Raw genomic sequence first — 70,793 nt, 5'->3', positions numbered from 1 at the left:
TCGCTAAGACAATGAACGGAGCAGAAAACATGAATCGATTATGTTATGTCTCAGCCTCGATGCATAGTAGCTCACTTCCGCGAGACAGGCGGCTGTCCTGACCGCAGTCTCTCAACCACGGCTTCCCTGCTCTGTTGCGCCCCGCCCACAGTCAGTATCAAGTCATAATTATGAGATACTAAGTCATAATAATGAGATACTAAGTCATAATTATGAGATACAGATTTTTATTTTCTTCATCACAGTGGCGGAAATGGGCTTCCATAGATATCAGGCCTGTGCTAACAAGAGAAAAACTAACTCTTAGGAAGCTTCTACTGTGCATTTGAAAGTTGAAAATGTGGATATGTTGCACAAACAGAGGGAAATAAAAATCCAATTGGTCAAAGTTACATCAAGTGACTGAAAATGGATTTTAAGTCGTATTTTGCAGCCAGCTCAAGCTTTCTACATTAAATGCACAATGCAGCTAAATTAGATATATAACGGTCCTACGGTACTTAAAAGCAGCAATTGAAATTCAAGAAAGATAAAAAAACGTGTATTTTAGGCATTTACGTAACTCGTTGCCTAAAACGTGACGGTTTAACTACGTGCAGTTTTCTGTACTCTTGCGTACAACTTGTTGACTCTTGGTCTCTGCTTCGCGGGCCTGAAGGGGAAGTCGTGTAGAGGGACGCCCAGAGCCCTGAGTCTGCGGGTGGAGGTCTGCAGCAGCTGCTCGTACTCCTGCAGGTCACATGTTCAGCGTGTCACCACAGGAAATTACGTATTTTACAGCCTCACTTTGACGTGTTCACTGACGACTCACCATATGCCCCTGATCCAGGTCCTCCTCTAACGCAGCAATGGTCACGCGTTTTGACTCCAACGTTTCCTACGAGAAGAAGAATCAGACTCAAGACCTAAATCACAAAGTGGCGTCTTCAGAGGACGTGTCCTGACAGCACACCTGTGGAGAAGAACCATGTCTGCTCTGAACCTTCACACTCGTGGACACTCACCTTAAGCATGTTTGCGGCGCGGCTTTTCTCGGTGTCTGTGGCGGCCGCAGTGGAGAGCGCGGCACGGAGCTGACCCTCCCTCGTCTCCACGGTTTCCGTCAGAGCGGCGAGCCTCATCTCCAGTCGCAGATGCTCCAGGCCTCTCTTCTGCTGCAGCGCCAACTTGACCTCTGTCTGCTTCCTCTGCAACTCGTCGCACTCCTCCTGAACCTGCCGACAACCACAACCTCGGGTCAACTCCCGGCGCCGCGCTGACAGGACGTCACGTGACAACAAAATCCACGTTACCTTTTCAGACGCCTGCCGCAGCAGCTCGTGCTCGATATTCAGATCCCACAGCTCCTTCTCGGCGACCTTAGCCCGAGCACCGGACTTCTGTCACACCATCAGATGTTGAGAAGAAAATTATCGATTAGAGACGTTAGTTTACATTTCAATTCAACAAATAATGTGACAGAGGTTTAGTTTCTATTAAAAAACATTCAAAGGTCCAGTGTGTAAGATGTAGGTGAAAGGGATCTATTCGCCGAAACTGAATATAAAATAATCCTAGTGATGTTTTCACTAGTGTGTTTCATCTAAATTGTACAAATTGTTGTTTTCTTTACCCTAGAATCGGCCCTTTTATATTTAAATACTTTTTAATAACATCGGGAGTGGGTCCCCTCTACAGAGGCTGCCATGTTTTTTCAGGAGCCCAGACTGGACAGACTAAACACCCTTAGAGTTTTGACAACTGAGGGCTAGCACAGGTTCTCCTTCATGTTTGGAAGGGGAGGGTGAGGTGAGGGGTATTCAGCTGCAACATGCAACTTCACCACTAGATGTCACTAAATCTGAACCTTTAACCTCCATCAAAGAGGTTACGTTTCCACCCCTGTCTGGCCGTCATCTATTTTATTTGTTTGTGTGTTTGTGAGCAGGATGAACAGATTTGCTGTAAACTCGGTGGAGGGATGGAACCTGGGGTAAGATAGAACTCGTTAACGTTTGGCGATCAAGGAATTTTTTTACTTTGTAATTAAATAAAAGAGACAATTTTCAGATTAACGGTTTCATTTTGTTTCTCTGAAACCATGAACGTCAGAGCCACGAATCGTCCCTAGCTGGAAACAGACCAGAATCATCATCTTTAAAACCTTCAAGACCAAAGTCTCAGAAGAGAAACCAACTTAGAAAACACGTCAACACTGAAAACCGATGTTATGGGAACAAAGATAACTGAGTAGTGATGCGTTTGGGTTCAGATCAGGTCGTGTGCTATGAACGCACCACCATCTTGGCCTTGGTCTGGTTGTATTCTTGCAGCTGAGCACGGAGCTCGGGCAGCTGCTGCTGGGTTTCGTGCAGAGACTCGCGCAGATGCTTGTTTTCTCGCTGAGCAACTGAAAGCTGCTTGTCCACTCGTGTCAGCTGCTTCAGCGCCTCTGCTGCCTCCTCCTGGACAAAAACAGAAGCACCACACATAAAACAGAAAATTAACATCTGAATGTTTAATGTCAAAACTGAGAAAAGAACCCTTTGATAATTTGTTATCAAAATAAATTGATGATTATAGTTACACTTGTAAAGTTTTTAACATTTTCAAAGAACAGGATAATGTCGACTCATTTTCATGAGGTCACTGTGACCTTTGACCCCTGACCACTCAAACCTAACTGTCTGTCTCTCACCTTCAGCACTTTCTCGTCCGCCAGCACTTTGTTCTGAATGCTGGAGTAATACTCCTGAGCTACTTTGAGAGCACGGCCGTGATCCTCCGTCAGCGCCACAACTCGAGCGGCCATCCTGTCGTCAAGCTCATTGACCTCTGACTTCCTCTTCCTTTCCTCCACCTCGATGGTCGTGTGCATCTTCTCGTTAAATTTCACCTCCAGTTCTATTGAAATGACAGAAGAAGAATTAGAGTTCATCAGTTAGTGAATGTCGGTTAAACTGATTCAGGTAAAGAAATAAAAGCCTAAACCTTCAGAATAAAAGTCTTTTACAGCCTCAGTTTTCTGTCTTATAATAATAATTAGCTGAATCATTAAGAACAATAGTTTTAATGTTACACCACTTTATCATTTATCAGGCTGCATCTATGACCACGTGTCAGAAATATTTAAGATCTTCATTTGTAAAAAACTAAAGTAAAAGATACGGATTTATAAATTTGTTAAATCTTTTAACACTTGAAATGTGATACTTTAATAGGCATTATAAATAGATTGTAAATGAGTCTAATTTTATACTTTAACAAATTTAATAAAGCTTAAAGAATAGTTAATGAAATTCATTTTATATAAATATTTTCTTGACACTTCGTCCATAGAAACAAACAGAATCTGATTGGTTTATTAATGATCAGTTAATCTGATTATCATTTTTTATCTACGAAAGATCATTAATATGTAGGAATCATAATTGTTATTCCTGCTGATTAAATTATTATTATTAACAGATTTTGTTGCAGAAAGACAAACTGAATAAATTCTAAGAACTGTTTTTAAAGATGTGGGTTGATCTATATTTATTTCCTTCTCTGATTTTACATGTGATCAATCACATGATCCCGTCATACTAACATTATTTGTCCGAGTCTAAAACATAAACTGTAAATGAAGATGCTGACACCTCTCCCCTTCCTCCCACTGTACAAAGATGAAGCTAAAATATCTCACCCGAAAGTGCTCGACCAATCAGGAGTCAGTGTCAGCTGTCAATCATGACGTCTTTATATCATCAAATAACTAATTAAAACTAAACTGATCAGAAACACTTGAACAAACATCAGTGTGATAAAAACTATCTGAGATGACAGAAACCATCTTTGACGAACATTTATTTTACGTCTACTTTGATTTTCTTTTTTACTTTCGCCCATGTCTGCTAACATGGAGGAGGTTTATGACCTTTACTGCAGCCAGACACCAGGGGGCGATACAGATGATTTGGCTTCACTTCTGAGCGCCGTCGTGTCGTCAATCTTTATTTATAGTGCATGTTCTGACCACCAGGGGTTCAGTTAATTTACCTCTGTTTCTCCGGTCATAGTTGTCTGTCATCTCCAACAGTTCGACCTGGTGTTTCTGTTGAGAATCAAACGATGTTCACTCACATAAATAAAATATGGAGAAGCTAAAGAGTGTTTTAGTGTAGAGGTTCAATCTGACTTACCAGTTTGAGTTCCTCGATGAACTTTTTGTTGCGAAGCGTCTTCTCTCTGGCGTCCGCCTGCATTGTGTCGCTCCGCAGCACCAGCTCTGACTCGGTGTGCTGGTTCTGTATCAGTGATGCGGAGGCGGCGGTGTCCATCTTCAGCTCGGAGACGGTGTTGTGCTGCTCAGACAGGACGTGCTTCATCTTCTCCTTGTAAACCTGGACATCAACCATCACACTGAGCGTCAGAGGAAAACCTCCTGATCATTCTAAAATTGTCATCATTTAAAAAACAAAAACCACGTTTATAAAATAATACAAAATGTCTTGAAATATTGTGGCACCAGAGGACAAACGTGCAACTCACACTGATCTCCACTCGGTGGCGCTGCTGAAACTCCTCTCTCTCCCGGTGTCTTTGCCTCAGCACATCCTTCACCCTCTCCATGTCTCTCCTGCAAGTTTCCCAGACTGACTGGTTCTTTTCACTCTCCAGCTTGAAGATCCTCTTGTCCTCTCGCACCCGCTTCAGCTCCTCACCGAGATGAACAATTAGCTCCTCCATCTGTGGGGTCAGAGTGGGAGCTCTTCACAGTTCTTAAATAAATCATATTTATATCCACAAGAAAAGTGTGATATAATACTACTACTAAACATGTAATATACATGTATATGTATACATATACGTGTGTGTATGTATATATATAAACAGAATCTCCAAACAGTGGAGTCAGTTCTAACAGTTTGTATCATGTGATTTAGTCTGAAGCTAAAGCTGTAGCCTTGTTAGCATTGTTAGCTTCTGACCTGTTCCTTGGACATCTCTGTGGACTGACTGACCACCACCGCAGAGGACTTCTTTTTCCCGGGTTTCTTTTTCCCGGGACTCTTACTCTTACTCTTAGCCTTTGGTGCCTGGAAACAAACAGATGTTTAAACACTGATGCTAAGCTAACATGCGCTAATGCATCATAAAGGAAACAATAGAAACTTCACTCACCATCGCAGTAAGGACAAGCTCAAATCGTGGAAGCGGTAGCTCGTTGAACTTCCCGTGTCAACAGAATCTGCCACTGCAGATTCTGTTGCCAGCTGCCTTTGATGCCAAACTGTTTAGAGGCAGCTGCCTTTGATGCCACACATTTTTATGGCAGCTAACGCTGCTGCTAACTGTTAGCTAATGGCTAAACCAATAGCTAACCATAGCTAACATGGCAGCAGATACTTATCTGCTGCCATGACAACACTGACCATCTTCTTCTTCTTTTTGTTTAATGGCTGGTGGCACCTTATGTGTATGGTGCATTACCACCACCTACTGTGCTTGAGTGTGGGTCAGTGTGTTGGGTCTGTGGAAATACATGAATAAAAATTATAAAAATAAATCCTGTTCATTGATCCAGTTTTTGTAAAAACGCAAACTTTATATTTCCCTTCGTCAACACTGAACAGATTCTTTAGGTTTAACCATACAGTCTATGGGTTTATGCATTGGAAAGTACTGAGTATGCTCACTAACCTGGGAATCATTGTGTAAGAGTGCTTTCCCTGTGGTTGTGAATAAATGATTGGATGGTTAGATTGAGAGAAAGACACTGTTACTGATGGATTTTTACTTTTCTCTCCTTTGTCTCTCAGTCTCACCATCGGTCTGATAATCAGCCTGGTGATTCTCCAGGTTGCTCTGGTGCAGATCTTCTTCCTCCAGGACAAAATGTCTCCGACAGATAAAAACAAACCTCTGGCTCTTAACAACAGGTGGGTTTATAAGTGGGCGCCATAAAAACATCAGATGGATGCAACACTAAAACTCAGATCATCTATTTGCCTGCAAATACTGTCGAAAGAGGAAGAGTTGGTAATAAAGCAGTAGATTAAAAATGTAATATTTAATTATTTGCTGTGTTATGTGGACTGGCTCAGGATAAAATGTGATGACGAAGTCCTAAAACTTAATTTCCTCACTTACATGGGTGAAAGAATAAAAAATCCTTCAGGTCTAAGGGCCCATTCAAACATATCACAGGTCAAAGTTTGACTCCAGGCAAAGCACATTCTGCAATATGGTATAGTAATAGTTTAGTGTGTGTGACTGGGCCCTGATTCTGTGGCTGGTTCAGATGAGTTTCATTCACTCTGCAGTGGAGACAGACATCACAACAAGACACTACAGCTCTGTCTGATGGTCAGTATTCAGAGTTAAGGTTCTACCATTACATCAAGGCAAGTCTGAAACAAGAGGTTGTGTAGTGGGTTGGTCAATGCTTCTGTGACAACAAAAGGTGAATACTACATCAAAAACCCAGGACAGGCTAATTTACAATACAATGTGCTCCACAGGGAGTGGTCAATCCCTTCAACACCTCTGCCAAGGTGATGTCTCCATCATTCCACATTTCAAAGGCATCTTCCTGGGAAAGTCTGATGTCCTTGTCTGTGACTGTGTCACTCTGACACGTTGACACTTTAACTTCCTGTGGCAATTGAATGATTCTGAAAGTAGAGCCACAGTTTTACACAGGTATCTGTTAATTCATGTAAAAACGATTTTCTCACCACAGAGCTTAATGTCACGTCGAAAAGCAAGAACTTGATGATGATGCATAAAGAAAATATCAAGGGAAGAAATTAAACTGAAACTATTTTCTTATATGCAAACATTAGTGTAAAGTGGCATTAATGAAATTATCGCAATTCGCAATGCGGAAGATCCCTTCAATGACCCTTTGTCAAATCTTATTAGAACAGTGTAAATCTGTATGGTGCAGTACTTTCCTCTCCTCCTCTTCTACAGGAAGGCGTTCCACTGCTTCAACTACTTCTTCTTTTTCTACAACGTGGTGATGGGGATCAGCAACTGGATCTTGAGGCTGCTGTGCAGCATCGTTGTAGGAACGTGGCTGGTGTCACGCATAGACCGAACCATCATGCAGAGAGGATATGAAAGCATGGATGCCGGTGAGATGAAATTCATTCCAACACATATACACAGTCTCTGAGGTGCTTGCAAAACATCATCCAGTAGATGACAGTATTTCACAAAGCATTGTCATACTGTGACAAGTAGTAGGGTGGGCTTAGGAATATGTCAGAGAAGCTTTATATAAAGCAGTCAGTGTATATAAATGTATTACTTTTTAATGTGTTTGTAGATAAGTGAGATGGTTAATCCACAATCCAGTCAATTAGCTATCGTTTCCTTAATTAAGCATTTTCCTAAAATATCTAAGAAAAAAACAAATATTATAGACACATTATATATGTTTATATATATACCTATAAACATGACTATTGTAAATATACTATTCTGTCTCATCTATGGTGTGTGGCTGTAACAGTATTTCCCCACATTCCAGGCTACAGTACTTGGATTGGGATGATCTTTGCTGACCACTATCATAACAATCCAGTCATGGTGTGTTTCTGTCAGCTGCTCGTCTCCAACAAGCTGGAGAGACACAAGGCTTCTGCATACTCCACATTCAACAACATGCCATCTGGTCAGTGTGTGTGTGTAGCTATGACATGTACAATCCACTAAATAACTACTGCTTCAATCTGTCCACTAAGATGCACCAAGTTTTCAACAAAATTGGGATTCCCTTTAAAAGACCTGGCACTTATGTTGATCCGAGATATAATTAAAATATTTTTATTTGTGCATTTCTTTCCTCATTATCTTAATTTCCAGTTTATTAACCATTTTTTGTAGAACCACCTGTTAACAGTAAGGCCAGGAGGCACTGGATGTTGTTTCACACTTTGCTGAGAAACCCTCATCTGATCCCGCTCAGAAAGCAGCACCTCTCCTCATCCTCGTTGTTACGGACATCTTCATCTCCCCAGGCAGACATGCTGGTGCGGGCTTGGGTCATGGCCTCACTAACGCAGACAAGCCAAGTGGAGTCACAGTCCCTGCCAGAGGTCATAGTCACTCCATCAGAGGACTGTTGAAGAAACATTTCCATTGATTCTTTTTCATAAAACAAAGGCTTGAAATCCAAGATTGTACATGAGCCCTTTTGTGGTGGATCACCATGTCGCTAAGGGAGTAATGTGCTGCTTGTCGTCTCACAAGGCAAAGGCAGAGTTTATGATTTTATTAATTAATTAGAAACATCTGCTGGAAAATACATTAAGTCAAATTTGAACTGTTGTATTGTCTATATATAGTCAGAAGTAGATGTGAACCTTTGTACATAATCACAATAACTTTTTATTATAATCAGCTGCATCACACAGATATTCTGGGTATTATTTGAGGTTTTTGCAATACAGATCTAACTGTATAGCTTCTCTATAATAATAATAAACTTTATGTGTAGACAACTGTTAAAAATTTACATTGCAAAGAGCTTTACCGTATAAAACAGACTCATAAAATCCTCACCAAATTAAAATAAAAATCATCAGTTTTTAAATGTAACAGGGAAAACATCTTGACAGTGAATGGGGAATTTAAAACAAATACGATCAGGAAGGTGTTCAGATAAAAGTGTGTCTTAAAAAGCAATAAACATTTGGTGTCTCTTCCTGGTCTCTGCAGACATCAGGCCTGTGCAAACAAAAGAGGATAACGAACTCTTAGGAAGCTTCTACTGTGCATTTGAAAGTTGAAAATGTGGATATGTTGCACAAACAGAGGGAAATAAAAATCAAATTGGTAAAAGTTACATCATGGGACTGTAAAATGGATTTTGAAGTCGTTTTTTGGAGCCAGCTCAAGCTTTCCACATTAAATGCACAATTCACAGAGGCTATATTTCAGGGTTTGTGCGGCTATATTAGATGTTTGAAATTTCCTACTGTACTTAAAAGCAGCAATTGCCGTTCAACAAAGATAAGATCAAATCAAGTATTTTCGGTATTTGACGTAACTCGTTGCCTAAACGTGACGGTTTTATCTCCGTACATGTTTATTGTGTAGATTTGAGGAACACGTGTTGAATTTAAATCATGAATAAATCTGAGTAACCGGTAGTGACCTTGTGAACGTGAACGAGCTCGTGCTTGCGGAGGCTGCAGAGGAAGATTCACGTCAGTTCGGAAAACAAGTCGAAGTTACAGGTAAATTACACATTGAACAAAAAACAATAGTTCGAGTTAATGTCGTTCGTCACTGCGGGAAAATTGTCGAGCTCTTTGTACACGTCCAACTGTGAGAAGACGAACACACGTGATTCACTGTTAGCTACGAACCGCGGGCTACAAGCAGCACGACAGGCGCTTAGTCGTGGTTAGCCGCGGTTAGCCGCTAGCTAACGCGCATGTTGTTCCCGCACCTGCCATACAAGTGAGCGCTGAGACGTCGCCTGTCTGCGGGTTCACACCGAGGAGCGACCGGGGTTTGAGTTGAACTTAGCACAGAAACTACACCCGCACCGCGCAGGTTAGTGGTTTAAAAGCCACCTGAAAGTCTCCGGTTGAAAGTGAATGAGTTTGTTGTTCGACCATCGTGGCCGTCAGGACTGTTTGCTCCTCCGCATGTTGTTCCGCTAACTTGAAAACGAACTTCCACATGGTAGGCAGGCCAAACAATTAGCCCTTATAAACAGGATCAATTAAAACCCCAAGGAGACAATACTTTGAGCACTAAATAACATTATTTCAATGCAACATGGCTAATTATATATACATGCATTAGTACGTTGTGCTTAAAGCGCACGGTTTTATGTCATCAAGTCTGTTGGTTTGCATGATTCTCACATGTTTTTAAATTGATTCATTAATGATCAGCTGTAATTTGTATGCATTGACCTTTCCAGACTGTAAATCACCTCAAACTCTGGAGTGGAAACCCTTCACTGGGGCTCTTATTGTAGTGGGTATCTTCTCAATTTACCAAACAGCTTTAATAGATTGAGTTCATATAATTATTTAGATATGTGTATGTATGTAGTTTTAAAATATGTGTATACATAGATATGTGGATAGGTGCATGTATACTGTGTGTGTGTATACACAAAGTAGTCCTTGTTTTTTGGAAGTACTGGAACAAAAGTGTATGTGTTTTAAATCCCTGTATATGATGATTGTACTTACGAGTCTGAAATAAGTCTAAACTAAAAATATATTTGTGTGTGTGTACAGTTTTTCTTTTCTTCCATTCCCTGTGATTATTCCTCTTCCCTGAAGGAAGCCTAAGATGTGCTTGGTGATCTACAATCTTTGTTTTTATCAACTCTAAATAAATAATTGATTAAAAAATAAAAATCTATATATTGGTTGTAGCTCTGACTGAAATACAACAGAACCCAATGACAGAACAGCAGAATGTTCTGGAAGCACAATTATGATTCACGTCGCTTTAGGTGTTTCTGATTTTAATTTCTGTGCTGTCTCGGTTTCAGTGTGTATCCGCCAGGATGTCGGACAGCGAGGCGATCCACAAAATGTTGCGGTCTGTTCTTCAGTCCAGCAAGGGTGGTGTGTCCATCAACAGTCTCCAGTCAGAGTACCGGTCACTGTGTGGACAGAACATCCCGCTGAAGAAGCTGGGCTTCTCTGAACTGGAGGACTTCCTCAGAAGTATCCCCTCTGTGGTCCAGTTGGAGTACCGCATGGGTGAGGTAAGTGCTGCTTTTGTCATTCACCTTGGCTTACGGCCACTGTTTCACAAAGTCTGAATTGGTTTGACTAATATTTTTGCATCCTTGCACCTCTGCAAATTTTGCTAAATCCTAAGCAGTGTTCTGACTCTCATGGGAATACATTTGTCTGTAAGTGTAATGAATGAATCTGCTTTGCAGCTGAAATGCTTTGCCACAGTGTGTAGAGAAACGGCCCACATTGCTGAGCTGGTGGCCAGGCAGAGGAGCTCCAAGAAATCCGGCCGCTCCCAAGTCGTCAACTGCAAGATGAGATTCAAACCCTCCAACCCCCTCATGCTCAATTGTAGGAGACACTTGTTACTGAATAAACACAAATTGTTTATTAGTTGAAATAAGATGCAGGGACGTAAACCTCCAAAAAATGTTTCTCATCATTCATCAAACAAAACTCTTATCCCTCTTTCCTTACTCTCAGTGAGGCCGAGGTCCTCCCTCCGCCAGCCCTCAGCTGGTGGTGCTTCCAACTGGACATCAAGTCGTTCTCGGGGTCACGGTGGCTTCAGAGGCTGCAGTGCATCAGGAGACTACAGGTAGAAAGACAATATCAGCATTAAAGATTTGTCGAGACATGATGAGCTGTGGCTACACTTAAAACTTGGTTGGACATCAGCCATTCAGAAATATGAAGTGATTGGTTGTCCAAAATATCCTGTAATGGAGTATTGTTTATTTATTCTTCTAAATATGCTTTGTCTTGTCTTGAGTGTATTCTAAAACAAAAATACTAAGTTTCTCTTGCATTGTGTCCAAACATCAGGCAGCGGGACCAAAGGTTAAGCTACATCACTCCTGTCGAACACAGACAACCTGCTCCTCAACCAGCTGTGAGACAGTGTGTCCTGCCTGACAGGTGAATATACACATGTGGACAAACCTGCTAAGTTACCATGTTAACTGCCTTAATGAAACAGTACTTGATGCTAAAATATTACCATGGACAATTATTTTTGTGTGCGCATCTCATGTTCAGTCTCCTCATGTGTCACTCTCAAAACAATTCACAGACGAATCTGAACATATTTATCTATTTGGGCTATTGGACTATTATATCAAGACATATTATTAATATTATATTGCAATACAGCACTAGATAAACCCTGTATTGGCTTAATCTTGTCTCTAGAACTGTAGTACTGGCATTTGCATTGACGGTGTTACTATGAAAAACAAAAAAACACTGCTTTGTTGCCAACAGGAAAGAGACCAGCTTTGCAAACTGCCAGAAACCTGAAGGTAAGTCAGACCCTTGTGATTTAGATCATTTATTTCACAACAGTTTTACGTCTGTAGATCTGTACACTGCTGAGCTATTTTCCACATGACCCTGGGGAAGGAATTACAGAGCATATTTAAAAATAAGAATCAGATTAACAACCAGGAAAATTGCTCTGCTGCATCTCTTTAATGTTTTATTTCCTTTCTTCATTTGCACTGTTTTTCCACAGAGAAGCCCCCTGAACAAGCTTCCAGACCAAATCTATCCAAGGTACAAAAATATCGCTGTATCTCTGAGCTTTGTCTCTCATGGAAATTACTTCACAGCCTAGGAGAATTTTTTTTTTATATTAGGCAAGGAAATTGTAAGAAGAAAATATATGCTAGACGAATATATAAATTTTCTGTTTATACAGAATATGTATCCCCACCCGATTCAGTTATGTCACAGTAGATGTTTTCCATAAACTCTTTTAAAGGCACCGGTACCTACAAGGCCGGTATGTACCGGAACGAATCACAATGCAGATTTCTGTGCCGGATTTCAGTGCCTGAATTCTGCACTAAAATAGTCGCTCTGCTTACAGGCAACATAAACATCACTGCAAGTGTCTAGTTAACATTCTATTTCACTCTTGTGGCAACACACTCTCACATAGGTTAGCCTACAGCTAGCAAGTAGCTAACTCAAACTTGAATCGACAAAAACAAAATACCTTAAGATAAAACACTGGAAGTGTCTCAGTATTTCACGCAAAAAGATTTTGAGACATGCAGTGTTTTTTTAAATTAAAAAAAATCCTAATTTCTGGCACTGTTAGACACTGGAACTGTTTAAAAGTATTGATTTAGCACCAGTATTGGCAAAAACACAAATGATACCCAAACCGATTAAGGAATTTATTTTGCCAATTGGTTTACTGTGTGTTCATGTTTGTACTAAACCAAAAGAGCATGTGGATATGCGTGTAGTGATAAATCATGAATTCTGTCCATGCAGTCCAGCCTGTATGACGTGCGGCTGATGCAGAGCAGAATAACTCACCTTCTGAAGAAGTACTGCAGTGGACTGTGGATGTCAAAGATATCAGAGGTCTACAGTAAAATGTTCAGTCAGAGTCTTCACCCTCAGGTGCTCAAAGACCTGGAGAAGTGGACACACATCTGTATGGTGAGATGATTACGCATCAACATGTTTTTTAATTGTGTAACTACAGGCCACCCCTGTATATTCTTTTTAGATTAGTTCATTAAGAGTCTGTTTGAGTATCCTTTTCATTTTATATTTTTGAAAGTGGTTACTGTGATGCATTTGAATCAAATCCAATGTTAAGAAACCAGGTTCTGTCGCGTTTTTGTATTTGTCTGAAGAGCATGTTTAATACTTGAATTAATGTTTTATTGTATCTACATATTTCTTAACTTGAGAAAACATTTATGGTTGCCCCAACTTGTGGACATAGTTTGATGATTCAGAATTGTAAATAGCTTATATTTTGTCCCACAAATTCATATTATACAAAACCTTTTTTAGGTAAGAGTCAGAATCTTTCCTTCTTTCCCTTATCTTCTTGCTCATGTGTCCTTCACAGGTGGAGCAAACATCCTGTAATAACCGAGCTGACAGGCTGGTCTACCCCCCTCTGCTTCAAACGCTCTCTGTTGTCCCTCGAAGTACCGCCAACAACACCCCTCTAACATCTCCCACTAACTCAGAAGCCAGCACCACACGAAATTCTCCATGTCCCTCAACACCTGAAGAACCCACCTCTTGCTCCAAAAGCCCTTTAGTTCAGCCCACCTTCATTTTTCCTCCCCAACCTGCTGCTGCCTCTTCAGGCAAGCAGCTCTCCTCTGTCACGTTGCGTAGCCCTGTCCACAACCCAGCTCTTGCTCCCCAAATACCCCCACGTGCCAGTCGTGCAGCCAAAGAATGTAAAGATAATCACAATATAAGAACTACCCAGAAGAAAAACACTCCACCTGGTCATGACATTTTACCCCTTTCGAAGCTCACCTTGTCCTCTACCTCTGATTCTGCCCCTTTCTCAACAACTTCTGCTGACACTGTGTCGGCCGAAGTGCGTCAGAGAATAAAGGAGCTTCTGACCAAGTACAGCCAAGGTTTGTGGGCCCATGCTTTGCCGAAACTGTTCATTGAGACATATAAGACGCCATTTCCTGAGAATGTTCTGGACCACTTGCCTCTTCTCCTGGATATGTGCTCTGTGGAGTACCCCATACCACACGACAAGAACAGGGTAAGTGAATACGATGGCACTCAGTGTACCAGATATCACACATTTTACAAGTTAATCCGACCTTATCTTAAATTATTTGTATACATTATGTCTGTCATTAATATATTTCCATTTGGCCAGGCCATCCTGTATATCTCAGACAGCACAGACATGGAAGCCACAGACGGACAAGCAAGGCAGCAGTGCAGTTGTCCCTTCCCCTCTGGTCTCGAGGTCCCGATGCCCAAGATTACTCCCGGTCTGCCTCGTCCCTCAGAGCAGTATCCCTCTGTGCTAGTTACTGATGCTAAAAGCAGCAATGCTGTCACCATAAGGTAGGGCACACATTCAGATTATTGGTACATTTCAAATTTTTAACATAGGGTTCACAGAAAAGAAATGTTTCACTCACCAAACATTTATTTTAATTGCTGAGCCATGATACAGTACAAAACCTTGCTGATAAAGACACAATACATAACGATGAATAAAACAACCCAATTGTTTCTATTTTTCATTTACTATGTTGATATCAAAGCATAGTTGTGACGCTCAACCCTCGTTTGAATGAAGGCACACTCCTGTGAACCCCGGGGGCACAGTGTCACTCATCCAACTTTATAATAACCTGCTGAATTCATTCAACTCTGCCTCGCTTCTTCTGCAACAATGAAGTTAAAACACAGTGTTGTGTCATAATCTGCAGGAAGAACTTACCTGCAGGAGTGTGTGTGTGTGTGTGAGCTTGTCTCTGTCGCTCTTCACACAAAGTGATGATCACCTTTTATTTAGTTTTTATCGGTAGTGTCGGATCATGAATCCGGATCGTTCTGGATGTGCGCGTCACATTACATTATGTCGTGTGTGGCAGTTAAACTGCATTCCTGCAAAATGTTGGACTTTTTTTCAATACTTTAAATACTTAATACTAAATACTAATAACTTGTGATCAGTGTTTGTTATTGAAGTGTAAAGTGAGTCAGGTCAGTGGAGTAGTGATGGCTTATGATGATAATCATAATTGTGGTGCCCCCTTTGGCACTTTGTGTTATGCGCATGGAGGGAACTACCCTGGTATTATGTCAGATTATTACATTTATATTTGAAATAATTCACAATATATCACATTAACATTTCTGGCATTTTTTATATTTCTACACATTTACCAACACTATCAGGTTCACTAGGCTATACAGAAAACTGTAATTAGTTTGGTGCAGTCTCAACAATGTGAAAACAAATATGAGCCATTATTTTGTGAAAGCAATGTCAATGTGTGCTGCCTGCCATGCATATTGTGATAAAGCTGGAAAAAAATGTATTCTGTCTGTTCAGGTATGTAGGCGAGAACTACTCCAATGCCCAGGAAGCCATGGAGGATGCGATGTGCTCCTTCTACAGCCAAGGCTCCACCCACCGCCCTCTGTCTAACCCTCTTGTTGGTCAGCTGATAGCAGTCAGGGGAGAGGGTGGAGACGAGTTGGCCAGAGCTCAGGTCACAGAGGTTATGGCCCCTAACAAGGTCAAGGTAACTAATCCTTCAGTTTGTTGGATGAAGGCATTCTGTAGCTACAGCTCGGGTCAGTGTTTCTGTATCAAAAGAGCTCTTGTTTGTGTCTGCCTATCAGGTGTATTATGTTGACTATGGCTTCTCTGTGGAGACGAGTGGGAGTAATCTGCTGGAGCTGCACCAGGATTTCCTCTCTCTGCCCTTCCAGGCCACTAATGTGAGACTGGCAGGTACATGCAAGATAAGGAATTTACCTGAAGACTTTTATATGTCTGATGTCGGTGAAAGCCCTAAAGATATCGCAGGAGAACTCTTTCTCTAAATGAAGGACAAAACATTTACATTGGTCAATACCATATAGTTATAAATAGCCCTGAATTGATTACCTTTTATCTCCCTTTTCTTTACCTTCCTCTGATCAGGTTTAGAGACTATCAGCTCCCACCCACTTGTCCAGTCCTCCCTAGATAAGTTGGTAGTTGGGAAGATTCTGCTTATGGAGACATTGGAGCCGTGTCAGCAGATCGAGGGGCCTTTGGTAGTGTTGTACGACACGTCCCAGGATGATGACATTAACATTAACTCCACCTGCCTCAAGAGCCTGCAGGACAATACCATGAACAACCCTCTGACTGTAAGTTTGATGAAGTTATCACATGTGTAGTAATGCCGAAGTACAAGCTTCCTTTGTTTTTGTTGTACATTGAAGACAGCCCTAACCCAGCAAGTGGTGGTTTTGTTCCGTTCTTATATTATTTTGTCTTATGCTTTAGTAGCCAAAAATGTGTTTATAAGAGCTCTGCATTTTTCATTTGTTTTGAATTAAACCAGTAACTTGTAAGTCCTCAGTGACACACAATTTTGTTATCAACCCCCTGCTGTATTATCTAACTCTACTCTTTGTGTTGCCTGTAGTTGCAAGTTACCCAACAGGACATGTGCGTCACAAAAGTGAGTCCAGATGGCATCATCTACTGCCAGCTTCCCTCCAGAGGAACAGCAAAACTTAACAAGTTACTGGAAAAAACAGAGGCCTTCTTCATCTTCCAGGTAGACGTCACAGTACACAAATATCTCATTTTACTCCTGCACCTGTGTTGTGGAACATTTAAAGTGACAGTATAGTAGCTGCAGTCTAGTTTTCTGGTGTCTCTTTATTGAGCTTCTTGATGCAGAGAGAGGCTGTTTCAGGTCATGATGACACAAGTCACAGGTTTGAATTTACTGATTCGATACTGTTTGAAATATCCTAACTGTTGTAAATTCACTGAATTACAAAGCTTTCTTTTGAAGAAGAAATGGTTCGTAGTACTTTATAAAACCAGACCTGTTTGGTGTTATCTACACTGTTTGTTCAGAGTAGGCAGACAGAGGCTGACAAACAAGGTTGTACATTTGTCAAGATGAGAAAACCATGGATGACTTTATGTAATTCTCTGACTCAAGGTTGTATCAAGTTGTAAGAAATCACTGTTTTGCTTAGCAGTGTTTATCAGTGTCTTTTGTTCAGGGTTTTACACGTTTTGTGTTTTCAACTCCAATTTTCCTCTTTTAAAACTGTATGTCTACATGAACAACAATATTATGATATTAACTGTAATAAAACAATAGTCTGAATAAGATGCTGTCATCTAAACAGCATTTTCTGATTATCTTAACCCAAATAAGATATCACTCAGAATATTTGAATTAAGACATGTGGAGCTTTGTGATCTTAGTTGCATTATGTGGACATGAATGTGAATGGAATATTCTATTAGCAACTCATTAGCAACAGCATTATATAAATATTGTCCTATTGTGAATAAAATCAAAGCTTAGAATATTGCTGTCTTTGTAAACGTAGTCACTGTAATTGTTCCTACCAGATGACGTCTGAGTCCCTGGTGTCCAGACCCTTCAGTGGAAAGTTCTGTCTTGCCAGCTACAAAGGAAAGTGGTCCAGAGTCGAGGTAAGATCAGAATCATAAAATGGGTTAATATTGAAATGTATTAAAATAAACCCGTTTATTTCTTTGGCTCCCACTCCTGTGTTGTTCTTGTTTTTAGATCACCAACATGTACAACAACAGAGTGTTGGAGATCCTCTTCATTGACTTGGGGATCCCTGCAACTGTAGAGGTGACTGCTCTCCGAGAGATTCCCCCTCCTTTACTCAAAGACTTCACCATCATCCCACCGCAGGTCAGTTATTGTTTTGGGCTGTTGTGGTATGTCCACCTTAAACCAATATTATACTATTTTAGCATAAAGTAACGACCATGCTGCACAGAGCTGGTGACCTTCAGCCCACTCATGTTCTTCACACCTTTTTCTTGCGCTATGTAGTGTTGGTGAGCAGGTACAATCTCCCACAAGAAGTGCCAAACCGAATGACAGTCAGCGGCTTTAACTGTCAGAATCCGGTCCAGGAAGTTTTAAAACGATGCTGAAATGTAGGTCATTAAAAAGATGTATTAGTAATTTCATACCAGCGATAAAGAAAGATTCTTTTAAAATAACAAGAATTCTGCTTGGAGTTTGACATGTTTGTTATTGACAGCAGTTCTGTTTGAGTATGCCAGACATCATAAGGAATATACATTGTTCGGTAACCACTTGGACTCAGAGCCAAACAGAATTATGTACCAGCAGAGGGTGCTGTTGCCCACCAAAACTTACATTGTTGCTTTAATCTCCAACCAATGCAATGGCTGGAGTAGCATTCATTCCTTGATTTAAACCTTCTGTCAATAGTACTTAAAGGATAATTCAGCAAAGGGCATCAACAAACTTCCTAAAGATCCTAACACTGTATAATGTTTGATCTCTCCAGGCTATCAAATGTCGTCTGGCTGACCTCGAAGTTCCAGAGGGCGAATGGAGCCCAGAGGCCGTTCAGTGGATGGAGGAGGCTGTCATGAGCTCTGAAGACTGTAAAATGAAGGTTATATATTTAACATGGTTAACAAGTGAAGCTTACAGCTAAGTTAGAGTTCAGTTATAATCTAAATATACACACTTTGCGAATTAAGTTTACGAATAAAGCCATGGTTAAATACTGCCTGATAGACGGGAGCTGTAAGGGCTCAGGTTATGGTTGGCTTCTTCAAGGGAGTGTGAACAGTCATGCTGACCTCTAGAATCTTTCTGACTTTGTATATGCCCCATTTCAGATCATGAAACTAGACAAGCACAAAGGGGCACTGCTGGTCTATATGTACCTCTTCGTCGGTGTTGACAGCCAGGAACTGCACAAGAGCATCAACCATGAGCTGGCTCAGTCTGAGCAGTGGCAGAAACTCACCACACAGAACAACTACACAGTCACCAGCAGTAACAAAAGCATGGATACAGGTAATACTATACAGGGGCTAGTACTCCTTTTTTTCTTTGTTCTAACATGTGAAATTAAAACATTGGGGCAGCGACACATTTTTTATTGTTTATTATTTGTATTTAAAGCACAATGACTTTGAAATGAACTCTCCATTTGAAGATGTTTTGCATGTACTTGTGTTTACCTAGGTCTCGATGTTCTAGTAGAGAAGTTGACTCTGAACAGCTCAGTTCCGAGCCCTTTCGTTAAGACTTCAAACCAGCCTTGCTACGAAGCCGACTCCTCGCTCACAAATGGAACCACCAAAAATGGGAAGCAGCCACTTCCATTGCCTCCTCTACTGGAGCTTCCCCAGGTGTGTGGAGGGGAACAAACCATATCTCATTCATGCTCAACATTGGATACGTATATAAAAACGAACAGAGCATTCTGTCAGTACTCTGCATTCAGTTTGTGCCTATTCTTGTACATCTTCTGAAAGCTTACGGATATGAATGAACCAGACGGAGCTGCGCGTGTGCGCGCGCGTGTTTTGGGGGGTGCAGTGTAGCCAATAGTTCAGGTGAGACGAAATTAAGACAAGGGGATGAAATTTCAACAACGGTAAGTGTTTGAGAAGAGTCCTCCTGGGCACTAGGGGTGGGAATCTCTTGGCACCTCTCAATTCAATTCCGATTCAGAGAGCTATGTTTGTGTGTGTGTGCGTGCGTGTGTGCATGTGTGTGTCTGCCTGTACCTGTGCGTTGTGCACATTTGAAAATGTTGTGTGCCGAACGTTCAGTGTTAAGCGCCACTTTGAGACAAAGCACGAAAGAAGTTTCAAAGATCAGGCAGACAAGGGAGAATCGATCAAATGCGCAGTGTCCAGGTATGAGAAGCCAACTCTCTCAAAGTCTTTGAAGCAAGCTTTTGCAATTCTGAATGAGTGTGGTTGGTGGGGTTAATGACAAACTTATTATTGCAACCATAATGAGATAAACATGTTTCTTTAAAGTGTTGTTCTATATATAGCCAATATGGATGGAATAAAATGACATGTCTGTTCGAAATATTAATGTGGTTCAATAATAAAACTTAATATAAAAAAATGTTGATGGCACACTAATTAACAAGAAAATTTTACATTGGCACTTATTGTCAAAAAGGTTGCCGACCCCTGCTTTAAGCCATCTATGCAGAGTCGTCCACATAGCGATGCATCGGAAAAAACATAATTTCCTCACCTCTACTGGACACAGGGATTTACAGCCGCCTTTTCAAGTTTCTTTATCAAAACCTCCTCCACCGTCACAATGTGTGTTTTTGTCAGAACTCTCAACTCTGTGCTGCCCTGTTGAGGATGTACTGCTTAATAGTTTTTAACGGACGGCTGTTTTCCTCTGTAAAGGCAGCATAAATGTGCCTTAACTGTCCCTCCAAAAAATAAAGGTCCAAAATGCCATGTGGTAGTAAACACCTCATTCTCTTCTTCCTGTTCTTTCAGCCTGGTCAGAACATGGATGTGTTTGTGCCGGTGGCCTGCCACCCCAGGTACTTTGTGCTACAGCCATGGCAGGACCTGCATAAGCTAACGGTTTTGATGGGGGAGATGATCTTCTACTATAACCAACACAAGACCACTACCCCCACACACATTCAGAGAGGAGATTTCTGTGCTGCCAGAATAGACAAGAAGTAAGTGATTTAATGTGTTTTTAGTTAATGCCAATGTGATTTGTAGTTTGTACCTTACACACATGGCTCCTGCGAAGAGTGTGCTCAAAGAGTGTGTTTGATGTCCATTCATCCATCACACAGACAATGTTGTCATAGTAACATCTTTTTAAACTTGTGTAGATCTCAAAGTTAAATTATAAGTGCTTCTGTCCAGTAGATAATCTCATTTGATATTGGAGACAGCACATGCATTCGTTTCGGAAGGAGTTCAGGACTCGCCAAGAAAACACTGCAGCTCTCTTGTTTTTGTTATTGTTTTTACTCTAATGATACAACATGAAACAGGGACTGGCTCAGTTTACATCATCTTCTCAGACCACCGTCTCTCTTTCCCAGCTTGACTGTCGTAAATCATTGCTCTGACTTCGCGGGTAATCAGACCCGACCACAGACATTGAGAAAACTTTATAGAAAAAGCCAATTTGTCCTTGATTGTCTCCTTTACTGTTGTAGGTCCTAAAGAGGCAGCAATATTAAGATATGACCGTTTCATAACCAGTTACAAACTCCTTGTAGGGGCTTTAATAGCATTGACACTTTCATGGGAGGAATACTTTGTTGTAGGCTAATGGATTCTCGTGATTGGTGCCTGAGCATTGCTAGTTGTGTAAATCTCTCAAAAACAAGATACTATTGTTAATGGTTGATTGTGTTTCAACAGCTGGCACCGCGTTCAGGTGAAAGACATTCTGGCCAACGGGTTGGTGTCTCTCTACGAGCTCGACTATGGAAAACATGAGCATATCAACAGCAATCTCATCAGGCCCCTGATCGAGGAATTCCGACAACTGCCTTTCCAGGCTGTCACTGCGCAACTGGCAGGTGAGTTTGAATGTAATAGTCGTTGTTTGGCTGTTGCATAGACAGTCAATAAAGATGGATGACGCATCACTACTTCCTCCAACTTATCAGTTAAGAGCTACCTAAAATTACATAGCGTCTTTGAGAAAAATGTATTTGACGTGTACTTTGACTTTTGAGTTTGGTCCCATGGCCCATCTGCTATCAAGAAGGGGGTGGGATTTATGACCTATACTGCAGCCAGCCACCAGGGGGTGATGGAGAAGTTCTGGCTTTACTTTTGGGGGGCTGTCATGTCTTTGATGATGCTCAGTCTATGGTCTAATTTTATAATATTTTATTTATATGTGCGGGATAATGCCATGAATCGTTTTTAAATGTGTTCTTTATAGTCAGAATTAATTACTTTTCAGCCCTTGGGATTTCTCCATAAGCATTTATCCAACTCTCTCTCTCAATTATTTATTACTCTATTTCTGAATTTTAAATAAACTGTCCTCATTAAATGCAAGAATCCCTGGCTGCTTCTGTGTGGGATCTATACTCTATGTATGCATGTTTTGTTGATTTGTTGCTCTAAACTTTACACGGTTAGTTTGCTCTGAATAAATGATTGTTTTTTTTTATGCGTCTCAATGACCCTTGGTAAGACAAAGTGGAGCATTTTGTGTCATCAGCCAGATCACCGATACCCAGATGTTAAGCTCAGTATCTGTCCACATTCAGTTGTATCTCCTCCTGTTTGTCCTCCAGGTGTGAAGAAGCACCAGTGGTCAGAGGAGGCCTCCATTTTATTCAGAAACCACGTGGAGAAGAAAGCACTGGTAGCCCAGGTGGTGAGTGTGCATGAGGGGTCAGAGGTTAAAGGCAAGCTGAGAGAGCCCCGGTTGACCGTTTATCTTGTGGACACAACGTTGGAGGAGAAGGACCTGTGGATTCACACCCTCATGGTCGACATGGACGTCGAGCTGTCTTCAGCTGCGTAAGGAGTCTCTTCAAACACGGTTGGAAATAAATCAGTTATCAGACTCCGACTACAAAACTATACTTTTTTTTTTTTAACAAGCCACTGTTTTTGATGGTCCTATAATTTTCTAAAATCTGAAAATCCTAGGAGACTTTTATAGCCAAGTGTTTCACCACTTTCTGGATCTTTCTGCCAATCAAAGAATTACAAAGAGCCAAGGCTCTTGTGAAGATAACACTGAGGTTTTTGTTTTGCTGAGGAATAATTTTCCAGACTTTAAGGACTGACAGACTTCCTTCTAGTTAAGTCACCTTTGTGTTGCATGTTATGTTGTGACTATATGACCTCATTTAATTAGTTTTTTTGCTGTGTGGTTCATTTTGCACTTTGTTTTGTGTACATAATAATGTGTTTTACTAATCCAATTCACTTGACTTATCTGCACTTGTAAGCACAACTTAATAACTCTTTAGTTGTTAAAACATGATTGGAATTGTTCATCTTGTGTTACTTGGCTGAAAAAAATACTTCTACTGTTTGAAGTTGAAAAGTTGTTCACAATGTGTTCTAATAAACATTCGAGCGGATGAGGGTGTACTATGACTGAGCACTTTAAAGAAGGTTTTGTCTCCACTTCCTCCCACTATCCAGTAATGGAGCCAAAATATCCTGGATATGAATGTTGCCATCTTGTGCATTTGAGCCAGAATCTGTGCTGTAGTGATCGGGGGATGGTGAGGTCCTAATGATACACACGCTCGAGCAATTGTCAGTCTCAGCTGTCAATAATGAAATTTTACACCATTCAGTAACATGGATGAGAATTTATGGTTGAGTTGACGAGTGAAACACAAGCATCTGATTTCTTATCTTTGAAAATCAGTTCGTCACCAAGACGCAATGAATCCTGGGATAGTTTGGGCCAAAAAGGATCAACCTGTTGGAACCTTCGTTCCTCAGGATTGAAAAGATGCATTTGTTGGACGCATTTAAAGAGCCTTCGAAGTGAGACAATCTAGTAATTTGTGCCTCTTTGATGCAATCGGTCTTCAAATGTAGCCTCCGAAGGATGCAGTCCCTGAATTGAGACACAGCATTCGGCTGTGACCTTAAGAAAGCTTACTTACGGTGCATTTGCAAAGTTTCCTTCCTACTTACTCAAAGCACAATGTTTGTTCTGTTGCTGCATTGCTTGATATCCAGCAGAATTAAAAATAAAATTGTGTCAGTTGCTTAACGACTGCAGAAATAGCTGGCATACAATGTATGAAAGAGTAACGCAAGAAAAGTAAATCTTGTATATGAAGCCGTATTCAGACATGTCCTGCGGAGGATCTCCGGAGAATTGGGTACACATGAACAAAGCAGCAGGAGATTCTTTGCTCGGGCGTGTATACAACAGCAACGAATCCCCTTGTCCCAGCATTCAGGCGAGGGGGTGATGCAGAGACAGGATGTAATATATTAATTTAGCTACGGAGTTCATGTGTTTTAGTTTACAGCACATTGACACCAGTGTTGGCTCTTATCACAAAAAGCTCTTTTGACATCTTCGTCGGTGCCTTCTTCGTGTATGGCTTCGCTTTCTCACCCAGAAATGTTGGTTTTCTGTGTATATATATATGTATATGTATATATATATTTTCATTTGTGCATCTGTTGCGTGTTATAAGCGTCATAAACCCCCCACACGCTGGTGGTGAATCCTGCGGAGGATCTCCAGCTGTTTTCTCACATCAGCTCCTCCAGACTTCTGCAGGTTTTGTACTAGGGGGGCCAGGCGGTGGAAGTCCACAGAAACTCCGCAGGCGCTCCCTCGGACATTTGCATTCACACAGACACCTCCAGAGTAGAGTGCATGTCTGATGGAGGGGTGGGTGAAGTGTACGAGTCCAAAAACACGGTGTAAATGATGCTGTTTCGAGTCAAATTTGAATGTCTGGGCTTACAGACACTTGGATGACATCCCAGCAGCAGTATGGAGGCATGTTATGTTTTTTTTGTGTTTGAAGAAGTGGTCACCATTTACTTCCATTGTATTGGATTTGGTTGCAACGCGGTTTATCCCTGAGACTCCAAAAGCGTTTTGTGGACTCAAGCACTTCACCCACCCCTCCATCTGCATAGTGTTGAGTGGATAATGAGTGCATTTTCATTTTTCTGTGAACTATCCCTTTAAGATGCACACAAACAGTGTTAAAGCAGATTCAGTTTCATTTTATAAAAACTATAGACTAAATTCTCCATTGCAGATAAACCAGGTAGGATGAACACAGTTTTCTAACTTCACTCTGCATGCACCATAGATTGTTTATAAAAAAGCTCTGCACACAAACAATTAAAAAAAGTGACAGTACATTGTAGAATTGTTTGAGGAGGACTCGCTATTGACGAGGACTAATTCTGAAGAGGTCCAGGAGCATTAACACAAGACAAGAGAACGGTACAATCCAAACGGGCAGGTTTACAACGAGCACTGTCCGAGTTAGATCAAATATTGGGTGACTGTGTGTCCGATAATGGGCTCAGTTGCATTTCGTGACATCACTGGAGTGACAGGGCAGCCGCATGTGGGGTGAGGAGGAGGAGGGACGATCTCTCCCTCTCTCTCTCGCTCTCTCCCCCCACAGAAGTTTACTTTGCCCTTTGCGGGAGATGAGTTTCAGCCTCCGCAAAAAAACCCTCCTGAGAGTCGAGCAGCGGGGACGGGGAGGGAGGAAACTGCTGGGAACACGCTGAAATCAGCCGCATTCAAGGATTTATCCGCGGGGCCCTGGACGGTGTCTTGTAGCGGGACTCGGTCGGAGCTCTCCCCGAGCAGCGCGGCTCGCAGCGCGGCTCGCAGCGCAGCGGACCCTCGCAGGGCGACTGGAGGAAACCATATCTGGTCAAAGTATTCGTTGCTGTCACCCGGTGGGACCGTCCGGCTATAAATAGCGCGGGAGGAGGTACGGAAATAAACGCAAAAAAACGCACACTCAAACTAGTGCACATCACATATGTGCGTGCAAATAATGGAGCAGGGAAAGAGTTTGAAAAGGAGAGAAGTTACAAGTCAGTGAGAATGGAGGAGCTCTGTGGAATATCAGGAAAAGTTTTTATTATGTTAATGTTTTCTTTCCTTTTGTTTTCTTGGCTGTTGGAGACGTCCTCTTAAAGTAATGACACAAGACTTAATACAAAAAAACCTGCACAGTTACTTGGAGTCATGCTGGAGTAATGTGTGAATTTTTCTTTAATGACCAATTTGATAATTTCCTATAGTTCATAATTATAATAAATTACTATAATCTGCATTTGCAGACGCTACCAACTTTAGTTCAACTGTAACATCTAATAAAATAGTTGTTTTAGAGGTCAAACATGCCGTAGCTGTAGACAATAGCCTGTCTCCTACGTAGTTCATGGCTGAAGTGCTGTGAGGGGCAGCAGTTGTCCTCAGGCTGTTGCTCTTTGTAAACTTTCATTAGTTGGTTAGTTTACATTTTTTGGTCCAGCATGCATCTCTCTCCAGGAGATGATTCCTCACTCTTTAGTCTTGCAGACCATCTAAAACCTGCATACATGCATCCATTAGTCTATTCATGATCTCTGAGCTGAGTGATGCACCACACGAGCAGCTAACCGGAGACTACGCTCTGATTCAGGCTAAAACATTGTAACACTTTGACCTCTGCAGAATGCACAAGTGGACTAACCTCAGGTCCCAGGCAGCAAGCCGAGCTGCTGGGCCTCTGAAAAGGTAGATGGTGACATACGACTCCACGCTGGTCCTCAAATTGGAGACTTAACAACACAGTGGCCTGTTTTTGATGAGTTTATCGTCCTTGTAAATGAAAAAGAAGGGTTGATTTAAGTTTTCAGAAAATAATATTGAATTAATTAAGTTAAATTCAGTTTTATTTGTGAACAGACTTTATCACAAGGCACTTTTCAGAACTAGAACCGTTTCCAATGAGAAAGCACATGGTGAGTATTGTGGCATCCCGGTCTGTTTGTTTGTTTATTTATTTGTAACCAAGATTACAGAACTATAATGTATTTCTAAGAAACTTGGTAGAAGGATTCAGTTTGGGTCTGAGGAGAACCCATTCAATTTTGGTGCAGATCTGAATTGGGGCTGATCCAGGAAAGATAGTTACGATAATGTTTTTCAAGGTCTTTCTTGTTTTCTTAGAGGATAATCAATGGATGTTGTTCAGGGGACTGATATGATGCAGCTTGACTGAATTTAAGGGGAGGGTTGGGCTATTGATTTAGTTATCTGTGCTAAACTTAAATCTACCCAGTAAGTGGACACCCTTATTACTGTCAGAGCAGAAAACACACACACACACACACACACACACACACACACACATTATGCTGGAGCTTGTCGCTGCCTCTGTTTTATGACATGTGGCTGATGGGGGCAGGACAGTTGCCTCTCAGCTGTTTTCTTCTGTGCCACTTTTGAAACCAGCACAATTCTAACAACTTCAATCCTGCACTTTCAACGGGGCACAGTCCCAGGAAATGAAAGATTATCTGACCCACGCTCCAGCTAAGGATCCCCCTTCAACCCTGCAGTTATCATCTGGTTAGAGTTCCAGGGGATCTTAAGAGGGATCTGGAGTCTGTAGCTTTAATTCAGTTTTATTTTGTGTCGGAATCTATAAAAGACTTACAGTAGTTAAAAGTATACAAATCTTGTCAGGGTCAGTTCAGCTAGTTTAAACTCCTACGGTAACTGTGTTTGACAACGGCTTAGAGACGGCAGCAGTTTTACGTGATCTGTTCATGTGCTGCTCCCATGCAATTTTTGTCATGACGGTGTAAGCTGTTTGGAGACATTTACCAGGGAAGGCGTCCGCTGTGCTCTCACTGTGTTTTATGTGCCAGCTATAAGAGCCACTCGGGAGTTCATTGGGGTTTATGTTTAAATATCAAACCAAAGGATTTACAAAGAAAATCGCTGTTGAAGCAGCTCAACATACACAAGTATAGCTGCGTGTGCAGTCGCCACATTAAACCATGCGCTTGCAAGGTTTTACCCTCATCTGACTGGATGAGTAGTCGTGCATCAGTGTTGCAGTTCGAGGTGACTGCAGGGGTCCTGGTTTAGGGGCCAAGTCAAGTGTTTATGACTTAACAGGGAACATTCAGACTCTGGTCATCTCTGCTTGTTCATCCTCTCTGCCTAGTGAATGTTCTCGGATGAAGCAGGAGCTTGTAAACCTTATAAATACAGACGCAGGTCTGTTAGATATCATCGGGGCAGGTCAGCGTCTTCCAGCAGACTTGCAGCGTTATTTGGAGTTCGGCCCAGTTCTTCATCTTTGGTTTTGGAAACCTGTCTTGTCATGAGCTTAAGAGAACAAAAGAATGGCACGCTTGACCCTACCTTTTAGGAGGGTAGCCAAAACACACTTGCTGACATACTTTAGATCAAAAAGTAAAGTTTGCAGTCACATTTGTGCAGCTCGACTGCTGGATTTCTTGCATGTCAGTTCATTTTTAAACTCCATCTCAAACTTTTTTCTGCCTAATTTGAGTTAATTCTCATCCCGGCATTGGAGGCTCGCTCAAGTTATTATTAGTCTTGTCATGTGGGGATCTGTCAGCGGCAGCTCACAACTCCTTTCAAACCCTGACCCAGAGTTGTAAGAGACCTGGACTCGGGGGCAAGCACGTATGACAAGTGTTTGGTGATGTGACCCACAAATGTTCCGCTGCAGCTCACCCATCATCGATCATCTGGTCCCACGGCCAAAACTCTGTCCTGCCATGTAGAGAGTTACCGTGAGAGGAAAAACGGATCCAGAGTCTCTCCAGCTGAGACAGAACGTAGGAGAAAAAACACATTTCCGCACAAGATATTTGGTTTATCCCGGCTTTGACTTTTAGCCTTTTGTGCAGAGTGCTTGGAGAAGAGAAGCAGAGCTGCATTCTGACACTGCGTCATGGCAGAGGTCAGAAACAGGATATAAAACTGGGAGGAAATAGAGGATTAGTTCAGACGGACAAAATGACAAGGGAACAGGTGCAAATGCGTGCTGGTTCAAGGTTTGTCTGCTGTTATAATCAAATCATATTTTATTTGTTTAGCCCATATTCACAAATCCCAATTTACCTCATAGGGCTTAACAACCTGTAGAAGGAGCGATGTCCTCTGTCCCTGAGCCTCGACTAGAGTGAGGGAAATCTTCCAAAAAATCTTTTAACATGGGGAAGAAAAACGTAGAAACCTCAGGGAGAGTCACAAGTGTTCTTCTCCCAGGACGGACAGAAGTGCAATAGATGTTGTGTCTAACAGATAATAATATTTTAAAAACATTAATGAAAAAAGAGATTAAGGGGGTTCATGGAAGGCAGAGCAGCAATGACAGCTGTAATGATAGAGGTGTGGTCAGTAATAGTAGTATATGTGGGCAGGCATATTGTCTTTGCAAACAATCTAGCTGTAATCATAATCCACGATCATGTGGCCACAGCCATGATCACGTCATGGAAATTGTCCATGTATATACTGTGGTAAAACCCATCAGTGGTCTGTTGAACTAAGGTAAACAGCTGGTTTGTATAATATGGCTTTTCTGCTGTTAGGTACGTCATTGCTGCCTCACCTGACGTAAAGTCTTATAGGCCTATTTCTTCTTTTCAAACACATTTTCACGACACCTTCTACATCATCAACCAAGGTCAGAATAGCCATATGTAAGCTTTTACTGTCTGGCCTTTTTTCAAAGTGAATATTAGAAAAGTTACAACTCTCACAACATAACTTATTAAGTCTTAGTCATTATCGCCTGTGAAAAAGTGTTTATACCTAAATTAAGGCCTCATTGCCAACTCACAACAATCAGACTTTTTCTTGTTTGTTTCTGGTTTGAAAATATAAACCAACTCCAACTCACAAAATCAAAGTATTCATGCATTCATGACCTATTTTGCTTTACCCTAAAGGATAGCATGTGGAGCTGGATCCAATCCCAGCTGCCAATGGGTGAGAGTACATCCTGGACAGGTCACCAGAGTGTTGCTTGACTTGCAGATCAAGATCAAACAACCATTCACTCTCACATTCACACCCACGGTCAGTTTAGAGTCCCTAATATCTGTTTCACACCACAATTTGCCGGTAAACGCAGGTTTTTTAAACTTGGATAAACCTGCTTAAAAAGTCGATTGAGTCCTTTCCTGTTGGCAGAGGAGTTTGGCTTTCTGTTTTTCTTCGTCCGGTGCGTCATGTTCGACGTCACGAACGCACCATAAACTGAGGCGGCCTCTAATCTCGCTGTCCTTCTAAATTACCGTCCTCACCTTGGTGTCATTTCCCATCACTGCCGATTGGAGCCAGAGCTACTGCAGAGTCATTAGACCCGGGAGTGAAGGCCAATTGTATCCATTCTCATTGCAGTCAAAAGGGCTTCATTAACCTAACCTCAATCTGGGTGTCTTGTTTGGACTAAATCAAATTTCAAAAATCTTTCCTCCTGAATGTGATGATGTGTTATCGTAAATTTCAGAACAATAGTGTTACATCATCAACAAAGATAAAGACAAACATAAATGAGTTGATTGGCTGCCTCTCAAACGGTTAGATGACTTATTGTAGCGTTTGTCGTTTGATTCTGAGAGCCGTTAATCTCTCTTCACTCTGCCTCCTCCAGGTCTCGCTCTCTTTCCCAGGAGCGCCGCAGGCACTCGGCTGCCTTCGCTCTCATTTTACCCCTGAGCTGGCAGTTATTGAAGTGACTTTGGTCAAGTTTTTACAGCAAGAAGCAGCAGCACTGACTTGATGCATGATTAGTATATAGCACATCTGCCATTTTGTCCTATGCCAGTCTACAGCCAATATCTCTGACCCTTTAAACACTGTTATTCCACCATTACTCTTTTCTTATTAGCTTTCTCCATCCACAGCCATATTTCTTTGTTAAGACTCCTGATCTACATTTTGTCTGTTCGCGTGGAGGGGTCACTGAGGGCAGGGAAGTGTAGGAATGCCTCTCATATCTCTGGGTGTGTTTGTACAGTGTAAAATTAGCATGGCAGCTCTGAATCTCATATCTCAACACACAGCTCAGAAATCTAAACCTTGCAAAAAAGAAAACATGCCAAGATATCGTGTTGATTTGCCTGAATGCTAATGTGACCACATTTTTACATTTATTAAGAAAACACAAAAATACTATATGCATAAAATAAACAAATGATAAAATCACTACGGATGAAAATAAAAATAAAAGAATAATAAAAGGTTTGCATCCGGTTTAGGGGACAGATCCAGAAAGACTTTAACTTTCTCTAGCATTGTGATATTTTTTTGTTGATTTCTCAGAGAATAATTCATGGATCTCAATGAAACATATCAAGCGTTTAGGGGAATGATATTTATGAGTGCAATTTGGTCCAGATAAAAAAAAAAAGCCAGCTTTAGTGAATTTAATTGTGGTTTCATCAGGGGACTGTTGGGCCTTGGTGGAGTATGTCAAATCCCTTGTCTGTGAACATATACTTGACCTATAAAGCAGTTTCTGGTCCCTGAAAGTCACTCACTGATTTATTGTCAGAAAATCCATGTAATGACAACAGTTTTAACTTTGTGTATGTATGTGTGCCTACATTTCATGTGAATCTGTGTCTCCAGGTGCGCTGTCCATCATGTCGGTGATGAGGAAGGAGATGGAGAAGTACAGGGACATAGACGAGGACGAGCTGCTGAAGAAACTCTCAGAGGAAGAGCTGCAGCGATTAGAGGATGAATTAGAGGAGCTGGACCCTGATGTAAGTTTACAATATTAAGTCCGTAAGAAGCTGTTCCTGTCACTGTGTTGTTGTCAGGGGAGAGTTAAGCCTTAATAGTGATCCCTAAGGTAATATACTTTGCATGATGCAGTCTGTCACAGCAGCTTCGTGTGTTTTCATCTGAATGGTTGTTAGCTGGTCATTTCAGTTTTAAGCCAGTCAAACTGATTCGTGACAAACTGTGTAATGCCCTGGAACACAGGCTGTTATGTAAATAATGGTTTCACTGTGGTACTTCACTGGCAGCTGATGGACAGTGCTTTGAATGCTCTAGATAAAACCAGAGTTTCCAGAGTCAATTTACATGCAGCTTGTTGGCAGCTGGTTTGTCAGTGTTTGTGCTCCATGTGACCTTTTGGCTGGTATAATCAAATAATAATAATCAAATTAAAGATTGTATGTGGGTTCACACAGTATTTTTTACAGTTTAATACAACTGATTATCTAGCATAATGAGATTGTATGAAAAGTTAGACCCACAATCAACTGTCAGTTTTATTGTGGGTCTAACTTTTGTAGAAACTATACATTAGTTTGAGGGTGAACAGGGATTTTACCAGAATCATAACAACTGGACTAATCCAGGAATCCTCTGAATTTTAACATCAAATAGGATTAAAGCAGTTAGGGATTTATACAGCACATACAGGTACTGTATACAGTACAGCTTTATTTTAAACTTTTAGTTTTGGTTAGAAAACCAACCAAGTTTTCATAATCGCTTCTTTGTTTAGGATATTTATTCAGCGAAAATTCTAAATTAAATGGAATACTTTTCGTTTGTGGACTGTTGGTTGGACAAAACTGTGTCAAATTTGGAACTGCAGAATGGCAGCTACATTTTTCTTTGCTGTTTTCTGATAATTTCCCCCAAAATTGTCAAGTGATCCAGATTAGTAAATCCTGAAAATAAAATGCAACTGAATTATATATTTTATAAAGGATATTTGTTTGAGCATGTTCGCCAAAAACACATTCACCTACATGCACATGTTGCAATGTTTCATGTGGTGCTGTAAACTTTCAAAGAAAGTAATTTTTAGTTTTTGTAACAATAATAGTATTCGATTCCTGGAAATCATCCTGCGACCCTCCATCTGTGGCTCACAACCTCCGGGGGGGTCCCGATCCCTAGGAACCACTGATTTACAGCATTAGTCTGTTTTGTATGTGGTGCAGTTCATGGGAGGCCAGGTTAGGGTATCATGGCTGCAGTCATTGTGCTATAGTTGGTACAGTTCACCAGTTGTGACTGTGTTTAGATTCTGTATATTTACTTTCTTCACCATTTGATACTTCTAAAACGTATACCTTCATACCCGCAGTCATGCGTCATGGGTGGAAGTGGTGACAGCAGCTGTAGTAGCCTTCTCATGAATTCTCCAACAGCTCATAAAGAGGCTGGATTCCCCCTCAATGCCAAGGGGATGACTGGTAGGGTATAATCTGCAGGGCTCTGTGTGTGTGTGTGTGTGTGTGTGGGGGTGGGTGGGGGGTGGGGGTGGCAGTGAGTGCGTTTACCTTGTTTGTGCCTGTTTATGAGGGAAACGTGTTACACAACAGTGAAGTGCCCCTTTTCTTTCCCAGCAGGGCTTTACGTCAGTTCCTCTAAGTCTGTGAAAAAGCTTTGTCATGTGGGACAAAAAACACAATGTCTGCCAGCTGCCCTGTGATTGTAGACAGATACATGTTTTATGAAAGATAAAATTGTAAATCACCCAGATAACATTCTGTGGACATATACTGTACTACGTCACAGCTAATGTGCTAGCAGTACAACTGGATCTGTGTACTTCAGACATCGTGGTCACATCCTTGTGGCTCTCACCTGTAATCTGTTTTGGATACAGTTTACAGGTATCCAAAACAGTTTTGGATCCCATCTCTAATGTCCTGTTTTAATCTGGAATAGGATAATGCAAGGGTAGCATTTCAAATTAAATCATAGAAAGTGAAAACCTTGTCATTTTTCACTCCACACAAGCCTGCGCTTAAAGCAGTACTATGTTGCTTTTACTGAGCAACGGCGCCCTCTGCCGCCACACCGTGGTGATGAATTATGTTGGATGTTTTTGCAATTAAATGATTTTCATGTTGAGAAAAGAAAGTCTCTTGACCGTGACTTGACTGTGACTGCGTAGTCCCACTCACTGAACTGAAACATAACTTAACGGTGGATATTACCCTTGTTACCCGGTGTCCTGAACCAGAAGAGTTGCGACTACAACAAATATACCAAACTCTGTTTAGAATAATTCCTGATATTTCAAAAGTTTCCTCACTAATTATCGGAGATAGACTCATAATGACTTCTAAGCCTTTTAAACTTACCTACAGCTCAGCATTATTCTTCAACTTCAGTCAGTGGCACCATCCTCCCTTTTCAAATCAGTGTCCCATCAAACTATTTTTGAAGCTACTATTTTAAGCTAAAAGGTTGCATAGTGTAAGTGTCAGTTTACGGCCCTCAACTTCACTGTTTTCTTGTTACAGTGACTGTATTTTCTGCAATGTGTAGCTGGGTTGCTACACTGATCATAATGTATCTGTCGGTGGTGATGGTGACCAAACCAAATCAAAAAGGAGAGTTAATATTGGATTTATGTTCATCAGGTTTACAGAAAGTCAAAATAAAATGCTCATGTTGCACAGTGTCTGTCGTCTAAATAGCCAACTCTTCACTAACAACCTTCCCATATCAAGGTTTTAGATTGATTTTTTTCTCTTCTGCTGGTTTTGGGGGTTTAAATTACACATTTAAACAGAAAACGTTGTCTTTTTACACATCTGAAAAGTAAGCCCCTGTATCTCAGACCAGTGCTCACACACGTACTGTACTGAAGTCCCAGTCATGTGCTCGCTGCCTCTGTGACGCATTTAGTTGTCATTTACATGACAGCCATTTCTGTGAGGCAGTGTGCCTTGTGTCTAAATGGTGCTGTGTAAATAAACGTGCCTTGTCTATAGATCACCACTGTGGCCTGTGAGAGGAGGAGAGAGATAGAGAGAGGGGAGGGAGGTACAGCAGGGGGTGATATCAGAGGGAGAAAGTAGAAAGAGAAATACAGTTAGAGGGGACAGGAGGATCTCATGCTGGGAGTGAGTGTAAGAGGCCTGTTATCTGTAGCTGATAAAACTGTGACATAAAAAGCTTGGCAGTGGTGGTGTTGATATACCCTTGGCTTTTCTATAAATACTACTGTAAGTCACGTGAACACAGGGGGAGCAGGTTTATTCTACTTCTATAGACTTTGTAAAAAGGCAGTTTGAAATTTAATAAATTGAAAATTGTCAGCTGTATTGTAATGATTATCCTTTTGGAAGCTTCTGGTTAAAGGAGGGAGACTGACGGCAGATGAATTAAGAGCGAGAGGCAAATGAAAGAGACATGGAGTCATGAGGACAGAGAGAGGAGTCTCTGAGTGCTGAGGGGACAGATAAGATATGAAGCTTTAAGTGGCACTTCTAAAGAGCTGGCTTTTAAATGTGGCTTTGGAGTGAAAATAACTTGGTATGCACCAAAGCTCTGGGAAACGTCTTGGTCCTGTGTTGGAATAGAGATGTGGGAGTTACATTAACCAGAGCAGAGATACTGCAGCATTATCTCTATATCACTCTGTTGTATACTTTGATGCTCTCTGTTGTATTTTTGTTAAAATATCTTAAATCCTTAAAAATGTAATGAGAGTAAGACCATATCAATGTTGGACATACAATAGTACTGTTAATGAATACCTGCTAAATGTATTAAGAATTAGCGTTTACTCTCCCATTGGGGGTACATGCTTTTAAGGTATATTTTAATCTTACTAATTACCAACACCAAGGAGGTTACGTTTTCACCACTGACCATTTTCTGGTTTGTTGCTGAACGGATTATCATGAAACTTGAGGGAAGGATGCATCGTGGGTTGGGAAAGAATCCATTAAACTTTGGTGCGGATCCGGATCAGGGGACGAACCCAGGGCTTTTTTCTTTTTCACTTTATTTAACATTGTGACATAGGGTGTTTTCAACATGTTTGTGAATTTCTTTTGAAATAATGCAGAGATCTTTGTTGAAAAAAATCACACATCTGTAGAGTGTGAATATCTATGAACCTGTGAAATTTGGTTTAGATCTGGATGATGATTTGGATTTTGTGTGTCAAAATAAGGACTTTTAAGGGGGGGGGGGATTTTTATTCAGTTAATGTGCAGTAACAAACATTTATTTCAGCTGTATCAGAGAATGGGTATTTTGTCTGTGTTAATGTAAACAGTTTGCACAATATTTCTGTGTCCATGGTTTATGTATCTGATGTCAATGTGCAGTATGGTGAATAAGTGGCCTAATCAGCCTTGGCGGAGGTATGCAGTGGCAGGGTGCCCTCCAGTTACTAATAAACTCCGCATTTATCTTATTTAATTATTTATTTTATAAACTTATTGTCATAGAGAATTGGCAAAATATAGAGAGAACACATTAGATCATATTGCATCATGTCATTTTTCATATCATTATTCAAGATTACTGTTTCAGAGTAACGTTGCGTAGCGAGGAAGAAATACTGCACTAATTTGACCTTTAATGTTTCGCATTAAAGTTGCAAAGTATTGGATTTAACTACGATGATTAGAAGAAATAAGTGAGACAATAGAAAACAAATTCATGTGCCAGTCCTTTAAATTATATAAATTCCTGTGCTGGTCTAGAACGCGTTGTTGCCGGCTGGGATGCGGCAGAAGGACCAGACTAAGAAAGCTCCGACGGGGACGTTTCAGAGAGATGACCTCCTGGCCCATCTGGAGAAACAGGCCAAAGAGCATCCTGACACAGAAGACCCGGTTCCCTTCACAGGGGAGAAGAGAGGTGAGAAGTGTCTCCTAATGAATCTACTTAGATAAAGAGGTGGTTTAAAAAGCACTGTTGATATAAAGTGAACATATGACAAGAAGTGTCAACACTGTTTGGGTCCTTTTGAATATTGAATATGTATGAGTTTATATCTGAGTTATATGACTCTCTACTCTTTCAGATGTAGTATAGGCGCAAAACAAAGTCATGAATAGATAGTGAATCCAAAGTATCTTTGAGCAATCAGAGGTGAGTGATGGATGGTGAGAGATACCAGTCGTGTGAAACTAGAAGGTGTCACTGCTGTCACTCCCATCATCATCATCCTCTTTGCTGCAGAGGAGGAAAGTGAATTAGTGATGTCCTCTTCTTGCTCAGCAGCTGTAACTTTACTACCAGTGACCAAGGTATTCAAGTACATCTTCGTCTTATGCTTCAGCCAATAAGCAGCAAATTGAATCATATGAACGGTGTGGACATTTGCAAATCTCTCTGCGACCACTCGGTAACAACTGCATGTTTTCGTTTTGCAGCTGCCCTCTTGCTCACCCAGTTTGCTTCTAGCTACTCACTTTCAGAGTCCGACCGATTTATTGGTTGGCAGATAAAAATCTGTCAATATGAACCTTTCACAAATGTATCGGTACCTGCGTTCATGTTTGCCAAATATGCACCGATATCAAAACTTTAATCTCACAGAATAATAAATGCAGACCTGTGAAAAGCGTTCATGGCCACATTCAAGTCAGAATTACGACTGGTACCTGATGGGGCCGGATAACTTGCAATGTTCCACTCATCTTCAACCTGAGCAGAGGTTCAAGGACATGGGACCTTCAATAACATGGGAACATAAATTGTCTCCAGCAAACACTATAATATTACAATTATGCAAAACGCCATCAGCTCAGGTTAAGGTGCTCGTGATACTGGTCTTATGAGGTTTTATGTGCATTAAAACTGTGTAATAATCATGTTGTAGGAAAAGCCTTTGTGCCTAAAAAGAGGGTGGACCCCATCTTAGAGAACGTGACTCTGGAGCCAGAGCTAGAAGAAGCTCTAGCGAGTGCTACTGATGCTGAACTGTGTGATATTGCAGGTAAGACACACACACACACACACACACACACACACACACACGCGCACGGCCACACACACCTCCATACACATCTCCTCACAGAGTCCTATATTTAGGCTTGTAGATTTATAAGGTCATTTTTACCTTATACATATTCCATGCACCAAAAATATGGGACCGGTTTTAGTTTTTCCTGTTTCATCTGTTTTCTAAAGTTTAATGTTTAAAATACAAAACTCTAAACCTCCTAAAAAATTAACTTATTAATTAAAAAGAGTGTCTGAATGAGACTTTGAATAAACTTTACTTGTAGAGTTGAATTTGCTGAAATGCAGGTTGAATCTTGTTCGTCAATAATCGGTGTGATCACATCTTTTCACTTTTAACCAGCCCCTTTTTAATCCACTTTTCCTCCATCTAACTCTTCTCCATCCCCTCTAGTACTCCTCCCACCTCCCCTCCACCCTTTCCCTTCATCTCTCCATCAGTCCCTCCATCTTTTCCACCTCCTCCATCCCTGCCGGATCTCTTTGTTTGCTAGCTGAACACCACTCGGGGTATATCTGTAGACCGCACAAAGCATTTGCATGGGGTGATCCTATAGTCCGCTGTTATGTTCATGTTGACAGCTTGTGTAGAGCCTGTGTAACACATTGAAGGCAGTGTTCATTACTACTATGGTAAATATTTTGCTGCATGTACAAACTTCTGTCTGTTGCCATAACATGTCTATGAAAGACAATGTGCATTAAATGTCATCATGACGAATCACTTTGTGTTAAAGGTGCTGAGGTCTCTATAACCTTTGACATAGCTTTTGACCATCACATTCCAGTATTATTTAACATTTAAAATCAAGAATAATGATAAAAAAAATATCATGTTTTAAGTCAGTTAAGATATAATTATTTTAGTTGAACTATATTAGATAAATACCAAGGAGGTAATGCTTTGCCCCTGTCTGTTCATTTGTTTGTTGTTTGGTTGGATTGTCAGAAGGATTACACAAAAACTACTAAATGGTTTCACATTTAGTATTTTAGGAGCAAGAAAAGTATCTGGGGTGGTTGAGGGTAACATGACAAGTTGTCATATAGAGAGCAGTAGCCAGCCAACAGAGACCAGGACCTCAGCTACGGCAGATACGCCACAGCTGGTACATGTGTATTATCAATTCAACTTCTGCACCTCAAACCTCACATCATACGACCGCATGATTGGTTTATTTGATAGACAGTGTCCGATTTTACTTGCTTGTGATGCTGCAATTGCTTTTAGCATGGTGGTCACTGTATGGATGTAAGACAAATCTGTTGACTCTTTTTTCACTTCATCCTTCTTCTGTCTTCCAGCCATTCTGGGTATGCACACCCTGATGAGTAACCAGCAGTACTACGAAGCCCTGGCCAGCAGCACCATTGTCAACAAGCAAGGCCTCAACAGTACATAAAGACACACAGACACACACAAACACACATGAAATCTGCCAGCGCTACCAGCTTTCTTCACTTGCTTCAAACACAGCCTCATCTGGTGGGTTTTCCAAAGAAACAAGTCAAAGTAGCCTGAAACGCAGCAGATCACTCGGCTGGTTAGAAGGAAATATCACCTCATTGTGGAAAAATGCTGAAGTTGGATTTGACTTGGGTTAGAGTCAAGTGAAATGATATCATCTTGGCAGAAAGTTGGTTTGTTTTACCAAACATAATAGGCTCACTCTTTCTTTGTGTTGCACTTCTTCCATGCACAAATACAGTTACACACATCAAAACCGAGTAAATAAGCAGATACAGCCAAGTTTGTATTGAGACATTGTCCTAAAGACCCCCCAGGAATATCACTGATGATTCACCTGTACATACTTTTTACACTACACATTAAGTTAATACAAATTCAGGAATTAATAATAAATAAATTCAATTCAATTAACTGAAATTTAAATTTAAAAAAATGTATAAAATCATATGTATTGTATTATATTACTTAATTGAATTCACATGATTACAATGTATCCAATTAACTTAACAAACATAATTAACAAAATAAATTATGGCTTTGGGTTAGACATCTTAACTTAACTTAACTAATCTTAAAAATCAGAAGTTGCCAATCACACAGGCGTGATCAAATCATTGGCTGGTTTAAGACGTCACAAGCCACATGTAATAAATAAAACAAAATGGCATGGGATCCTTTTAAAAATGGTCAGCATGTGTAAAATATATGTGAAATACATGACACATAATAACTGGATTGAAATATGCAGAACCATGGTTTGTGTTGTTGGGCTTTGTTCAGACATTCAGCTGATGCTGTTTATGGTGTTCAGTGAACTACATGTAGACATCGGGGAAAGGACTATATGCTTTTTTTTTACTGGGTCCACAAAAAGAGTGTGTTCTGTAATTCTGCTGTGTCCAAGGTGTGATCCAGTGCACTCAGTATAAACCAGTCCCTGATGAGGAGCCCAACTCCACTGACGTAGAAGACACCCTGCTGAGATTAAAGAGGAACGACCCTGACCTAGTTGAAGTCAACCTGAACAACATCAGGGTAAGAGCGTGTGTGTGTTTGTGTAAATATTATGTTGAGGATAACAAGGTCTAATATGAGGTTGTATATCCAAACTCTATATATATTCTATATTTCATGTATTATATAAACTATTTTCGATTTAATGATTTTATAGAATTGATATACAACCATTTTTTTATAATTATTTTGCAATCTGAACTTTAGTGCATAAATTAATTTATAATAATGAAACACAACATTTTATTCTATAAAATATGTGCGCCATTTCATGAAAAGTGTTGCTATATTATGACAAATTGTATGTGAAGACCATACATTCTATTGAAGGATAGATCATAAATGAGTCATAGAGCTTTGGTTCAGCTGTAATGTTTCACTGGTATTTCCTTCTGTTCACAGAACATCCCCATCCCGACTCTGAAGGCGTACGCTGAGGCCCTGATGAAGAACACTGTGGTGGAGAGGTTCAGTATCGTAGGAACCAGGAGCAATGACCCCGTAGCATTTGTAAGTTATAGCTGTAACATTCTTATCTCCCAGTAGGTGTTATACTGCTATAACACTAAGTCTGTCTTTTACCAAAAAAAGTGTCTGACAGTCTATACTTAATGCAAATCCTTTTAGCCTTCAAAACGTTGCTTGGCCCAAGCAGCCTTCCTGTGTTTGTTATTGTGATAATGACATATATATATTGTATAAATGACCATATTTTCATCAGCTAGTGCAGTGCCCGTTGTAAACCTGCCTGTTTGCTTGGCCTGTGGTAATGCTCCGGAGCCTTGTCTTTAGTGCTCACTAAGGGATAACAAAACAGGCCACCAATATACTGTAACAGAATTTTATATATACTGTCTATGGAGCAGAGTGAAGTAAAAAAACAACAACTTTGTGTTCATCCTACCCGGTTTACCTGCATTGAAGATGTTACAGTCAATGTATTCAATTAAATCAAACGGAATTGGCTTTATCACATGCATGTTGCTTATATGTGTTTGAATTATTTACTCTATTCATACATATCATGTTGGCTATTTCAACATAAAAGCTCTGTGATTCAGCTCAATATAAAGCATTGCAGCAATAAATTGTTGTGCTTTTACTTTGTAAACAAAGAGGAAGTGATTCTATGAATGTTGGTGCCATGACAGAGATCAGCACCTGTGAATCCTGTGACTGTGTGCCAGTCAGATATGGTGAAATAAAAATAATGAAATTATCAAAATGATCAGGTGGCGATTTCAACCCGTGGTTTGATCCAGTTGTCGAACAGTGGAACGTAGAAGACATGTTCAATTCAACACAGCCCCGCCCCACTGACCGCCACTGAGCCTGTTCATTCAGATTTGATTAATATTACATTAACAATTCACATGCAAAATCTGAAGCTGATAAGATGAACAGTTTGCGAGATATCAGTTCCACAGACAGAGCCCTAACCCTAACCCAAAGACTAGTTTGTGGAATTAGTAGGTAGATGGGTTACAATATAAGTGAGGTTAAATCTTCCTAATAACTTGTGTTGCATATAATCACATTACCATTTACTAACTAATAAAATATATTCATGAAAATCATGTAGTGTCATAGAGACCATTCATGCTGATTATCCCTTATTTCAGTGACCCAGTAGCAGGATTTTAGAAAAATGGCTGCGACGCAATGAGCTGCTTAAGGTTTGTAATGTGTTGTGGTGTGTTTCTTCAGGCCCTGGCAGAGATGTTGAGGGTGAACACGACACTGAAGAGCCTCAACGTCGAGTCCAACTTCATCACGGGGACTGGAATCCTTTTCCTCATAGGGTCACTGCAGTATAACACCACGCTACAGGAGCTCAAGATAGACAATCAGGTACCAACACACCACTCACTTGCATAGAGTACATGCAGACTCCTACACACTAACCATGTAGAGAAATGTGTGTGTGGGTGTGTGCCAGGTCGTGTACACAGACCATCTTTGCCACTTCAGTCTAATGCGCCTAGATTTCATAGTGATGTGTCATAGTGCAGAGTCGTAAATCTGTGACTCACTGCTCGCCCATTAGTTCAACTTGTTAAATGATTCACAGATGTTTTATCTTGCCACTTTCTCTTGCGTGTCATTAACTTCATTTGGCTCCATGGTTCGATTGGTTGAAATGATACAAAACCGAAATTTTAAAAAGCATGTTACCCCCCCACTGCTTCATCCTCTGTTATCACATCACTCTGTTATCTGAAGTGGTGCTAGCATTCACTGAAGTGGTGCTAGCATTCATTGTCTCCTCCAGCTCTCTACCACAAATCCCCTTTTTTCCCCACCACTATTCATCCATCTATTCCTGTCTTTCCTGCTCCATCCATCCCACACTTTCTCCAAACTCCAGAGCCAGCCGTTAGGCAACAAAGTGGAGATGGAGATAGCCAGCATGCTGGAGAAAAACACCACGCTGTTGAAGTTTGGTTACCATTTCACCCAGCAGGGCCCGCGCCTCCGAGGCTCCAACGCCATGATGAACAACAACGACCTGGGTTAGTCACAAACACACAAACACACACACACACACACACTTGATGGAGACGATGCAGCCCTGAGCCTTGAAACCAGGCACATGAACACATACCAACAGATCTGGGAACATGACAAAAGTCCTTTGGCCTGACTCAAACGGATAACATTTCAAGTACAAACTGTATTTGATGACCGATTCACCTCACCGTGCTTTAGTCAATTACATAACTCGTACACAGTGTTCTGGCAGCGCTAGAGTTGTTATGTGCATCAGCGCTGACACTCTATCTTCACTACATCTCCTTGAGTTCTACTTTAATCAGACTCGAATACAAGTATTAGGGTGATATCATCAGCTAAAAAGCCCCAGCCAATCAAAACAGTACCTTCCTGAGTGATGACATCAGCACTAAGAAAAGACTGTTTGCATGAGAGAGAGGAAAAAATGAAACACAGTGGAGCAAATGATTCTTGCACATGGAACAAGATATTTCAGTTTTTGACCTTTCTTATTAGGCAAGATTATTTATTAAACAAAGGAGTTGAGTTAGTTAGTATGTATTGGTTGGTATTGTGTTAGATTGCAAGGATGCTGCACCAATAGTGTTTTGAACAGAATATCCTCAGAAGCTGTTTTTCAATGAAGACCAGGAAATGTCCGGAAAATTGGGTATTTTCCAGGGTTTGCCTTTTAATATTTGAAAAACGCAGCAGGAGGTTGTCTGGGTCAGACGCGGTCACAACAACAGGAAAATGTCCTGAATATTCAGGTGCCTGGCTACATCATGCAGGAGGCAGGACATGACATATAAACTCTGCTGAGGAAAGCACAGCGTTTTCGCTTACTGGCGTTGGCCCTCATCGCTAAAAGCTCTCAAATCTCGTTGTCTTTCCAACTTCACATCTTCGTTGGCATCTTAGATGTGTGTGGCACCTCTTTTTCTTAATGAGATATTTGTATTCTTGCAGTTTTGTTCAGCTTTGCGTTCTTTACATGTTAGAAACATCATCAACATGCCCAAGTGCTCGCTGTGAATTTTAGACGTTTTACACGTATTTCTTTATTTTTCAGGGACAGTGCATATTAACAACATTTCTGAAAATATGCCAGTTTGCCACAGAGGCAAATTTTCATCTGTAGTCCCTGGGCAAGCAATAAAAGCGCATACTTATACATATTTGTGTGTTTTTATTTGCTCTTCACAACCAGTTTCAGATTAAAGAGTGAGGATGCGTTTGTCCTTCTTCTCCTCAACTACAGGATCAGGATTAAACTGGGAATTAATATCACATTTGGGTTCAGATTATGTTTTTGTGAGTTCCTGATATTTTCATAGTCTGCTTGTATTGTGTCTCAAACCATTGAAAAGCTGCATGGAAGTGTCATAATGTGTCATGGTTTTCCCTCCCCCTCGTCATCTTTAAGCCCGGGTTGTCAGGTCCGAGTCGGACGGCTCCTTCACCCTCACTCTGTCTGTTCCTGAGCTGGAGAGGGCCTTTGGGAAAAAGTTCAAGTGCAAGACTAAGTATTGAAAGACAAGAAAAAAAAGAAGAAACCTTTTGAAACACAAACACGGCACCTTTTGACTGCTCTGCCTCGCCTCTCTTCTGCCAACATCTCCTGGTTGTTTTTCAAACCACCAGAGCTGCTGCCACCTCCTCTCATGCTCCTCTGAGGGATTCTGCTGCTTCTGCACAGCACCTATCATCACCTTCCTTCTTTCCTCTTCTGGTCATCTCTTTGCAATGACACACTGCCTCCCGTGTTTCAGCTGTCGGAATGATACGATTTGTTGCCAAAGGTTTCCAAGAAAGTGTAAGAACGTCTGATCAAAAAGGAAAGAATATTTAATGTTAATTAAGGTTTGAGCCTTGACCTTCCGTCCATCTGTTCTTCTGAGAAGAACACCTTCACAGTACCTTTCAAATTTGGTGCAAACATTTACTTGGACTCAAGGATGAACTGATTAGAATGTGGTGGTCAAAGGTCACTGAGGCCTTTTAATTTCTTGCCTTTTGAAAGCGATATCTCAAGAACACACTGAGGGAATTTCTTCAAAGGTCAAGATCACCGTGACCTCACAAAGACCTTTTTTTCGCCCTGTGAACACGTTATCTTAAGTACACTCTAAGATTATCCTTTCAAATTTGGCACAAATATTTACATAAACTCACAGATTAACTGAATCTGTGTGGTCAAAGGTCATAAGATCAAGGTGACCACACAAAACACGTTTTTGGCCTCTTGAACATGATATGCCAAGTCTGCCTTTAGGGAATTTCTTTACATTTTAACCCGTTGTCACTTGGACTCAAAGATTAACTGATTAGCTTTCAAGTCAAAGGTCAAAGGTTACCTCGTATTATTGTGAATGCAATGAAACTGCACTGGTGGGCGGAGAGTTAAAACAACAGCGTGGCTTTTCTAGTTGTTCCTGCACTGTCAGGAGAAATTCTTCTTCCTCTGCTCGGCCTCTTTGCTCTGCTCTTCTCTTCTTATAAATCCTCTTATCAAAAGATGGATTACCTACTTGGCAAACAGGGAAAATGAGGCAAGTGCCACCAGGCCCCAAACCATGGATGATGGATTATTTAATTGGCCAATCAGGCAAAAACCAGAGTGGATTAATCCAGCACTACTCTTATTACCTTCCAGCCTATGGCTCTTGCTCTTCTTTCCATTCAGCAGCTCTTGCCAAAGCCATTTCCTTTTGCAGCCACTTGTAAAACTTTGATCCCTTTGTTCTGCTTCCTGAACATTTTCAGTTGCCTCTTCTCTACTTTAGTTAAAGATAATGATGATAAATCCTCTTGGTTTGTTTTTCTAATTATGTCTCCCTTTCTTCCTCCTCTCCTCTCTTTCCTCTCCCTCCTTTGTTCTCTCTCTTCCCTTATGTGTTCCTCCATCCCTCTCTCCATCTGTAGTAAGAAAGAGAAGGCTGGAGGGAGGACCCATCTTCCCTAAGTGTCGGACGAATGTGTAGAAACCAGGGTTACCTTCAATCCCCATGTTCCCTCCTTGACCCCCGTCACCTTTCCGGTGCCTCGTCTCGTAAACAACCTCTGACGACCCTTCAGAAGACCACGACCCCCACGCCGGGTTCAGTTTAGGGTTGGGAGAAAATCTCTTACTGACAGTTTTAGTAGATATTAGAGGATCCAATGGGATTAATCAGCATTGTCCTTATGAGCTTTCGGTGCATGCTAAAAAGAGTAATATTATCTTGTTCTCTGAATTTTGTATTTTGACTCTGGTTTTAGTCTTGGACAACAACATCTACAGCTATTTGTATGAACTTGATCTCATCTTGAATCCTTAAGTATCTTATGAAGTGTCTAGATTTCATATTGAAGGGCTGGAGGTCTGGTTTTTAATGCGCATCCATTTGAGAGTTGATGGGCCTATTTCACAAGCCTTGTTCCAATTGAGCTTAATCAATTATATTATTATTATCAATGTGCTGTAAATGATTTGTACGGTCATCACTGTTGTTCCCAACAGTTTCTGGTGTCTTGCTTCAACGTCAGCATATACATACAAGGTATTTTCTACCAACTTTACACAAAAGCCAATGTCCTTTTTTAGTTTGACAGACAAAACTGAAAAAAAAAACTACAGGAAAACTATAATGTCACACTTTGACCCTGTCGTGACAGTTTGACGTTACAGCCGTTTTCCCTACTCTGTTTGAAACTGTATTTTAGTGACTCATGTCCTCAGACCTTCAGTTATAGACAGATTTGTAAACCTGTGAGATTGTTTCTATATACGGATTATATTTATTTCTAACAGACCTGGGAAAGAGTCAGTATCTATTCAAATACTTGGCATTAATTGGATCCATTGTGCTGGATTGTATAATAAAAACATTTTGCTGTAAAACAAAATGTGAATTTTACACGGTTACATTATCTAGCATTTATATTAGCAGGCTCTACAGAGGGATCCTATTGGCTGTGAATGACAACTGCCAATTCAAGTTTTGTTTACTGAAATTGGATATTCTATGAACCCACTATAAAATATTCTACAAACGACATCTTGTGATATTGAGGTAATTGTGGACGTTTTGACTATGTACCAACTCGTACAGTATTCGAATGGATTTCTGCTGCACTTTAAACCAGGTCTGCTTTGTTGACTGTGTTTGTTTGTTTGTTTTTATTTACTGGAGCTAAAAAAAAAAAAAAGGTGTGCCTTAACATGAAATGATTGGTACTGTTGACTCACTGTTTATTACGAGTTTCACATTAACGTCTCAGTCGAGGTTCGGATTATTTCATGAGTGGATATTTAGACAGATTTAAAAACACAGGGAACCTCTAATGTCTTTACAGCTGTCAGATTACCAAATCCACAGCCAACTATGATAAATGCTGCTGTTTATCTGGTAACAATTCATTTGATTTCTTTTAATTTTAGACTCAACAGCACAATGAGAAAAAAAAAAGAGGAACTAGAGCAATAATGTCGCTTTTTCCAGAAATGGTCTGCACACTGTTGAGATGAGATTTGTCCGTCTCTCCTACCAACAACTGCACCTGACGCGGACTCTCAGAGATTAAAAACAGTCCGCTAACCCACTTAATGTCACCACTACTTTGTTCCTGTTTCGTCGGTGCTGTGGGTGTTGTGTTGTAAACATTTTAAGACAGTATCTGAATGCTGAAAGGCAGCGAGGACTGGGCCCCTGCCACTCTTTTCTTCTGTCTGGTGTTCTCTGATATTTTAGTGCTTGACTCTTGTGTTTTGTTTGATGGTTCACTTCTTTTTTTTTGGGTTGAATTTTTGATTAGGGGAAAAATAAAGCTTGAAAATACAAATCCGACAATGTTCATGTGCTTAAACTTTATTGGCATTTAGCTGGATGTTATAGAGTGCAATGTTCTTCGATTTAGAGACAACAGTGACACGCAGTGGCTAAATGGAAGAAATACACCACAACAGCATAGAGAGTCCATCTTTCTCTACCACATAGTGCCCTCATCATGCAAAGAATTGTACTGCATTATATATTATATATTTTATTAACCTGTAATGATGGTTGTCCCGTTTCCTTGTCATTGTTCAGATTTCACCTGAGAGACAGAATAATATGAATCTTGTTCCCAGTGAAGAGTTTTTCTCTTTCAATGAACGAGATATATGTTTTTTAAAATTATTTATGTCCAGGTCAAACTCAGAGGTCATCGATTAGTAATGTTAAGACTGGATTTGTCCAGCAACATTTTATCTACAGAACTAGATCATAGACTGTATAGATGTAGTCTATGGACAAGGTCATAACTGTAGGTATGATGTTAATGAAAGCCAAAATATGAAGCAATGAAATATTAATTATTGTAACTTATTAACTGTTATACATGTTTTCTTCTGCATTTGTTTGTTAGCACGGAACTTGGTGGAAGGATATGGTATGGGTCAAGAGAGAACCCATTAAACCCATTTCGGTGTGGAATCGGATCAGGGGCCTGATGCAGGAATTTTTGCTTTTGTTTCACATTAACATTGCGAGGTAGGATGATTTTCAACATTTTAGTTGATTTTGCTGAGAATAATTCATCTGCATCTAGTGAATTTAAAAGTGGTTTCATCGTATTGTCTTGATTTAATTCAACTTTAATTAGTTATAAATTGGGGAGTTGTTTCCACTATTTTGTCCATTCTTGGTTAGTTACTCAAATTACTGCTGTCTACAACTTGGGATAATTTTAGTTTCAACCTTTGTTTTGTTCCAGAGTGGTTGCTTCTTTATTCAGACACCATGTGCTTTTTGATTGGGCTTTTTAACAGCTGTATTTCATTCTTCATAATATTCACTATTTACTAAGTAACTGCTATTAATTACTAGGGAAAGCAATAAGTGGAAGGTGTCAACATGTGTGTTTGCTCTGTTCTATTGTATAATGCCACATACCATGACTCTGAAACAGGATCATCTAAACACTCACATTTAATAACTGTGCTTTTCCTACTGTGGCATGTCGAAAGTATTTTGTGGAAAAAAAGAAAACCTAGTAGATCTAAAGCACTAAATGCAAGTTCCTTTTTCACACAGGCCTGAATTTTCTCATAAATGAACACAGGAATCCCCCCCCTGTTCACGGTGGTTTGAAGCCCAAACCCACAACACTGAGAAAAGAGGAAAACACATTTTTAATGTGTGTGAACAAGGTTTTAAGTTTTTATTGAATCTCAGGCAGAAATATACATGATCACCCTTTATTGCTCATGGCATTCCACATCCTAATCAATGGCTCACTGTCACCTCCAAACCAACAATAACTAAAACTGAATCAAGCATTTTTAATGTCATCTTTTAAAACAATCCTGGCTCTGTTGCGTAATTAAATCAGTAGCCAAACTGTAGTATTCACTTTACTCTGTGTTTGTGTGTGTGTGTATTAAGAGAAATGCAATCTCTACCAGATATATTCACATGATCCAAAATCCAGATGATCACATGCTTTTATCTATTCATACACTTTCTCTCAGCATTCTCTCCCGAGTAGTAGATCCTGATAGTAAGAGTATATACTGTAAGCTCTGTGTCTATGGCTGAAAGGTTAAGGTTTTGGCTGTTGTATGAACGGCTACACGGTCATTCTAAATCAAAACCGAGACAAAACAACATAAAATAAAACCCTGCAAATCTGTGAATCAAATTTCCTGAATGCATACATGTAATTCTTTTTAAATTACTGATATTATTAACGGTTACACTGACATGTAGTGAAAACACACTTAAACTCAGGAGTTATTGCCTTAAATTTTTTTTGCATGACAAAGAAGAGGATAAAAGGGAGCAAGGGGCGTGGGTTTTTACATTTTCACATGACAAACTTCTCCAGACAAATGGCATGCAAGACGTAAGAAGGAAAACGCACCGAACAGGGGAATAGAAACATTTTTAAACACTACGCTACATGGATACACTTTGACGTCAGGCGCTGTAGGAGTGCCAGGGACATGGACACTAGGTCTTACAGAGAATGGGTGACACTGTGTGCAAAAGGTTTCACATAAATTTCAGACATGGGCGAACACAAAACAGTAGTTTTAGGAGCACACAACAATAGTCTTTAAATTTCCTTTTTCAAATATGGCTTATCAAGTTATCACATGTTTTGTTACTTTAGAGACAGACACACGGTTAGTATAATAATTTCATATAGTATTCTATGATTGTTTGCCCACCTTGAGGCGTCTCATGTATTCATTCATCTATGTACAAATTGAGTGATCAAGGTGATTATATGTCAGAGCTCTGCAGCTTCGGCAGAGGAGAGAAAAAGGGACTTTTAAAATTCCTCAGACTAAAAGGCTAAACCATCAAACACTGTGTCTTCAGCCCCTCTGCTCGCTGTTAGCTTCATAAGCGTAACTTAGCTAACGTTAACATCAGTCAAGCTAATGTTCACCTGGACGTTGGGTTAGCCTAGCTTAGTCTAACGACTGCAATTCACACAGCTGCTTCACATCTGATTTATTTCCCCAACCATGAAACTTCGATTTATCCAAACACCAAAAAGACCGCAATGTATTTCAACTTCTTTCTTTCTTTTTTTTAGCACTTACATGTGAATGGAAGAAAGCCCTGATTAAAGCCAACCTTGTGAATGTTGCCTGTGAACTAAGCAAGATAATGTTAGCATTAGCTAGCTAGCTAACCTACTTCTTCAGCATGTCTTGTAGTGGGCCTGGCAGGTATTTCATCACTGTGTCCATGATGCTTTCCTCCTCTTCCTCGTCGCCGCAGCCGGCCGGCACGGCCTTCTTGGGTCGGGTCAAGCTGCCGGCTACCGACTCCTCCTGGGCGGCTGCCGCCTCGGCCTCGGCCTCCTCGCGCTTTTTCAAGCCGTACTGGTGGACAAACAGAAATATCAGACTCATGTAGTTGGAGGAATATATTATTGTATTATATATTAAAGTTAGAGTGAATGATGCAAAAAATACAGGTAAGGAAAACCACCATAGTTTGATGGTAACCACAACATATTTGAAAAACTGTTATCCTAAAAATGTTACCATATTTTGTCTAATTAGTTTGCAGGCCACTTGTCAAGTGGACAACACTGATCCTAATATAAAGATGGACGACATGACAGCTCCCCAAAAGTAATGCCAGAGCATATTGATCACCCCCTGCTGGCTGACTGCAGTATAGGTCATAAACACTGCCTCCTCTGTGTTAGTTTTAGGTAGTTCTTATCACACTGACGTATGTTCATGTATTCATTGGTCTGGTTTTAAATACTTATCTGATATTATAAAAATGGGGTGAAATGTCATGATTGACAGCTGAGACTGACTTGCGATTGGTTTAACACATGTATTGGCAGGACATCAATAGCAAGGCTCCATCCTCCAATCAAGCTACTATGCCGACTCTGGCACGAAATGGCAGCATAGGTGCCCAGAATATTTTGGCTTGATTTCTATATAGTGGGTGGAAGTGGAGATGCATTGCCCATCTTTAGACTATGATCGCTACCTGCTGCCTGTAGATCCTTGTTCTAGTGATAGTATAATTAACTTTTAATTGTTCTATATTGGTGCTGGCCCCAGGAATAGTGCTTTACTGGAACTTGATTTTGCTGTTGTGGTCACTCTGGGTATTGCAACTTTGGGGATCATCATGACACCCAGGGGCTCAGAAATCACTTTAAAAAGATGAATACATTTATCTGAATACCCAAATGATTTTGTATGATTCTTCTTTGTATGATTTTTATCATTTCAACCAGAGCTTGCTAGTCCAATCCAGACTCAGATGGGCCCGTGGGCACTATTTTTGGATAGGAATCTCATAATTATGAGAAATCTGATAAAACATGAATGTGTCATAATGCACATACACTCCTACTCATCCATCATCCTTCCTATTGAACTCATCCATTGGACCATTTTCCAGTTCTCACAGTTTGAGCAGCTGCTAACCCTTATCTTTCTCTAGTTCCTGTCTGTGTCTGTCAGCGAAGCAATAACAGAGCAGATGTCTTGTAGCTGCTGCTTTTCATTGTCCACACTATGACAGTGCATGTCAGGTATTTGTGTTAGGATATATATTGGTGGTGCAAAGACACTCCAGCTGTTTGGATTTTTTTTGCATTGAGAAAAAGGGAAATTATTGTTCCCCTTTAACACAAAATATATTTTTTTAAGTATTTCAGAATCATTAAATTTCCCCAAATTAACAGAATATAACACATTTATAAATGTGACTCAGTTTGCTCTGTCTTCTGTCGTTCTGTGATTTGACCGAGTAAAGAGTTGCAAGCTTCAGCTTTGATATTGGCATGTCTCGCAGTATCTGGCACAAAGGGATAAAGCCGTGGAAGACGCTGACGGGAACCTTTCAGTAACGAGCACTTTGGGAGTTTTTCCCCGCTCTTCTTTGTTCTCTTCTGGGAGAGCTTAAGGAGAATCGACGAAGCGAGGGTAGGAGTGCTGCTTTTGGTACCGTCGATTCGCAGCAGTCCCCTTGGACCTGCCCGACCCACAGACTGCCCGTCTTTCACATCGCCTCTACACCTTAGTGGGTACACTGCCAGTATTACCTTCTCAGCCACCCCACAGCCTGACATTTTTGAAGGGAGGAATAAACCAAACACTGTCTGAATGTGACACCAAACACACAATGTATAATGTATATTCCTCTTCATAATACATAAACCTCATATAGACCGTTGCACACAGTTGTACCTAAAGCACTGAAAAGAAAAAAGATCAAGGTGGCTCTCGGATTTCCACCCATTTCTGTCTAAAATTTTAAACTGATCTTTATTAATCATGATTTTGTTCATCTACTGTTCCTACTTCTGCTCTCAGCTCTGTGCCACTGCTTCCTGATCCTCCACTGATCATTTTATAATCTCAGAAGAAGATAAAAATAACACAAAAGCAAATAAAAATAGAGTGATTTCAAACACGGGTCTGTCATACAGAGAGTTTTGCTGTCGTGCAGCCAGAATGTGAAGTGTTTAGAAGCTGCGCTAACATCACAAGACAGAACGGCCCCCAAAGTCATCAAACAGATCTGACGACGTATAAGAAATGTTTGTGGTGAAGGATTTTAGTATTTGCTTTTCACCCCCCATTTAGATTTTCATATATAAGCACTGATTATAAGAAAATTCATCTTAAATGTTTTCCCTGTTTGGCCTTTCTCTCCATTGGTTACTCTGATGATGGTTTGGTATTTTAGTCATTGAAGAATCAAACAGCCTGTCATCTGTCGTTATACCTTATCCCTGATGCCTTGCCTCATCCTTTCCCTCTCTGCCTCCATCTTGCCGTATTTGTCCTTCCTCTCCTCCTCTTGCTGCCTCAGTGCCTCCTGTCGCTCCTCCTCTTTCTGCGCTGCGTCGGGGTCCTCCTCTTCCTTCTCTCCTCCCAGCATCTTGCCCACATCGGGAGGTCCTCCTGAGAAAAGGTGCGAGACAATGAGAGACAGGAGTCACAATGACAGCTGTTACTATTGTTTTAATTAATGTCAACTTATTGAGAATTACCGTTTATATGTTTTCCATATTTTTATTCATGTAAACTATTTTTCTCCTCAAATCGAAGCCTAAACAGTAGCATATTATATTATATATAATCCTTTACATGCTTTGTGTTTCTGTGGGGGGGATTATACCCTCGAGTTTAATACAAATATGTGACTAAACAGTTGTCAGTAGTGTGAAAATAGTTGCCTGAGGATACAGTTACTCATACTTGAATAGTAACAGTGTGCAGTGACAGGGCTTTAGGAAGGCTGATGTCACGACTTCAAATCATCCTATGTAGGGAAACATGGGACATTTGTCACAAGTAACAACATTTCTGTAAACTGTTCTTTATATTTTACTTTTATACATTAACCTGACAAGGAGGTTATATTTTCACCCATGTCTGTTTGTTGGTTTATTTGTTGGTTTATTTGTTAGTCCGATTACACACAAACTACCAATGAGACCTTGGCCTGGAAAGAAAACATTACATTTGGTGAGGATGCAGATTTTTTTCAGATATTCTTTGACTATGTTTTATGACATATACAACAAAGATCTATAATCAACCTTTTAATCAACCAATCAAAAAAAAATCTCAAGTTGTCGTTTGTGTTTATAGAATGCAAACTCCTTTGGGTCAATACAAATCCTGACAAGTTCCAAAAGCAATTGTGAAGATATGACCTTGGTGCCTTCAATCGTAGCTACAGACCTGATGGTTGGGATCCAACAATAGATCTAGCATTATGTTTTCTGTAATACTAATAAACATAAGCCCCTGAATATGTCTTTTATAAACCCTCTTGCTGTACATATAGGTGTTATACGTCCCATAAAATAATGCGTCATGATGCCAAAACGGACAAATGCTGAGTGTTGCTAACCAGCGCCGAGGGAGAAGAGAGAGAACTGTCACCAAGCATCAATAGAAAAGAAGAGGAAACACACAAAGGAGAAAAGCCTGTGGTCTGAGGGATTTGGGCAAAGACTGGAGCATATAAGAAGTGAGGAGGAAAACGACGAGAAGGAAGATGAGGAGTCAGTATTCTGCAGCAAAAAAGACATATTTAGGAAAACAAGGGGAGCATGAGGAGAGGGAGAGAATCTGTCAGAAACTATTGAGTCCAATTAGCTGAGCTGTTCCAGTTAGTAGGATTACCCAGCAGTTTCCGTGGGACCGGAGAGAGAGAGAGAGAGAGAGAGGGACGGATGGAGTGTGACCAGATAAAAAGATGGAGAGGAGGGTAAAAGAGCAGGGAGCTGTGAGAGGAAAACGACAGAGCGTGTGGAAGGGGGAAAAGAAGGTGTGGAAGAAATGAGGTGTAAATGAAAGAGTGATCAAATAAGAGAAAAAAAATAGAAGGGAGGGTGAAGATAGGAGGAAGACTAGGACGTAGGGAGGGAGGGAGGGGGTGGGATGCAGCCGAGGGGCATGTGAGGAGAGAAAGCAAGCAACCAAAGAGGAAAGACAGAGTACTCCTTCAGTCTGCAGCTGCCCCCCGGTATTGACTCATCAGCATAATAAAAGTAAAGTGCAGCAAAATGCGCAGAGAGATAAAAGGAGAGATGGAGGAGAAGAAAGGATGAAGTGGGAAGGGATGAGCGTAGGAGCAATGAAGGAGAACAAGAATGTGTGACAGGGACATAAGAACATAGAGAAACTGCCGTCTGTCGAAAGAGAAAATGACGTTTCTAATTTATATAATTTCAAGTTCTTAATTTTGATATGGTGCATTTTTTGGATCAGATAAATAAATATAATTAGGCCTATAAAAGATCCGGAGGAAAGGCTGAGAAAAAACATGAGGTTTTGATTACCCTTACAACCAAATCTTTTCAGAAATAGCTAGAGATTTGGGAAAATACGTTTTTTATACCACTTTCTATAAATAATAGGCTGGAGCCGGCTATAATAGCTATGTTAACTCCTCAAATTGGTCCATACTACAATCAGTACAAAAGGTGAAGTGTAAATGACATGCTGTGGTCGTGTGGAGGTCATTTTTTCAGTCTTTATGCTAAGCTAAGCCAACAGTCTGTGACAAGAGGGTGTTAAGAGCTTTCCTTAAATGTGTAAATATAAACCACGCATTCAAGAGAAGAACAAAGATGGACGCCTACAGAAGGTCTCGCAGAATTGCAGTGCACGACACCGCAATGAGATTAACATTACACACAAGCAAAGACAAACTAAAAGACATTATTCACATGAATGAACCACTTGGATCTAAGTGAAAGAGACAGATGAGGAAGGAAATTCAAGGAGAAACTAAGATATTCAAAGTAAATTGATGTATGAGTGTTTGATAAACAGCACAGCGAAACTGACAGAGCAATATCTGTCCATCCAACCATGATACACTATCTCCTTCCAGGTGTGAGTGTGTGTGTTTGTAAGGTAGGGAGGGAGGGAGAAATAAAGCTATAGTGCATATACAGTAAGTGCTTCTATATGCACTTATGGATAAAAATAACTGATGGTGAAACACAACTGAGTTCCTGTGTGGTAGAGCAATTGTCTTTACGCATTTGTATGTACATGTCCATAAGTGTGGGTTTGCATATGCACATAATATATGCAAAATATCTGGTGTTTCTTTGCAGTGAACCAGCCTTCTGGATAGCGACTCATTTCCTACTTGAAGTGTGACTCTGAAGTGTGTATATGCAACTTTAATCCACCAGCCACCTTGTTCCATATATATATATATACACACTGTATAGAGATGGCTGGTCTACAGCATCCTAACCGCGTTGCTAGGAAACAGCTTGGAGCGAAATTGAACTGTCATCGGATGATATCGGCAAACTCGGCAACATGAATTAAAAGTGGAACAATTAAAAATCAGTGCCCGCAGCAGAAAAATGGTAAACTATTCATTGATACACCCTTTTTGTCGTGTACACATGAAAGATGGGTGACGTGTCACCACTTTCTCCAACTGTCCAGAAATTGAACTAAGATATCCCCCGATAACAATGCTGCCATCTACTTGGAGCCAGTCTGTGCAGTAGTGATCGGGGAAGGGCAAGGTCCCGCCCAACCAATTGCGAGTCAGTCTCAGCTGTCAGTCATGACCAAAAACCAAAGTTACTGTGAAAAAAATGTGATGTGTACTTTTAATCTTTAGTTTGGTCCATGTCCCATCTGTTGATGACCTATAGAGGAGGAGGCTTCACTTTTGGTGAGCAGCCATCTAATACCTATGATTTAGTCAGGAGAGAAGTGAGCTGGTACAGAGTATGTCAATCAAAATGAATCCTAACAAATGAAACTTAACATATATTGGTTTCTTCAGCAATGTCAGAAAACTGCAGACGCAGGATTCGGGAGCAGCTCATGAGCCGAGTACCTAAATTATCTCTATCAATAGCGCCCGTGTAAACACTGCCATTCAATCCTGTAATTGGAGCAATGACTCACACAATCAGCTAAGCCTCATTGTCAAACGATTGCACAGCCCACAAAAAAACCAACAACCTCAGGTAACTCTTTTACCTTTCACCGTGCCGACCCAAAACAAACTCGGCCTGGTTTCACAAAATCTTATTAGAATACTGAGATCATCTTTGTTCAGATGTAAAACAGAGAGGATCCTGGGAGACAAAGCCTCAAGTTATACTGAGCTATGATCCCGGCCCCTACTTTGTGAGTCATTTGTGAAAGATACAGCAGGGTCCTTTTAAACCAGAATAATTCCATTAAGCTCTCAGGCCGCGTCGAGCTACGTTTGAGTGTTTCTGATTAAAGTGTCCTCACACTTTAGCCCAGCACATTGTGTTTTTGTAGTTGTTGAAATGACGTTGAATATATAAGCTAATAAAAGCCTGTAACGGAAAGTTGACAGGTTGACCTTTAACCTGTTTGTCATGTTTTTGTATAATCCACATTTCAATGAGTCAGAACAGACAAGAGGTCCTTTGTGGAGAAATTCTCCATCATGCAAAGCAAAAGACAGTTTACGAAGATTTGTGGCTTTTAGGCAAAATAAAATGTACAACGTGATAATGACAAATGACAAACCTGAGGTTAAGACCTTTCTGATCACCTCCTATAGTAAATTTTTAGGAATGTTTCCCATGGCAGCAATCTCCTTTTAATTTTGCCCACAAGCTGAATTATATCATGATTCTTTCCTCAATACTTGGACATTGCGTCACTGCTGAGATAAAACATCTTATATCTAATCCCTTTCCTTCTTAAAGTTCTTTGCAAAGTCTTTGTTAAATCCAAAGTCTTGAGGCCAAGGGAGAGAGAAGAGTAACCTTAGCTGACTCTGCCAGTGCCTGAACTTTAGACAGCATCAGATAAACAGCTCTTATCTGCTCTTTTCCCAGTCTCGGTCCTCAGGAGAACCCCTCTCGAAATACGACGTGTTGTGGGAAAGCAGATGTGTGTAAAGATCCAGATTTGGCCTTCAGGACAGAAACTATTGTCTCAACCCAGCTTATTATAAAGCAGGGAAAAAATGTGGCAAAGGAGACATTGGTAGTAAAAGGAGGAGAGAGGAATTGTTGTTCCACTACTTCACTTCTTTCTTCTCTAATTGGTGGCAGTTTTGCTTTGAGTCAGCCTAAATTTCCCTCAGGTGAAACAGCGCTGCACAATTTATCAGCAGGGACCTAAGTGAGGAAGCTTTACATAGCTTTATATAATATGATATAATATAGTATAATATAGTATAATATAATATAATATAATATGACTGCCCTTTTCCAGAAATATATGTTGTTTGTTTGTTTGTAACTTTTGTCATTACGTTTGTAAGGTTTATGCCTTAAGCTTTATTTATAATTTATTCTCTTATTAGTTTCAAAGCAGTTTCAACACAATAAAACCCTTTTCATTATATAATGCCTACATCTAAGTGTATGAGAATGAGCTCCTAATACATTTTTGAAATGTAAATAAGCATTGCAAAGGTAGCTAATACACTACAATATTATGCTTGTATATATTATACATGCTAATTATTTATCTTGTACAGTATTGTTCCTTTACAAATGTAGCAATGCAGCAAACACCACTTTATAGTTTACTTAAAAATGGAACTTAATAGTAGCAAGATACATCTTTAGATATAATGTTTGAAATTTTATTTCATTTTATCGTATAAGGCCTGACTGTTAAAGAAATCTGCATTTAAAGCTTCTGACAGAATTGAAAATAATAATTAAATTACATATAGTCTTTATGATGTACAAAAATAATGATTTAGAGATACACATATTTAAAAACCTACTGTATCATATTTTATGAACACTTAGCAACAGCATATTAAAACAACATAAAGCACAAATGCTGCTTCAATCTGGCCAACACTCATCAGAGTTACTAACAATAAAAAAGTTCAATCTTACCAAGGGTTTGTCAAAGTGAGAGATAAGTAAGTCATGAGTGAGCAGCAACACAGAGGCAGCCATCTTGAATTTGCTCAACAGAGACCTGCATTGCACTGTTGACACACAAGAGGGCAGTTCACGAGTGCCTGATGAAACACATCTTATTGATGAGATCTCTCAAAGCTTCAATGGCAAAGTTAAAACATGCCAATTTCATTTTGTCAGATAGATTAATGTCACATCTTTTTATTCTTCATGGATGATGGAGGAGGAAAGTTTGATCTTTGGATTTCAATGTGTTGTGACTGAATGATCTGTGTTCTGTTCTGCACAGAATTTAATTAACAAGCGGTTAGATTTTGCTGCCGTGTGGCCAGAGTCTGACTTACATGATCAACCAGGACTCTTCTGACGGATTATTTTCAGGTCTCTGCCATCTTGTAGCCCCCCCACTTGTCCACCCCACAGCAATAAATTACAGTGTTTCCACAGATTACCCAGAGGAGCTTGCTGTATCTCTCTTCTATCAGTATAGCATACACAGTGGTATAGAATAAGACAGTTGTAAATCCAGCAGCCAAACACACCATAGCTGCGATAGTGATGTTTGTGTGTTCGACAGTGAAGAAGAGCTTCACAACAACACGACTGATTCGATATGGGTCTACAGACTTTCCAGTCAGGAAGTGGCTGAATGAATTATTCATAAAATCTCATTGTACTGCCAAACATGCATGTGGATTTGAACACGCAAGAAGATGGGGAAGTGTGTGTGTGTGTGTGTGTGTGTGTGCGTGCGTGTGCGTGTGTGTGTGCATGCGTGTGTGCTTGTGTGTGTGTGTGTGCATGCGTGTGTGTGTGTTTTGTGTGTGTGTGTGGTTTTGTGTGTGGCCCTGTGGACCTATCAAGCATGAAAGACCTGATTGCCTCAGCCAATCACATCAGTGCCGCTAAATGGGATTATCTGAACATGGAGGAGATGAGATGCAGGAGGACCATCTCAAGGTGTCCTCGTTTCTATGTCACGTTAAACAGCCCACATATGTTGAAACACGTGCTACAGTAGATGCTGTAGAACCTCATTTTCCCTAAAGTATATCAATCATTTAGTTTCTTTATTTGGGGTTTTACTGTTTTTCGATTTACTAAAACAGCTTGCCACTTCAGCTGTTGTTTCTAAAACATGAGTAAATCGTTTTTTGGGGGATTATTCTTCAATTAATACATTTTTTAATAATTTAATATAATTATTATTGATTATTATAATAAAATAAAATAAAACACTCTATGTCCATTATCATGAAGGACCATGTCCCATAATGCAGCAGTTGAACTGTCATAGAGGTCAGTAGGTAAGATTCTTTTGTTGGTTTTGGTCTTTTATAAGAAATAAGAAAATAAAGAATATTCATTCTCCTTTAATTTCTTGGAGGGTTCAGAAGCTTCATGCTTTGATGGACAGCAATCTCACAGTAACATTAGCTGATTTGTATAATGCACAGCACTGAGGTCAAGGAGGGGTCTTCTCTGGTTCACTGCTTTCCTGTCTTAAATCCTTTCCAAGTGGCAGCAGTGACAGCCTTTTTTTTAAATTGCCTTCTACAAGCACATCATCCTTGCAACGTTTTGCAAAATGGAAAAAAAAAAACAATAGGCTGTGTGTTGGAGAGTGCTACTGTCAGTGCAGAGTCTGATGGGATTAAAAATTAAACAAGTTTGTTTTTACTGAGTCCTTCACAAATCTTTAGTCAGGACCATTCACTGTCTATTTTAAGAGTCATCAGCACAGATGCTGTATTTTTCAGACTGCATATACATTTTATCACTTCTGGTGTCAACCTATAGTGAAATTATCCGACTCACGTCTGCATCTTTATTTATTTTTGTCTTCCAAAATAAGAACGGCCCCTTTTTGATTCCAGTATTTTACATATAAAAAACTAACTTACAACCAATTCTTTTGTCAAACAAATTAAAATGAATGATTTTCTGATGTGAACGTGTACAGTATAGTTCCTGTTAGTCAGGACATCTTTAATGCTGCAGGAGACTGGTTTCACAGTTGGGCAAATCACACATTTTTAATGAGACATACAGTAATACAAAAGTGAAGGTTTTTAAAATCTGGTTATTATATTTAACCGCTGGCTTCGAGGCTGCACCTCTGACTGAATGTTTGACTGGTGCCCGAGGCCTTCTGGGTTTGACTGAGCGTCAAATCCTCGGAATGAAGTCTGCCTCAATTAACAGCCTCATATTCTGTCACACTTACTATACTTCAACTTTTCAGAGTTAGGAAGTGTAGAGTCAGCAGGTTTGGAGCAAAAGCTCGGCCATCTTTGTCACCATGATGAGTTTTTTTTTTATTTGGCGACCATTTCAAGCAATAATTCATGTGGATATTATGAATTTGAACATGAGCATTACATGTCTCCTTTAAGGCTGAAGGTACAGAAACATTTCTTTGCAAGTATAAAATCATTTTTAGAGTCTAAAGTCACAAAGTGACATGGTTACTGTGTGTTTTAGGCTGATAAATGAACACTGCTTTGTGTTTGACATGTTCAGAGTTTCAGTCTGGGACTCGCTGACAGCTGATAGAGGAGCAGACTGGTGGCTGCTGGGATGGGAGAAGTGGCGCATTACAATTTAACAAACATGCAGAGTCTCTTGTGAGAGTTCTCATGGATGCTGGGTAATATTGACTAAAGCTTGTATTGACACATGATGTCGGTAGTGAAGCTCTATACCTGTTTATACTCCAGTCATCTCTAATATAGCAATTTAGCAGTGACTGGTATATTTTGAGGAAAGATCGAGAATTTAATCCATCCTAATAATACAAATGTAATAACCAGAATGAGTGTGATTGCACTCATTGTGGAGCAGCATTTTTTATGCTAACGTTGTGCTGTTGATTTATTTATTAATTATACTTATTTATATTAAGTAACTTCTCTCTACCTGCAGCGCTAACCCACTTTTTATATAGCCTTATTTTACATTATCACTGCAACAGCTGCCGTTTCTCACTGCAGTAGGTTTGTCCTGTTTGCAGGACACATGGTGTGTGGTTAACAAAAACAAGGCACATAAAAGAAAATGTGTCCTCATTTAACGGTAATTTGACAGGCTTTAGGACGCTGCTTTATTTCTGAATCATGAAAATATCCATGTATAAGCTGTTGGGACATTTTTGGAACATGTTGTAATACCCCACTGCTTGAAACAGTGTAAAAAATACAAGCTGTGATGTCATTAGTTTTTTAGGTATTTTAGTCCTGCACAAATTGAAATTTTGAACTGATGATGGCGCTGATGAAAAGATTAAGATTATTACAATCAATCCTGCAGGTAACATGAATATCTGAACCAAATGTCATGGAAATCTGTCCAACTGTTGTAGAAATGTTTTACTCAAAATCATGAAAGTCAACCTCATGATGAAGCTACAGAGGGAAAATTGTATAACAAATTGATGGATCGACCAAATTCATGGGATGATCGACCAAATTACAAAATTATGGTAATTATCTTTCTTTAAAGGATGCAGTGGAAAATATGTTAATCTTCTGTTTTTGCCTTTATTTTATAGTTAACCGTGAAGCCGGACAGGAAACACGGGACGGGACGTGGAAAGCAGGACGACATGAGACAATTGTCCCCAGCTGGAATAAAAAGCGAGGACTCTGGCAGCTTAGATCACTGAGCCACAGGGCCACCCAATAATGCAGTGTAATTGATTTAGGAATATTTCACTAACATTGACGTATTGACTGACAGTCTCTGGCAGCCAGAGTGATAGCTTAACCGATTGATTAGCTGGCTAATTGGTTTGTTTCATTATCTGATTTTTGTCCCCCTCAGGAAGCTTTCGTGATCAACACACTGTCAGCATTTCTGCAGACATTTCTGTGGAAAGAGGTCACTATGTCCCAGTCAGTGAAATTGGACCAAAACCAAAGGACTCCTATATGTGATGTAGAAACGCATTGACAGCAGAAGTCACAAAAGACACAAGTATCAATTGTTAGACACACATATTATCAATATTCTCACTCTCTCACTTTTTCTCACATACAAAAATCTATACTCTAAATTAGGCCTGTGCAGCCTCCATCATTTAACTTGCCTAGAGTTGCAGCACACACACACACACACACACACACACACACACAGTCCTATAGCATCTATAAAATGTCTGCAGGCAAAGTACAGACACACCCACACACTCCTGCAAACACCCGCACTGTTAAATGTACTCCCGATTTCCGCAGGCGGAGTGTTGTAAGACTTCTGCGGAGTACAGCCGGCGCCCCAATGCAATGCAGCTGATTTAAGAATTCAGGGCGCAGACACGAGCCACTGCAAGTATGCAGAATGAGGCAGCACTCGCGTCCTCTGCATCCCAATGAGGAGCCAGCACTGCGCTTCAAACTCCGCGTCCCAGCTGTAACCACCTCTGAAACCTGAACGAGAGCAGCTCAGCATCAAGGTCCCGGCTGACCGACCACGGAGTATGTGCTTGCAGCTGCTCCAGTATAACCGCTGCCACTTTCCTGCCTTTTCCGCTTGAAGCTGTAGCTGACAAGGAGGCTGAATTACAAGGCTATAACGAGGACTAATGAGGGGGCAAATAATCGCTGAGATAATATTCTAAAGGATAATACCTGAAGGCTTTAAAGGACAAAAGTCTCATGTTCTTGGCTCTTTATCTCTTGCCTCAAACATCACCAACAGTTGGCTTCAAACAGAATACTCAATTTGTTTAATAATGTCGTACAAAAACCCCCATAAATCACTGACTTCATAACAGCTATCCTTCTGCCTATAAACGAAAAAAAAGCATTAGAGAGAAGCAGTGGCGGATCTAGGATTTGGGGTCATAAGGGGGCCACAATTAACATAGAGGGGCCAATTAAATGTAAACATCCATACTGATTTAGTAAGGTGCACATTTAAGTCATTCCTTGTTTATTGTTAGCTCTTTAATTTGAGAAAAAAACCTCACACATTGTCATATTTATTGTTATTATTGTGAGTTAGTGACTATTTTATTTAGAAGGAAAAAAAGACTACTGGCAGGATAGAGGCATTTCAAGGGCTAATGAAAGCCCCCCCTCCCCCCCTCTCTGGCCCCACCTCTGGGTGAGACTTTGGATATAAGAGGTTTTCACTAGACAGGTGCATTATTAGTATATGAGTAGACCTACTGCTCTACTTGTGCTGCTGCTGCTCGTGACCTTCATATGCAGCAGTCCTGACCTTGTTCACTCAGGCCACAGAAACAGGTCACTCTTTCTACGAGAGTAGAAATGTCGAGCAACAAACCAGGAGCAAGGTTTCCGTCCTCCTCCTCCTCATTGTGGCAGTGTCAAAGGACTTGGCCAACAGGATGTCTTGTTTATTTAATAAGTCATGACTTTTTGCCCTGAGAGGTTTTTAAAAGATGGATGCAGAGAAAGAAAGAGGGAAATCCTCGCTGATATTTGAAGTGTGGGTGCAGCTCGGATGGATTATCTATCGCTTCCCAGTGTCAGCACCCACAACTACCAGGCTACAGTATAGTACTGGAACAGCACTGCTGCCTCTGGTGCCGAACATCCCCTTTAAATCCTTTACACTGCAGTGCTGTTAAATCAACCTCCAGCCCGGGCAGACTACTCACCTCCCATCGCAGCTTTCATTACAAAATTCATGATGAAGCAGTTCTGTGTTCTCTTCCTTCACTGGTCACGTTTTCAGGGATGGACCTGCAGCCAGGGGACACAATACAAAAGCTGTATAACTGTGTGGACACCACTGTTAAAACATTCAGGAGTTTGATGGGGCAGGGAAGAATGAAGACGATTGATAAAAAAGGCAAAGGACTCCCAAAACAAATCAAAACCTTCATATACCCGAGTTGTATGATCTTGAACACTCTAAAAATGTGATCACCTTTATTCCAATGAATGAAAATGAATTAAAGTGGCTTTGCCCTTCAGCTCCAGCCCGTGGACATGAGTTTTACGAGGCACCTGCGCCCTCAATTTACGATCACAATCCATCTTGTGGGGGTTTATGCTGACATTGCCAGACTGTTCGTGATGTATTGTCATGGAAATAACTCCAAGAATAAAAATGTAAAACAAAAAAATGAATTGTCCTCACAAAGTAACACAGATAGGGGTCAAAGATGATCAGGTGCTTTGTGTCAGTACATGAACCTCACACAATCGAGCGTTAATTTGCAAGAGAAAGGGGAATTTTTTTTTTATAGATTCTCTGCTTTCCTACAATGTGTATATATGGCTCTCGTGTAAATACATAGACATTATGGCATTTTATTCTCATCTCTTATCTGTTCTTTTTCTCTTGGGATTTACTCTGTGATGTACTCAGGACCGCTCAACTGTGAATTTATAATAACTTTACACAGAAATTGACATGTTTCGATCAGATTTCCGACACCGTCTTTTGCTGGGGTGCTCAGTTGTGAGTATGGAAGTATAAAAAAAAACATACATTATAAAAACATTTTTAATATTTCTATCATTTCTGTAATATTTCCATGGGATTTGCATGGTTCTAAACCCAGTTCATAGCGACCTACTGCACTTAACATTTTTCATGACATACTTAACACTGGTAGTTTTGCTGCCTTTTGCCAACATCCCTGTGCCATTGCAGAAAAAAACATCGTTCATCCAATCCATTATTATTATTAGTAGTAGTAGTAGTAGTAGTAGTATCAGTATTATTAGTATTATTAGTATTATACTTTTTTTCATTCGCCCAAAGTGCAATCGGGCAACAGCCGAGCGTCTTTAAATCATTTCCTGGTTCCCTTCCTCTTCTTCACCCTCATCATCATCATCATCTGCAGCAGCAGCAGCAGCATCACTTTCCCCTCACGTGAACCCTTTAACTCACTGCACCTGCATGCTGAATCTCGGCGCTACATGACAGTATTGTACACTGCGTGTATTTCTGCACCCACCGCATCCTCCGTGCACGTACACTGGATCAAATAGACTGCGTTAGGGAAGCATCAGCATCTTGCACCAACAACCTCCATCCCGTCCCGTACAGTAAAAGCCGCACATCGCCCCCCCTTCTTGTACGAGCATCCTTTACCTTGTTATGATCCTCCTCCCAAGTCTGTATCCCTCCGGAGAAGAAGAAGAAGAAGAAAAGGAAAAAGCGTCGTCGCAGGGTCACAACCACCTTTATTTTTCCTGCCTCTGCGGGATGAGGGGCAAACACAAGTTGTGTGCGTGGACGTGGGGTCGGTATGGTGGCTCCTCTCTGGCTCTCAGTTTGCGGACATGCCGGTTGTGTCAGAGTCAGGCTGCAGCGGCGGAGGAAGAGGCTGTATTCCTGCAGGAGGAGATGAGAGCATGCAGAGGGAGAGAGGGGGAGGGAGGGAGTGCATGAATGGAACAGCACCCTGGCAGAAGGCTTGTCTTTAGTTTCCGACAAAATGCACAAAAGATGAAACATTTGTGACGCTTTTTTCAAGCGCACATGAATTACTTTTAAAAGTACAAAATGTGCCCTGGTAAACAAAATGAGTAAGAAAAACATCCAATAAGTATTTTCATAAAATTTGAATTTACGTCATCCCGGTTCTTCTTTTACCATTTACAAGTTAATCTAAAGGATCCAAAAGATTCAAGATATATTCAACTGTCTCCCGAAAGAGATTTTTCTCATAAAAAAAGACTTATTCTGTGAAAGTGACATGTTATATGCAGATTTTAAACATCATAATTAGATTTATTTTGTCACCATCAGGCCACAAGCTGGCTTATAAGGTTGCAGGGTACGTGCTGGCAAATAGTTTCCACAGTCAGCAGATGCAGAGTAATATTACAATGGCACTCAGTAGAGCGCAAACCTCCCCCAAGGCCCAAGTAACCCTAACGTATTCCAAATTGTACAAACTCATTAATATCAGACGCCTAAACGTGTTTGATTTCTTTTTTTCATCAAGATCCATGAATTATTCTCGAGGAAGATGGTGCAAAACGCCCAATCTTGCAACAAAAAGACCTGGTTCTGCTGCCTGATCTGGATCCATACCAAAATGTAATGGATTCTTCACTGACTCATACCGCATCCTTCCACCAAGTTCCGTAGAAATCCGTCTTGTGGTGTTTGTGTAAACGTGCTTATAAACACACAAACTAACCAACAAAAGCAGAAGGACAGCGGTGTTCATTTGGGGTCATGTTCTCTTTTTTCTGCTCTGGTTTGGTTTTTGCCGAAGCTGATAAAACCATATGTAGTAGTCCACTCTAGATGCTGTGTTCGGTGCTGAGCAGGCGGTGTAGAGGTTGATGAGAGTGAAGAGGGCTGTAAAAACCAAAACCACGAGCTGAAAGACACTAAATATGGTCTGAAGAGCTGAGAGGAACTGAGCTGAGTCGGGTGATCTGTGGGTTTGTCACTTCGCGTACCTTTGATTTGCATCTAGTCATTTAGTCCGTTGTGGATATAAAATATTAATTATAGCAGTTTTTCCAGCTGGTTTGAAAAATCTCTCTGGGGAGTAGCTGACATGTTGTGCTTTGTCTTTCAGTGTTTGCAACAAACATTTTGTCTGCTTCTTCTGTTCCCCTACTTTCATTTCAGGCAGCTCTTTGTGTTGTATCCATAGATAACTGCAATAAAATGGGTAGATATGTCAGTCATGAAATGGCATTGAAAGATCATCTCAACCCCGCTTTTCCAAGTGACAATAACAAGGCTCTAAAATAGTTATAGCAATAAGAGGCTTCAGGTTTGTGGCAGGTGAAATCAGACACTTGAGATAATTTGAAACCTTTTCCTTTCTTCTTCATCTGCAGGGATCTGTGGTGAAATGTCAGCTGTCTCAAGATTTTACTTGAAAAATATTTACTTGGCAGGACGGAGAGGATTCTGCTGATGCTACAGCTCCCCAGGGAAGTCAATATCAGATTCTATCATCCTTTCCTCTAAATGGTTGCATCACCTGTTGTATTTTTTTGCTTTTGTTTTTTTAATATTGCAACTTGGGTTTGGACAATCATTCCAAACTGTCAAACTTATCATGATGCAAATGATTTGCTGGGGTCAATATGGGAAGTGATGACATTGGTAGAAATCTATGAGTGTTAGCGATGTACACGAACAGAGGATCACGGAGATTCTTTTAAAAAAAATCTCCAACACTAGAAAACAATACTCGGCATTGGTCATTTGTTGTAGTCATATGCACAAACAGAGCAACACGAGCAGATTGAGGGCAAACATAAAAGACTAAAGAATATATTAATCACATGAACCTAACCTTGTTTCTGATGATACTCTCAACCTCTTGCTCTAAAATAAGCCTCCTTTGTCCCTGCAAATGCTTGCAAAGTTCTTGCTTTTATACCATTGCTGCACTTTGCACACGTAGTGAGTCGCACAGGGCGAGAGCGAGAGCCACCAGAGGGCCGAGGGGAGCTTAAACTGCTCCCATCTCCCATCAATTAATCAAGACCTAGGAGGCTGTGTGGCTGTGTCCAGTCAACACACTCTGGCACAGGCATCCATCACCTTGTTTGTAGCCCAGAAAGGCTTTGAAACAACAGCAGCAAACTTGGTTGCGGGTGCACACCCACAAACACACACACACTTACACACTCTGTTGTTGTCCTCTAACCGTCCACCATACTGTCATATAGTTTTGTTTATTATTTGATTATGCCTATGATTTATAGTCCCCTGGTTTGAAGGTCAGACTGGGCTGTTTTTGTTCTTGACCCATATTCACTGTGCTATTGTTTCAAGTACAGTGAAAAAAAATGTTCACATCCATGCTGTCTCATATTTATCCCATGCAGACCAAAGCTTTCAAACCAAAATGCAGAGTTTACACTAAACTATTGTGGTTTTAACAGCATTTCACTCTGGGCGTCTGTGGACACTTAACACTTTGAATAGCACAATAACAGCCAGGTGGTAATCAGACACCCGGTACTGTGACTCATTGGGTATTGGGAATTTGTTTATTTTGTTCGTCGTTGATCTTTTTTTGTCACTCTCACAACAGGAATTCAAACGGCTGTATTTTCCTTAATTCTCTGTGTGCATGTGGCTTCCGTCCAAGTACTGAGTCACCATGAGCATGTGCCAAAATAGAAAAAAGTTACCGATCTACTCCTGAGCTACTGGAACGAACACACTCTGAATACACTGAGCCGGTGCTGGTGTGGCAACCTGTGAGACACACACAAACATGAATGCCATTTTATAACTACATTAGCATTTGATACCCAAAATATGTACGGCTGAGCTCCGCAGGGACTGGATGCCATTCCAAAAAGGGCAAATTAACATATCACTGCTGTCACATGAAAACACTGCACTGGTGCTGGTTTCCACGCTCTCCTCAAGCTGTTTTGAAGTTAGGTTGTTGCATATTCTCTGACATTAACAACACCTTGCCACCATTCGGAGGAAATGTAATTCATGTTAAGGTTGAAAAACATCACATTTTGGAGCTAACAACTTAGAGCTAAGAGCAGCAACGAGGCTAACATATAGATTGTATGTAAAGATGGACCACGTGTCTCCACTTCCTCCCACAATGAGGCCAAAATTTATTGCATAAGAAAGCTGCCATCTTGCTTTTGGAGCCAGTAGCATCCAGAGGATAGTTTTTATAGAATCAAATAACTAATTAAAACCAGCTTACCAGGAAAATTAACACTTCAACATACGTTGTGATAGAAACTACCTAAAATGGCAGAAAGCATTTTTGAGAAAACATAATTTGTAATTTGACTTTCTCGTGTGGTCCATGTTCCATCTACTAACATAGAGGAGTCAGGGTTTATGGCATATACTGCAGCCAGCCACAAGGGGGAGATTGAGACACTTTGGCTTCACTTTATGGTTGCCGTCATGTAACTTCAATATGCTAACATCCTCACAGAGACAATGCTGATGTTTTGAAGGTAACATCTTCAAAAAACTCTTTTTACTTTTCAGCATGCTAATATTTGCTAATTAGCCTGAAAAATTGAAGTGAATCAAAACCTGCATCCTGCAGCCATGTTGCTAGCATGATTAGCAGCAGTGCATCTTTCACACCTTTGCTACCATGACCCTAGAGAAAACGATAAAAATTAAGAACCAATAGATTTGAGTATGTTTGATCGAATTATATTTGTAATCAAATAGTTTGGTGAATTCCGTTAATGGCCTCCAGTTTGTGATCATACGAGACTTAAAGCTTTAAACTCCTTACAACAGTCTTAGCTGTATTTACATGTTCGGTAGCAAAATTAGTAACAAAAGAAAAAAAAGCTGTGTTTGGCCTCAGGTCCATATACATGCTTACATCTGACCTGCTGAAGCCATCTCGCCTGCTCCAGTGCTCAATACTGATACAGTAATCAACCCTGGACTCCTTTCTTCCATCACAGCTGCTGTCAAATGAAACGTGGATTATGTTGCAGGACAGCAACTTAGTGCTGCTGTGCCATTTCTCGAGGCAGCATGAAGCAAAACAAACGATTGATGTGTCTGCATGAGTAGATTCTCAGTAAATAACCTTTGGAAATCCTCTCACTGTGCCTTTTAGTTACAGTACCCGCCATTAGTAGCACAACATATAGTGTAATGTCAGCCAACATTTGTCTCTTTTTATTATTTTCCAATCTATAGATGATAGAAAGATCACAGAATGTGTGGTTTTAGTATGAGATGTATTCTTTCAGTCACATCTGTACATAACAGATGGCCTGTTTTGCTGACACACGGCCAGCTGTCCCACCTCTACTACCTCTGAATCATGAAGTATCAACTACTGAAGCATGTAGAGGGATATGTAATTAGTCTGCATCAAATCCTATTCATTGTGATACAATATGCAGCATTGTACACAATATGTAGCAATGTGCTGGCTTCAGTCCTGCATATAACAGAGCCCCACCCTAAACTGTTTTTCTATCAAACATTGGAAAGAAAGATAGATCATGTAACTGCAGCAGATGTCTTCTTTTTCTGCGACAGCTGTCATCAGTGTACAATTACTGCATGTACACATGCGGAGAACCTCGTGTATGTTGTTACATGGAATTGGACACAAATTGGACAAATGAACCCCAAGTGAGACCTACAATCCCTAGTTCTGGAGGCCTTATATGTTAGGCCACTGTGTCTAAGGGCTTTTTCGTACCTACCTTGGTTTGTCCGGATCTTCTGACTTTACAAATTTAGTCTGAGCAAAAGAAATGGTATCAGTCCGGTAAAATGAACCATGGTTTGGATCATTAGCAGCGTGAAAACATTTTCTTGGATAGGTTGGACTTTTGGACCAATTGTAGGAAGTTGCTACATTATTAAACAACAGAAGAAGAAAACGAGGCGGCTCTCAGGACTTCTTTTAGACTTCGCCTCCAATGATATCATGTTTGAACAAAAAGGATGTTCATTTTGCTGGTTGATATTACAGTGGCAACAAAATTAACACGCCGACGTCAGACGCACACCCGGCTACAAACAAATCAATGTCAGTATAGATGCAGTATGTCATACAAAGGTCTTTACTCTGCGCCCAGAATTGCAATGTGAAACAAAAACTAACTGGATCCAATGTAATTCTAATATTATTAGACATAATTTGGAGACATAATTTGAATCGTAGATTACGGGCTCCGTCCTTCAGATGAACCCTACCCATCACTGACTGGATGA

At 40.5% G+C, this 70,793-nt stretch overlaps 5 protein-coding genes across 10 annotated transcripts; 3 read left to right on the top strand and 2 right to left on the bottom strand.

Annotated features, from left to right (window-relative positions):
• Positions 1–252: 252 nt before the first annotated feature.
• On the bottom strand, positions 253–5,217 carry LOC118101272 (dynein regulatory complex subunit 4). The gene is made up of 11 exons (XM_035146874.2): positions 5,146–5,217; positions 4,953–5,060; positions 4,513–4,710; positions 4,164–4,364; positions 4,021–4,075; positions 2,678–2,883; positions 2,277–2,444; positions 1,293–1,379; positions 1,005–1,214; positions 812–877; positions 253–729 (listed from the first exon to the last, which is right to left on the bottom strand). Exons 1-11 carry the CDS (start codon positions 5,146–5,148, stop codon positions 586–588), a joined length of 1,446 nt encoding a protein of 481 aa, XP_035002765.1. The 5' UTR covers positions 5,149–5,217; the 3' UTR covers positions 253–585.
• A 1,797-nt stretch (positions 5,218–7,014) lies between these two features.
• LOC118117320 (stimulated by retinoic acid gene 6 protein-like) lies at positions 7,015–8,149 on the top strand. Its single transcript, XM_035169468.2, has 3 exons — positions 7,015–7,103; positions 7,502–7,645; positions 7,858–8,149. The coding sequence occupies exons 1-3, from the start codon at positions 7,073–7,075 to the stop codon at positions 8,097–8,099; spliced, it is 417 nt and encodes a 138-aa protein (XP_035025359.2). The 5' UTR covers positions 7,015–7,072; the 3' UTR covers positions 8,100–8,149.
• Positions 8,150–8,951: 802 nt separating this feature from the next.
• On the top strand, positions 8,952–23,111 carry tdrd7a (tudor domain containing 7 a). Of its 2 annotated transcripts, none has more exons than XM_035146840.2 (22): positions 8,952–9,212; positions 10,496–10,714; positions 10,895–11,039; positions 11,172–11,286; positions 11,514–11,606; positions 11,952–11,989; positions 12,202–12,242; positions 12,972–13,142; positions 13,564–14,232; positions 14,353–14,546; positions 15,547–15,739; positions 15,840–15,951; positions 16,144–16,355; positions 16,637–16,771; positions 17,590–17,673; positions 17,771–17,905; positions 18,537–18,647; positions 18,877–19,057; positions 19,229–19,395; positions 20,524–20,714; positions 21,418–21,578; positions 22,311–23,111. In XM_035146840.2, exons 2-22 carry the CDS (start codon positions 10,511–10,513, stop codon positions 22,541–22,543), a joined length of 3,585 nt encoding a protein of 1,194 aa, XP_035002731.1. In that variant the 5' UTR covers positions 8,952–9,212; positions 10,496–10,510; the 3' UTR covers positions 22,544–23,111. The 2 variants fall into 2 exon arrangements, with proteins under 2 accessions (XP_035002731.1, XP_035002733.1); XM_035146842.2 differs by lacking the exon at positions 8,952–9,212 and adding an exon at positions 9,392–9,534.
• Positions 23,112–25,123: 2,012 nt separating this feature from the next.
• Positions 25,124–47,083, top strand: tmod1 (tropomodulin 1). 5 transcript variants are annotated; one of them, XM_035167506.2, is made up of 11 exons: positions 25,126–25,472; positions 31,157–31,293; positions 36,010–36,166; positions 37,134–37,250; positions 38,582–38,671; positions 39,652–39,782; positions 40,164–40,271; positions 41,469–41,612; positions 42,130–42,274; positions 43,681–43,780; positions 45,180–47,083. In XM_035167506.2, the coding sequence occupies exons 2-11, from the start codon at positions 31,171–31,173 to the stop codon at positions 45,217–45,219; spliced, it is 1,155 nt and encodes a 384-aa protein (XP_035023397.1). In that variant the 5' UTR covers positions 25,126–25,472; positions 31,157–31,170; the 3' UTR covers positions 45,220–47,083. The 5 variants fall into 5 exon arrangements, with proteins under 5 accessions (XP_035023432.1, XP_035023397.1, XP_035023422.1 ...); XM_035167522.2 differs by lacking the exon at positions 25,126–25,472 and adding an exon at positions 25,481–25,682; XM_035167514.2 differs by lacking the exon at positions 25,126–25,472 and adding an exon at positions 25,712–26,493.
• A 1,325-nt stretch (positions 47,084–48,408) lies between these two features.
• cplx2l (complexin 2, like) lies at positions 48,409–65,503 on the bottom strand. Its single transcript, XM_035167553.1, has 4 exons — positions 65,217–65,503; positions 63,766–63,850; positions 52,502–52,680; positions 48,409–50,118 (listed from the first exon to the last, which is right to left on the bottom strand). Exons 2-4 carry the CDS (start codon positions 63,794–63,796, stop codon positions 49,927–49,929), a joined length of 402 nt encoding a protein of 133 aa, XP_035023444.1. The 5' UTR covers positions 63,797–63,850; positions 65,217–65,503; the 3' UTR covers positions 48,409–49,926.
• Positions 65,504–70,793: the final 5,290 nt, after the last annotated feature.

The sequence above is a fragment of the Hippoglossus stenolepis genome, chromosome 2, assembly GCF_022539355.2.
Source record: "Hippoglossus stenolepis isolate QCI-W04-F060 chromosome 2, HSTE1.2, whole genome shotgun sequence".
NCBI lineage: Eukaryota > Metazoa > Chordata > Actinopteri > Pleuronectiformes > Pleuronectidae > Hippoglossus > Hippoglossus stenolepis.
Note: the sequence above shows the minus strand (reverse complement) of the source record. Positions and strands in the feature narration are given on the sequence as shown.

Bases quoted from the DNA above. Each gene is read 5' to 3' on its own strand.
- tmod1 (XM_035167506.2), top strand. From the start codon at position 31,171: ATGTCGGTGATGAGGAAGGAGATGGAGAAGTACAGGGACATAGACGAG. The intron at 31,294-36,009 runs GTAAGTTTACAA...GTGCTGGTCTAG, and splicing joins TAGAGGAGCTGGACCCTGAT to AACGCGTTGTTGCCGGCTGG. The intron at 38,672-39,651 runs GTACATAAAGAC...GCTGTGTCCAAG, and splicing joins CAACAAGCAAGGCCTCAACA to GTGTGATCCAGTGCACTCAG.
- LOC118101272 (XM_035146874.2), bottom strand. The intron at 4,076-4,163 runs GTAAGTCAGATT...GATTCTCAACAG, and splicing joins TCATCGAGGAACTCAAACTG to AAACACCAGGTCGAACTGTT. The intron at 878-1,004 runs GTGAGTGTCCAC...TTCTTCTCGTAG, and splicing joins GCGCCGCAAACATGCTTAAG to GAAACGTTGGAGTCAAAACG.
- tdrd7a (XM_035146840.2), top strand. From the start codon at position 10,511: ATGTCGGACAGCGAGGCGATCCACAAAATGTTGCGGTCTGTTCTTCAG. The intron at 11,040-11,171 runs GTAGGAGACACT...CCTTACTCTCAG, and splicing joins CAACCCCCTCATGCTCAATT to TGAGGCCGAGGTCCTCCCTC. The intron at 15,952-16,143 runs GTACATGCAAGA...TCCTCTGATCAG, and splicing joins CACTAATGTGAGACTGGCAG to GTTTAGAGACTATCAGCTCC.
- cplx2l (XM_035167553.1), bottom strand. From the start codon at position 63,796: ATGAATTTTGTAATGAAAGCTGCGATGGGAG. The intron at 52,681-63,765 runs GTGAGTAGTCTG...ACCTTTTCTCAG, and splicing joins AATGAAAGCTGCGATGGGAG to GAGGACCTCCCGATGTGGGC. The intron at 50,119-52,501 runs GTATAACGACAG...TTTGTCCACCAG, and splicing joins GGCAAGGCATCAGGGATAAG to TACGGCTTGAAAAAGCGCGA.
- LOC118117320 (XM_035169468.2), top strand. From the start codon at position 7,073: ATGCAGAGAGGATATGAAAGCATGGATGCCG. The intron at 7,104-7,501 runs GTGAGATGAAAT...CCCACATTCCAG, and splicing joins ATATGAAAGCATGGATGCCG to GCTACAGTACTTGGATTGGG. The intron at 7,646-7,857 runs GTCAGTGTGTGT...CATTTTTTGTAG, and splicing joins ATTCAACAACATGCCATCTG to AACCACCTGTTAACAGTAAG.